This window comes from Physcomitrium patens, chromosome 26, assembly GCF_059467195.1.
Source record: "Physcomitrium patens ecotype Gransden chromosome 26, ASM5946719v1, whole genome shotgun sequence".
NCBI classification, from domain to species: domain Eukaryota; kingdom Viridiplantae; phylum Streptophyta; class Bryopsida; order Funariales; family Funariaceae; genus Physcomitrium; species Physcomitrium patens.
In genome coordinates this window covers 6,150,866-6,222,342 of record NC_143435.1, presented here as the reverse complement: position 1 = coordinate 6,222,342, position 71,477 = coordinate 6,150,866, and the positions used below count along the sequence as shown (strand labels likewise).

At 39.5% G+C, this 71,477-nt stretch overlaps 5 protein-coding genes across 9 annotated transcripts; 2 read left to right on the top strand and 3 right to left on the bottom strand.

Annotated features, from left to right (window-relative positions):
• Nucleotides 1–24,774: 24,774 nt before the first annotated feature.
• Nucleotides 24,775–25,942, bottom strand: LOC141044994 (uncharacterized). Its single transcript, XM_073531682.2, has 2 exons — nucleotides 25,802–25,942; nucleotides 24,775–25,534 (listed from the first exon to the last, which is right to left on the bottom strand). Exons 1-2 carry the CDS (start codon nucleotides 25,905–25,907, stop codon nucleotides 25,245–25,247), a joined length of 396 nt encoding a protein of 131 aa, XP_073387783.1. The 5' UTR covers nucleotides 25,908–25,942; the 3' UTR covers nucleotides 24,775–25,244.
• Nucleotides 24,775–39,452, bottom strand: LOC112278008 (nuclear pore complex protein NUP96). Of its 2 annotated transcripts, none has more exons than XM_024510962.3 (25): nucleotides 39,314–39,452; nucleotides 38,573–38,628; nucleotides 37,498–37,746; nucleotides 36,508–36,864; nucleotides 36,064–36,312; nucleotides 35,091–35,833; nucleotides 34,461–34,551; nucleotides 34,023–34,089; nucleotides 33,634–33,772; nucleotides 33,320–33,439; nucleotides 32,802–32,982; nucleotides 32,546–32,608; nucleotides 32,220–32,393; nucleotides 31,915–32,093; nucleotides 31,345–31,747; nucleotides 30,882–31,133; nucleotides 30,275–30,590; nucleotides 29,585–29,957; nucleotides 28,728–29,349; nucleotides 28,042–28,544; nucleotides 27,715–27,828; nucleotides 27,286–27,409; nucleotides 26,902–27,050; nucleotides 26,694–26,791; nucleotides 24,775–26,495 (listed from the first exon to the last, which is right to left on the bottom strand). In XM_024510962.3, the coding sequence occupies exons 2-25, from the start codon at nucleotides 38,589–38,591 to the stop codon at nucleotides 26,294–26,296; spliced, it is 5,787 nt and encodes a 1,928-aa protein (XP_024366730.1). In that variant the 5' UTR covers nucleotides 38,592–38,628; nucleotides 39,314–39,452; the 3' UTR covers nucleotides 24,775–26,293. The 2 variants fall into 2 exon arrangements, with proteins under 2 accessions (XP_024366730.1, XP_024366732.1); XM_024510964.3 differs by lacking the exon at nucleotides 39,314–39,452 and adding an exon at nucleotides 39,025–39,119.
• Nucleotides 39,453–45,292: 5,840 nt separating this feature from the next.
• On the top strand, nucleotides 45,293–58,940 carry LOC112277903 (nuclear pore complex protein NUP96). 2 transcript variants are annotated; one of them, XM_090248104.1, is made up of 25 exons: nucleotides 45,293–45,431; nucleotides 46,117–46,172; nucleotides 46,999–47,247; nucleotides 47,881–48,237; nucleotides 48,433–48,681; nucleotides 48,912–49,654; nucleotides 50,194–50,284; nucleotides 50,656–50,722; nucleotides 50,973–51,111; nucleotides 51,306–51,425; nucleotides 51,763–51,943; nucleotides 52,137–52,199; nucleotides 52,352–52,525; nucleotides 52,652–52,830; nucleotides 52,998–53,400; nucleotides 53,612–53,863; nucleotides 54,155–54,470; nucleotides 54,788–55,160; nucleotides 55,396–56,017; nucleotides 56,201–56,703; nucleotides 56,917–57,030; nucleotides 57,336–57,459; nucleotides 57,695–57,843; nucleotides 57,954–58,051; nucleotides 58,250–58,940. In XM_090248104.1, exons 2-25 carry the CDS (start codon nucleotides 46,154–46,156, stop codon nucleotides 58,449–58,451), a joined length of 5,787 nt encoding a protein of 1,928 aa, XP_090104230.1. In that variant the 5' UTR covers nucleotides 45,293–45,431; nucleotides 46,117–46,153; the 3' UTR covers nucleotides 58,452–58,940. The 2 variants fall into 2 exon arrangements, with proteins under 2 accessions (XP_090104230.1, XP_090104231.1); XM_090248105.1 differs by lacking the exon at nucleotides 45,293–45,431 and adding an exon at nucleotides 45,607–45,720.
• Nucleotides 58,803–59,970, top strand: LOC141044973 (uncharacterized). Its single transcript, XM_073531542.2, has 2 exons — nucleotides 58,803–58,943; nucleotides 59,211–59,970. Exons 1-2 carry the CDS (start codon nucleotides 58,838–58,840, stop codon nucleotides 59,498–59,500), a joined length of 396 nt encoding a protein of 131 aa, XP_073387643.1. The 5' UTR covers nucleotides 58,803–58,837; the 3' UTR covers nucleotides 59,501–59,970.
• Nucleotides 59,971–65,084: 5,114 nt separating this feature from the next.
• LOC112277653 (uncharacterized) lies at nucleotides 65,085–67,084 on the bottom strand. Of its 3 annotated transcripts, none has more exons than XM_024510219.3 (5): nucleotides 66,959–67,084; nucleotides 66,479–66,627; nucleotides 66,019–66,128; nucleotides 65,667–65,809; nucleotides 65,085–65,556 (listed from the first exon to the last, which is right to left on the bottom strand). In XM_024510219.3, exons 2-5 carry the CDS (start codon nucleotides 66,615–66,617, stop codon nucleotides 65,514–65,516), a joined length of 435 nt encoding a protein of 144 aa, XP_024365987.1. In that variant the 5' UTR covers nucleotides 66,618–66,627; nucleotides 66,959–67,084; the 3' UTR covers nucleotides 65,085–65,513. The 3 variants fall into 3 exon arrangements, with proteins under 3 accessions (XP_024365987.1, XP_024365988.1, XP_024365986.1); XM_024510220.3 differs by having other exon boundaries at nucleotides 66,479–66,660; nucleotides 67,045–67,084; XM_024510218.3 differs by having other exon boundaries at nucleotides 67,045–67,084.
• Between the last annotated feature and the right edge of the window lie 4,393 nt (nucleotides 67,085–71,477).

Below are 71,477 nucleotides of genomic sequence, written 5' to 3'. Positions count from 1 at the left end.
GAATCCTCGAAACTTTGATCTCGTACCATCAAATTTCTCGGGTAAGGTAATTCTTGGTTCTCTAGTGCTTACAGGGTGTTGTACAATTAGAGAAGGAACGTGATTTGTTGTAGATGTTGAAGCAGCTCCGATCATCTCTATATCCCCACTTTCTGCTATTCTTGTTCTTTCCTGTGTTGGTGAATTGAGTTAATGCATCGCAAGCATTAACTCCCTCATTTGCTCTTGCATTTGTGCCATTGCACTCTTCATTTCAACAAGCTCTGCCATAATGACACTAAGAAGAAAAATTTGTTTGATACTGCTCAAGACAAAAGAAAAGAAAGACTTGATAACAAAGAAGATACTAAGAACAATATCAGTTTAGAAGTGGGTAATCCGCAAACTTCTAATACGCTTATGCCTTGTCAAGAGAAAGAGGTAATCCACTCTTACTCAAGAAAAACAAAGCTCTGATATTGTAAGTACACTCTTGTCAATCTGTCAAGGACAAGAACTCGATGAAAAAATAATTCAGATAAGTAAGCCTTCACTCAAAGAAAAGTAACAAAATATGAATAATAAGTATGTATATTGAAAAGAAAACCTAGAATGGCTATTGCCAAAAGACAAGAAAACTAGAGACCCTTGAAACTAGACTAGAAGCAAGAAAGGAGTTGACAAGAGTGAAGAAGCCTTCACTCTTGTCTCTATATATACTATCTAACTAGGGGCTACGTGGCGACGTTCTATAGGACCTTCAATATGTGTTGACTTTGTAGGACACATGCCTTGACTTACAAGGCAAGTTTTTCTACGTGTGGGCCACATAGTTAGCTTGATCTTCAAGTTAACAACATGTGTGGCACATGGCCAACTTGTTGACCACGTTTCTAATCCAAAAAGTCAATTAAAGACACCTATGAAATCAAAGCAACGTCTAAGAAGTTTCTAGGAAGCTTCTATATTAAATATTATAGAATTAACTTACTTTTATCTACTTTTACTTACTTCTACCTATTTCTATATGTAATTATTAGCTTACATGATTATGGCCGTGACAATATGTGTTAACTTTGCTAGCCACATGTCTTAACTTACAAGGCAAGTCATCTATATATGTGCCACATAGTGAGCTTATTTTACAAGCTATTATACGGAGTTAACTTATTCCACAAGCTACCAATATGTGTTTAATTTGTTGGCTAAGTTTCTAAGCTACAAACTCATCTAAAGTCAAAATCGTGTCTATGAAGCTTTTAAGAAGCTTTTCTGGAAGTCTGTATGAAATTAATCTATATTTACCTACTTCTAACTAATCATATAAGTAACTATTGGAATAAATGTATATGTCAGTGATACATTTTGCCAATGGCCCCCAAGAAATTAAATCCAAATATAACTTTGAAGTAGTTGATGTTTTACAAAATATCATTTTTTTTTTTACTATGTCCATGTATTGATCTTCACTTGAGTCATGCCAAGCTATACTTTGTACAAACTTCCCATACCACTTCTCATTCATGGTGGATAATAGCTAGCAATAGTAATTCCTTAATCCTATACTATTGGCTCACTCATTGTCCTTTATATCAATCTATGCTTCTATCTTTGATGTAGCAAAGAACTGTATATGGGATGCATAAGGACAAGGTGCCAATTTCAAGTGAAGATAATATAAAAGATAGATGGAAAAAATAAGAAGATAAAGATGTGAGGGGGTATAAGTGCAAGATGGTAAAATAAGCGGATTTTGAGATGGCAGAGTAATTATGTGAGGTGTTTGTATAAGGAACAACATTGATGTAAAGATTTTTGAATGTCATCATATTAACTATTATTTTTATTGTCAACAAAATAAGTTGCATGGTAATTTTTTTATATTTAAATAATAAGGTGGTGATATAAGGAACTACAATTTCAAAAGAATATATTGGATTCAACTTGGAATTGTGATTATGTAATGATTGTAAATTTTCATTATTCTTAAGGATTGAATTAGCATCTTTGAAAGGAATAGCTTGCAAATACATATGGATTGAACTTGCAAGTTTGTATAGATAAAATTAATTCATATTTTGAATAGTGGTGTGTGGATTGGTTATTCTAATTGATCAATAAAATAATATTATTAAGCAGATTAATCTATATTCTATATGATTCATACTAACATACATCAAATTTGGTATTGCAAATTTTTGGAACTTGGGACACCAAACGATTATATTGCCTTTGTTGAATTTACAAGGTTTGTATTTCTTTTGATATATGGCTGATTTTTTATTTTATTTTTTTAAAACTATGCTTGATATTGAATATAACTTGATGGAATCATCTTTCAATTCTTTTGAAATCTTCTACTTGAATTACAAGCGCTTTAGTAAATAAGTCTTTTAAAGGTACAAGTTTATCAAATTTGGGCATAATATATTTTATAGAAAGTAAGAATTAAATGCCAAATACAAGTTTAAATAGTGAATGTTTCATTGCAATTTTATATGTAATACAATAGGTCCAAAAGGTGGCTAATAAATACTCATTCTAATCTATCTTTGTCTCATATATAAAATAATGTAATATATTAATAATGGTTTTGTTAGTAGATCCAACAAGACTATTATATTAGAGATAGTATGTTGTAGATGTATAATGCTTAATTATGAACATGTCTACAAATTATTCAATGTTCTCATTTACAAAATATGTGCCTTGGTCAAAAATTATTTCAATCACGAATCTAAACTAGGTAATAACATTTTTATAAGAAAACTTGGTTATAATCAAGGTAATATTGGTTTTTTATGCATGTACTTTGTACCATTTAGTGACATAATTTGTGGCTACAAGTATATATTTATTTTGCTATGACATAGTTAGTTTAATAGATCTATTGAAGTCCAATTTTAAATACATAAATGATACAAGTAGAAATATGGATTATAATAAAGCTCGTTCTATTTGTACAAATCCTAGTTTGGATATTTGACACAAATGGCATAAAAAAACATACTTGTGGACAAATTTATAAAAAGACAAGAAGTTTCTTAATGGTGGTATCAGTTGTCCAATGTCCTTTTATAAGATCATTATATGATTCTTGAATCAACTTATATTACTAGGTTATTGAAACATATAATTGGATAATACAATCTATTTTAAGTTTATATTATTTATTTTTGATGTATTTATATAATAATAATTTACATACAAAATTGAAATGATACAATCTATTAAGTGTAGGCAAGTTTTTTCCAATAATAAGATATTTGATAATATCATCTATCTAATTATTAGTGGATAATATTACATCCATATCAACATTGTATTGATATAGGTCAAGAAATAATTTATCAATATCCAAGTCTAATATATGGCTTAATATTCTTGAAAAATAATGTTCTATTTTTTAGAAGTGTGAAGAACTTTGTAGACATATTCCTTCAAAATTTGAATTTGCAACATTATCTATCTTGCTATTTGGCCAATAATCATAGATTTATTTATTAGATGAAGTAAGATGTGATGGTAAATGATAAATTAAAAACTATTCCCAAGAAAATAATCTATGTATTCTTTTAAGGCATAGACCATTATTAAAGGTTTATACTTTGTAGTCAAATAATTTTATTTTACTAAATTTAACCTTTAATTTGTATATGACATAGATTGATCTATTTTTTCATGTGATTTGCATAAGCATTACTCCAACAATAATATTAGAAGTTTTAATATATATACAAAAATAAAGTTATTAGTTGGATACCAACAATATTAGATGGTTTATATATGCATGTTTGATTTCCTTGAAAGCTTTAGCAATTTCCAAATTTCAATGAATCTTGTACTTATATTCAATTTTATTAAATTTTGATATAAGAGAGATTAAATGTACTATTTTTTTATAAAGATCCTATTAAATTGAATAATCTTAAGTAAATTTTTGTACTACTTTTTGATCATGAGGCTTAAATATATTCTAAATTTATTTGATTTTCTTTGAATTTGATAACTTGATCGAACATTAGATAATATATCCAAATATGGGCGAGAAAAAAAATAAAAACATGCATTTATTTGTATTGAGGCTTATGCCATATTTTTAATATGCATCACAAATTATTACAAATGTTATATGTGTTCTTTCTTAAATTTGTAGATAATTCCATCATCAAGGTATATTCTATTTTTTTCTTAAAATATGGCTTAAAAGTAAATTTATTCATATATTAAAATGTCATTGGTGCATTTTTTTTTGTACAAAATAATATTTATTTGAATTGAAATAGTTTATATTTTGTAGAAAAAATAGTTTTGTTTTTGTTATTTAGTACCATAGCCACTTACTAGTATTTAAAGAAGCAATTGATAAAGCTATATATCTTGTGGCCTACTATCTTATCAATGAATTCTTTCATATCTAAGAGAAGATAATGATATTTTTTTGTAGCAAAATTTAGATTGCAAAAATCTATTTTTTTTTGTAGAGCTTCTGATTTTAGAGATGATCACCATGATTGACAATCATAGAAAAAAATCTAGAGGAAAAATAAATTTGGCTTGTAGGAGTTTGTTTAAATCTTGTTTCATCATTGGCATGTAATTGAGGTTCATTTGATATTATCTTTGTTGAATTGGTGTGGCATTTGGATTAATATTAATTTAATGCTCTACTATCTTTATATATATTCATCTTAAATCCTTATGTGACCATGTAAATATGTCTTGCTATTCATGAAATAATATAATTATAATGGTTTTTATGTCATTGGATATAACAATATTTATCTTTTGAGTATTTAGATTTTAAGGATGTTTTAAGATTAACAAGATTAACAAGTTCTACTTTTTAGATTATGTGACTATTTTGTGATTATTTTTCCTTTCAATTTGGTATATGCTAGGTGTTCATTGATGGTGGGGTAGTTTTGGAACTCAACAATATATTTTATGAGAATATTTAATTATTTATTATTTTTTATAGCCACAAGGTATATTTTTGCTATAGAAAGTAAATAGGGCTCTAGTGAAAATATTAGCTTTTTTTTTTATTCGAGCTCAATTTAAAAGTCTAGTCATTACCCATGATTTATTAAGATATCAAGACTTTTTTTTAAAGTTATGCAGCTATCAACATAGATACATGTATGGATGTTGAGGGTGAATAGTAATTTTGTTGTTAAACTAGACATAAAACATGTTCATAGCTTGCAACTACATTCATCTCAAAATAACCAAGAAGTAATTTTAATTAGATATCTCAATTATTGAAAAGATAATTAGTACTCAAATCTCTTGGATTGTGATAATTATACATTGTAATATATCAAGGAACTTAATATGAGCATTATTTGTCATGTAGAGTATAAATAAAATTACTTTTGATTGAAAAAGTGTGAAGAACTTGCAAATATGATTTTTCATGATATTTACACCAGATCTTTTATTTAGAAGTACATTAATTAGTTAATATTTATCAATGCAAATTTTGATAATTATAGCATTAGAATCTATTGCTACAACATTTAAGTCTACAAAAACTTGTGATGTTAATTTGAAAAGTGTCTAGTGTTTCAAATATATCAATATCTTAAGATTCAATTTGAATAACTAAGTGAAAAAAAATTGTAACTGCAGTATTATTGGATATACCACCAATTACAGTTTCTTTGGTATTAAAATCAATTGATTTTGTGGCCTTATTTAAGCATAGCTCCTGTTGTATTTGTTTACAATTTTTTTTCAAGCAACTTCCAATGTTCTATAGTATATAAAGAAAGATGTTCTCATTTCATTTTTGTAGGTATTTTGAATTAGTAATGGTTAGCTTCTATCATTAATATTGATGATAAATATTATTCTTTGATATTTATAATATTTATTCTTCTTTGACATAAATTTTATTATTTTTAATACTTTATCCATTGTTGTCATACATAAGTATAGTCACTAATTTGGAGATTTCTTTCACATTCTAAATACAGGCTTGTCTATATTAATACATTACTCTGCCTTTGATTGCATTGTAGATAGAATATATTACATTCAATTTCTTTTTCGAATTCTATAGTCATTGTAGTTGGCTTTACTTGAATATCATTCAAACAATTGTTTGGATTTAAAGAATACTACCAATAGTTCTTGAAGTGTATCTTGTGGCAATGTTTTCATGCAATTGACATTCTACTTGAGTTCATTTGTTTAAATTCTTGTATAATGATAGGATGCATCAAATTTCTAGAAGGGCTTTAAACTTATCTTTTATATTTTTAAATTTCATATATATATATATATATATATATATCATGCCTTATCTGATACTAGGTAATAAGTCATATTTCAATGATGAAATTTGGATAGAATCAACAAACAAAGTACTCATTTTTTCCAAAAAAACCATAAATTGGTCTAAATAATCTTTCATTATCTTGTGATTGGCTTGCTTAATTTTTGATAATTGCAATAAAATATTTTCATTGATTTTCATATACCTATTTTTTTTATAAATCTTAGTTCATATTCTTCTCAAATGGCCTTGAGATGCTTACAAATAAATAATAAGAACCACTAAATACTTGCTTATAACATCATTTCAAATATTTATTTTAATATTTTTTAATGAGTGGACCTCATTAATCTTTGCTATAATTAAATATACTTTGTTATGTTTATTAGAATCACCTATGTAATTATAAAAAAGATATTTAAGATTGGATTGTCTTGAGTTGACTTCCATTATTGAAATTGAAATAGATGCTAAAGATTGATTTTTTCATAGGATTTGGTCATGACTATCTTTCATCTCTTTATTTGATTATTGTACTTGAGATGCTTAGAACTTAGGTCACAAATTCATGACTATTTGCACAAATTTTTTTTGTAATATTGTGACATTTCTTATAAAATAATTTTTATGCAATCTTCTATTGTCGGGATATATTATTATAAACAACTATGTAAGTCTCAAGCTCATTTGGACGTAGTAGTGATCTCTTTCAAATTTTGCTTATCAAACTCAAGTTGGCTAGAAAGAGATCTTCTTGTATCTCTTCCTACTCCAATTTTTTTACTCATTTTACTTGTGGATCTTATATTCATTCTTCATTGAATCTTCTCAAGATTTTGTCACAAAATATTTTTCAACATAGTTGTCAAATGTTATTTGGGCTTTTGAAATTATCAACAAATAAGAAAAGATCTTGTAAGATTAAATTCAACATACATAATAATCATAAAAAGAGCAAGGTCTAATTTATTACTCAATCAAAATCACACGGCCTTTGATTCAAAACTATCTAACTTGTGGTACTACTTCTCATAACTTTCTAAATATTATACTACTTTTCAACTCTCCTTAGTACTTTTTTTAATCTTCAAATACTTTTCTATCTTAATACGTCTTTTTAATTTCATATTATTTATCAAATATATATAAATATAAATATATATATATATATATATATATTCATTTTAATAATTATCTAAATAATATAGATAAATAGAAATAGATAAAAATAGATTTATTTGATAATATGTTATTGAAAAACTTTCTAAAAGCTTCATAAATAAGATGTCACCTTTATATATGTCTATAAGTGATTGATAGGTTGAATACTTGGCCAAAAAGTTAGCCACATATTGCATGTGTTAATAGCTTGTGGTATAAGTTAATCATGTAGCACATATATAGAAAACATGCCTTATAAGTTAAAACATATGTCTTGCAAATTGAATATGTAATAGAGGTCCTACAGAATGTTGCCACATAGCTCTTAGTTAGATAGTATATATATAAATAAGAATGAAGCCTTTTTTATTCTTATCAATTCTTTTTTTACTTCTAGTCTAGTTTTAAGAATCTCTAGATTATTAATCTTTGGCAATAGCCATTCTAATTTCTTCTTGAATATACATATTTTCTATTATTATTTAAACATCTCTCTTTGATACTCATTTTAATGATTTATATGTCTTCTTTGAGTTCTTATCCTTGATATATTGATAAGAGTACACTTATAATATCAAAGCTTTATCTTTTCTTCATTAAGAGTGGATTATTTTTTTTTCTTGATAAGACATAATTGTATTAGAAGTTGTATATTATCCACTTCTAAATTGATATTATTATTAATTTTTTTTTGTTTCTTAATCTTTTTTTCTATTTATTTTAAGATATATTAAATATATATATTTTTATTTTATAATCATGGCAAAGTTTATTGAAATGAAGAATGTAATAGCACAAATATAAGAACAATTTAAAGAATTAATGCTTGCTATGTATCAACTCAATTTACTATAATAAGAAGCAATAAGATTAGCAAGAGGTGAAGACATAGAAATGATTAGAATTGCTTCAATATTTACACCAAATCATGATATTCTTTCTATGATAGAATACCATTCAAGTACTAGAGAATCAAAAATTGCTTTGTCCAAGAAGCAAGAAGTTTGATGATATAAGATAAAGTTTCAAAGATTCATTAATCAAGTATAACTAGCAATTAAACTTCAATTCTAAAGTTATTAAATTCTAGGATTACAAGTCAAGTTTATTAGAATACTACTTTCAAATTTTGTATTAACATGGTATTCATCTTTTTTTGAATGATGTAATATAATATTAGATAATTTAAAGGCTTTCTTAACAAAATAACAACCTATGTATGGAAAAAATGATGCAATTTGTATTGCAACAAATAAGATAGATATTTTGCAATAAATCAATTGATTTGTAATGTTATATGCTTTAGAATTTTAACAACTTGTGATTGATATCAAGTAGAATAATATTGTGTTTATTAGCAAACTTCTTTATAGATTAAAATATGAGGATAAAAAATTGATATTCAATTTATTTGATTTTTAAACATTGAATCAAGAAATTTATTTTATTATAAACTATGAAAATTAATTTTTTGAATTTCAATCTAAGAGTTGTATACATAGGTCTCAATGTTATTATAATTTAATGGTAATATCAACTTCTTTTCAATACATACATTCAAAAGTAGAAGATATGCTAATTGATGTTGTCCAAATCAAATCTCTTATTGAACCGTAAAAGACCCATTGACATGAAGAAGGATTATATTTATATTATAGAAAATATAAGCACACTATTCAATATTATCTAAAGAAGCAATACAACCACAAAATGAAGAGTATGGTTGTTAAAAAAGATAATATGCCAAAAAAACAAATTTATTCAACTATATAGGGATTGTGTGATTGAAATCTTATATAACACTTGGTAAAGATCCTATTTTGTCTTCAAAATCCTCACCTTATTTTTTAATAGATTTTAGTTTAGGACCTAAACAACACAAAGCTTCTATCTTTCTAGATTCATGAGCTTTAGCTTATTTTTTAAATGCAGAGTTTGATAAAAAGATATAGCATATTTTTTGTGAAGAAAATTAAATTTGTTCATATAAAAGTCATAGATGGTCATCCATTGTTGTCTAGAGATGTTATTCATATAATTTTTTCTATAGAAGTAGCAACTAATGATCATATTAGCTTTGTAATATTTAATATTATTAGATCTTTCATTAATCTAGTAATTTTAAGTTTATTATGGCTAAAAAAATATAACCTTCAAATAGATTGAATTTCTTGTAGTCTTTATTTTTTTGAGAATATAACTAAGAGTAATATGAATTAAATAAAAATTCATAAGTATAAATCAAACAAATCCATATTTGTAGATATAAGGTTTTTTTTTGCATATTGCAAAAAATGAATTGTCTTGTGTTATTTATGCCACTTGTTTCTAATGGTAAAAAGTCTTCAAGTGGCATTTTAAGCTAATATCAAGATTTTCAAGATGATTTTAAGAAGGATGTGGATAGTCTTTTAAAACATCATCCCTATGTTTGCTCAGTTAACCTTCAAGAAGGAGCTCAACTATCATTTAAACCAATCTATATTTTATCAAAAAATAAATTAAAATATTTCAAAAAATATATTAAAGAGAATTTGGCTAAGAATTTCATATACCATTGTAAATCTTCAACAAGAGCTTCAATCTTATTTGTGAAGAAAAAAATAGATAATTACAAATATATATTGATTATTAAAGACTCAACAAGATCACTACAAAAAATATATACCCTCTATCTTTGGTATTTGAATTTTTTGATTAATTAAATCAAGCTAAGATCTATATAAAAATAGATCTATAAAGAGAATACAATCTGGTATACATCACAAAAGTAGATGAATGAAAGATTATATTTTGACTTAGGTATGGATATTTTGAATATAATATCTTACCTTTTGGATTTATAAATCTACCAATAGCTTTTCAACATGTAATGAATGATGTCTTTTGAATTTTTTTGAATAACTTCAATGTTCGTTATTTAGATAATATCTTAATCTACTCTAAGAACATAGAAGAATATAAACTTTATATTTGTCATATGTTTTGAAAACTAAGAGATGCAAGATTCTATACCAACATAGAAAAGTATATATTTTATACTACTTAAGTCAATTTTTTAAGATACATCATTTTAAATGATAGATTCATGATGGAACTTAAAAAAATTTAAACCATTAGAAATTGGAAGATTTCAAAAATAATAAAAAATATCCAATGTTTCTTAAAATTTATCAATTACTATTGAATCTTCATCAAGAACTTTTATCAAGTTGCAATTGTGCTTATAATTGACTTGTAAAGAATAACTTTAGAAGAATCAAAAAATGAAAATAATATTTGAAGCTTTAAAGCCATCATTTGTTTTTGCACCAATCTTATATTTTATCAGCTTTTCTAAGCCATTCTTTATAAAAAAAAATTGCATCAAACTTTGATTTGGATGCCATATTATTAAAATTGAAAATAAATAATAAACTTCATCTTATAGTTTTTTATTCAAGAAAACTTTTACCAATCAAGATCAATTACAAGATTTATAACAAAAAACTTGTAGTAATTGTGGATTTGTTTTAAGAATAGCACTATTATCTAAAAGATGCTTCTAATCCAGTTTCTATATATATAAATCATAAGAATCTTAAGTATTTCATATTAGCATGTGTTTTGATTTGTAACTAAGCCCATTAGAGCATGTTTTTGTTAAGATTTGAATTCAAGATTACTTATTATCCAAGAAAATAATAAGATATATTATTTGCTCTTTCTGAACAAATTTATCTTGTACCAAAAAAAAAATGCTACTTTTGATAAACAATAGTCAATTTTCTTGAAGCTAAATTTTTTTATCTTTGAGCAATGAAATCAATATTAACTATTGATTCAATTTTTTTTAAGTAAGTTTAGTTGAATATGTCCTTTGATCTTTTTATTTATGATATTAAAAAAAATTCTTCAAAATATCATGATACTTCCAGATTTTAATTCAAGTAAAATTTCTTTTATTTTGGTGGTTGCTTATATATTCTAAAAAGTAAAGCACAATTACATATTCTTCAAGCTTGTCATGGCTTTTTAGAAATTAGATATTTTAGATACAATAGGACTTTGTAGCTAATATTTGAAGATATTTAGTAGCTTCAAATATGGAAGGCAATTAAAATAATTGTATAATCATGTGACATTTGTTTATAATTAAACATTCTTTGTTATTGATCTTATAGATTTTTTCAATCACTACCTATTCTAGAATAACTATGGTCATTTGTTTCTATGGATTTTATCATGGATCTTCTAATGTCAAGTTCTTGTGACTCTATATTAATAATAATAGATCATTTCACTAAAATGGTACAACTTATACTATTTACAAAATCTATCATAATTGAAGAAATAACTAAATGTTTTTTTGACAATATCTATTGCTATTATGGATTCTCCAAAAATAATATATTAAATGAGATTTAATTTTTATTAAGATTTTTAAAAACTCTTTTCAAGATCCTAAAGCTAAACATAAAATTATTTTGAGCTTTTCATCCTCAAATTGATGAATAAACAAAGTGTGCAAGTCAAGTTTTGGAGCAATATTTGAGATATACTATTATCTATCAACAATATAATTGGATAATTCTTTCACCATTGAAAAAATTTTCTTATAATAATATAGTATATTTTTTTATATAATAAACATATTTTTTATTAATTATGGTTATCATCTACAACTTGATGCTTTTGTCTTTTCAAAAGTTGATAATCTTGTGACAAAAGATTTAGATAATCATTTATTTGAGCTACATACAAAAATGAATGCATAATTTAAAAAAAATCAAGAATAATAAAAGACCAATACAAATGCCTATTGCTTAAAGCAACCTCAATTCTATGTTGGTGACAAGATAAGATTACTTTGTTGTAATATCAAGACTATTCATCTTTATGACAAATGGATTATTGTAGACTTAAACTATTTCACATATGTGAAAAAATCAATCCAATTTCTTATTAATTACATCCACCAAAATGTATTTTACATATCTCTTTTTCAGCCATATAAGATAATAAATATCTTAAAAGAAAAAAATACCACAACCTCCTATAAAAATGAATAATAATTAAGAATTTGAGATGAAAGAAGTCTTAGACTTCAAAGCAATACTAACTTATTTTAGAATATCTTGTTCATTGGCATCAATGTGATACTAATAAATACATATAGGAACTATCAAAGATTCTTGTAAATGCAATAGAAAAGGTCAAAGCTTTTTATCAATGTTGGCATGGTAAAAAGTAGAATAATATATAAAAATAAAATAAAATATTATAAAAATTTGATTTATAATAAATAAATATATAAGATAAAGAATAAAATAAATTAAATTTAAAAATATATATATATATATATATATATATATATATATATATTGATAGATTATTTCCAAAGATAAGTCAAGATAGGTTGGTATGGACTTGAGCTCGAATGGTAGATGGTCTTAGGGACATAGTTCTTAGAACCTTCTAGAGACAAGTTTTTAGAACCTTCTAGAAGCAAGTCTTTGGAACCTTCTAGAAGCTTCCTAGTTGATGGAAGTTGCTTGAGAAGCTTCATAAATAAGAGTATATATTGGAATCGAGGCTGAAGAGTTCCTCAATCTCGACAACACATCTCTTGGAGCTTTAGCTAACCTCTTTGGTGTTGTTCTTGTATTCATCTGATTAATCTAGTTCTTGCCAGTTCTTCTTGAACTTCTTGTTATATCTCGAGCCTGTATTTCTATGTCCATGATAATTTGTCGAGACTCCACTCACCTCAAATATTAGAGCTAGTTTCTTCCTCGTTAGAGTGTGGATTACCCCTCTGCTTGGAGGTGTACTAGCATTTTAGAGGTTGCCGATTACCCTCCTCTAAACTGATACTTCTTTTGTTACAATATTGGAGTCTTATTCTTCTTGGAGAGAGTGGATTATTTTTTTTCTTGAAGCTCTTAAGGCGTTTTAGAGGTTGCGGAGTACCCTCCTCTAAAACAATATTGTCTTCTTATAGAGTCATTTCTGTCCTTCTCTTAAAATGGCTGGAGGCCAAGACATTAGTATGACGAAAAGTTTGGAGTCCAAGTTGGATGCTATCATGAATGCCCTCACTACGTTATCGCAAAGAACTGGAGAGATTGAAAGAGTCGTGGCAAGGCTTCATAATGATGGAGCATCAGGGATGGCACAATCTAGGTTACACCAGCCTCAAACTTCTGCACTTGGAGAAGCAATTTTACCTCAAGTTCGACAAGCACCGCTGGTTCTACAATATAAGGAGCCCCGAGTTAGCCTTCCAGACAAGTTTGATGGTACGCGTTCCAAGTTTTGAGGGTTTGTCAACCAAATCAGGTTGATAATAGTTTTACAGCCCGAACGCTATCCAACGGAGGAGTCATGTGTTGGGCTTGTTGGAACCTTACTTACAAGGCAAGCTCTATCATGGTTTGCTCCTTTGTTTGAGAAATGATCGTCCATATTAAACAGCTTTGAAACCTTTTTGGAGGCGTTTGCAGAAGCATTTGGTGAACACGATAAGGTTCGATGGGCTACAACAAAGATCTGATCACTATGACAAGGGATGCGCTCTACATCAGTCTATGCATCGAATTTTAGGTAATTAACATGCAACATCAATTGGGATGAAGAAGCGTTGAGGAGTCAATTCTATTGGGGTTTAAGAGATGATGAGAAGGATTTGCTGTTAACTCTTCCTGATCTGCAAACGCTTAATGAAGCTATTAGTCAAGTTGTGAAGTGCGATAATTGCCTATTCCAACATCACCAAGATCAACATTCAAGACAACATACGGATTGCCATGCCCCAACTATGTCGACAAGCAGCGTGAATTCACATTCAGAAGTAGAAGACATGCAAATTGATGTGGTACGTGTCAAATCCCTTACTCTAGAAAAAAAAAAGTGGCGTACGGAGGAAGGTCTATGCTTGTATTGCGATGAAGAAGGCCACAAAGTTGGAAACTGCCCTAAGAAGCAAAATCGACGCATTGTCAGGACCAGGGGCATATTTATTTAGGAAAATGAGGATGCCCAGCCACAATAGGAACCATGCGGTTGGACAGTGAAATATCGCAACAACAATCAGGTTCCTTTTTTCCGCTCAACCTGCCCTTTGCTTTACAATCCCTTTGCTTATTGGCCCTCAGAAACTGAAAACCTTAGCATTATTAGATTCAGGAGCATCTGCTTGTTTTTTAGATGAAGAATTTGCGAAGCGTCATAAGATCCCTTTAGTATAAAAATCCAAACCTGTTTACATTGAGGTCATAGATGGACGACCTTTACTGTCTAGTAGTGTCACCCATGAATCAGAACCTATAGAAGTGACGTTTAAGGGCCATAGTAGTCATATTATTTTCAATATTATTAGAACTCCATCAAATCTTGTTATTCTTGGTCTTTCTTGGTTAAAAAAGCATAACCCATCCATAGATTGGAAGTTGCGAAAGATAACCTTTCCCACAAAACTACCCAAGAGCAAGCCTAATAGAAAACCCCGAATATAGAAATCCTTATTCATTGGAGCAAGAGCGTTTATAAGATCGTCCAAAGAAGGCACACCGTTTGTCATTTATGCAGCTCCAACTACCAAGGAGAAGATCTCGATAGCAAGTATACTTGAGCAATATAAGGATTTTAAAGACGTATTTCAAAAGAAGAATGCCGACATGCTATCGAAACACCAACCATATGATTGCGCCATAGACTTGCAGGAAGGAGCACAACTGCCTTTTGGCCCAATCTACAATCTATCGTAGATAGAGTTGGCAGAGTTGCGGAAGTACATCGACGAGAATCTAGCCAAGAACTTCATTCGTCATTCAAAATCGTCAACTGGAGCACCCATCTTATTTGTGAAGAAGAAAGATTGCTCATTGCGGATGTGCGTAGACTATCGAGGCCTCAACAAGGTAACAAAGAAGAATCGTTACCCATTACCCTTGATTTTTAGTCTCTTAGAACAACTTGGACGTGCAAGGATCTTTATAAAAATTGATCTGAGGGGAGCTTACAACCTCGTACGATTCAAGGAAGGAGATGAGTGGAAGATAGTGTTCCGTACAAGGTATGGCCATTTTGAGTATAATGTCATGCCTTTTGGTCTTACCAATACTCCAGCGGTCTTCCAACATATGATGAATGACATTTTTCGGGAGCACCTTGATGATTTTATTGTCATCTACTTAAATGATATTTTGATATTCTCTATAAACGAGGAAGAGCATGAAAAGCACATTCGTTTGGTCTTGGAGAAACTACGCGAGGAGGGACTATATGTCAAGTTGGAGAAGTATTTATTTCACCAAATGGAGATGGAGTTTTTGGATTTTATTTCGACTATGGAAGGCTTGAAGATAGACCCCAAGAAGGTGGAAGCAATCGTGTCCTGGGAGGTTCCAAAGACAGTTAGAGACATACAATGCTTTCTTGGTTTTGCTAACTTCTATCGGATCTTCATCAAGAATTACTCTCAAGTTGCTACTCCTCTCACTCGGTTGACATGCAAGGATAAGCTGGAATGGAGACCTCTAGCAGAGAAGGCGTTTCAAGACCTGAAGACGGTATTTACTACAGCTCCAATTTTGGTACATCCAGACTTTACAAAGGCCTTTTATTTAAAAACTCATGCTTCGGATTTTGCTTTGGGAGTTGTACTTTCACAAATGGGAGAAGACAAGAAGCTCCATTTGGTAGCATTCTATTCTCGAAAGTTCTCTACTGTTGAAATCAATTATGAGATCTACGATAAGGAAGTTCTTGCTATAATGGATTCTTTCCAAGAATGGCGTCACTTTCTTGAAGGAGCTGCACACCCACTGATCGTATAGACGGATCACAAGAATTTAGAGTATTTCATGTCGGCTCGAGTTCTAAATCGACGTCAAGCTCGATGGAATATGTCACTATCTGGGTTTGATTTTGTTATCACTTATCGACCTGGAAAGCAGCAAAGACTATCCGATGCCTTATTGAGGAGATCGTATCTTGTACCAAAGGCTGAAGAAGTAGTGTTTGATCAACAATGTATGACATTATTGAAGCCAGAGCAATTTCGACTTTACACTACTATTGTGCCAATTGATGCAAACTTCCTGAACCAGGTACGTGCTATGACCATTGAAGATTCAATAGCCATTGATATCAAGGAACATGCCAATGACGACAAGTTCAAGGTGCATGGAGATCTTTTATACTTTGAGGAGTGGTTGGATATTCCAAAAGGACTAGCACGACTCCGAGTTCTTCAATCTTGCTATGATTTTCCAACTGCAGGACATTTTGGATTCAACAAGACCTTGGAGCTTATTTCTCGAGATTTTTAGTGGTCCCAAATGTGGAAGGATGTGAAAGATTTTGTCCTCTCCTGTGACATCTGTTCAAGATCCAAGAATCCTCTACATCGCCCTTATGGACTTCTACAGCCATTGTCGATTCCACTTCGACCATGGTCTTCAGTTTCCATGGACTTCATCACGGACCTGCCATCATCGAAGTCATTTGACAGCATCTTTGTTGTAGTAGATCGACTTACAAAGATGGCACACTTTGTCCCTTGCAAGAAGACATCGTCCAATGAAGTTACAGCAAGGCTCTTTCTCGATAATGTGTATCGATATCATAGACTACCAGATGATATCTTATCAGATCGAGGAACCCAGTTCGTGTCAAAGTTTTGGAGATCTCTCTTTGGGATACTGAAGGTGGATATCAAGCTTTCTTCAACTTTTCATCCTCAAACTGACGGACAAATGGAACGGGTGAACTAAGTCTTGGAACAATACTTACGATGGAGCATCAACTATCAGCAAGACGATTGGATCGCATATCTGCTGCTAGTTGAGTTTACATATAACAACACCCTACATGTGTCGACTTAATACACACCATTCTTTTTCAACTATAAGTATCATCCGAAGCTTGATTTATTGAGTCCGTCAATAAATAACAATCCAGCAGCTGAAGGTTTTGTGAAGCAACTATTAGAGCTTCAAACTACGTTGAAGCTTCAATTACAATCCGCTCAAGAATCCTACAAGGCATCTGCAGATAGATTTCGAAATCAAGCACCTATTTTCAAAATTGGAGATAAAGCATGGCTTCTTCGACGGAATATCAAGACCAAGCGACCATGTGATAAATTAGACTATCAAAGATTGAGACCATTTATCATCCAGAAGCAAATCAATCCAGTGGCGTACCGTCTGGAATTACCGGCTTCTATGAAGGTACATCCAATCTTTCATGTTTCTTTGTTGGAGCCTTATCGAGAGTCGTCTTTTTCTGGAAGAGTGCAATGTCCGCTACCTAGTATTGAGATCGAGAACTATGATAAATACAAGGTCGAAAAGGTGTTGGATTCACAACGAAGGTGGAGCAAGTTGGAGTATCTTGTTCATTGGCGCAGCTACGATATTAATGAACAAACGTAGGAGCCAGCTAAAAATCTTGCCAATGCGCCACAAAAGATAATGGAGTTTCATCAACAACATCCTCATAAACCTAAGCTAGTTCGACGATAACTTCCTTCAGAAGCTTCTTCACCGAAGAATATAAGAAAGGGAGAGAGCACCACCAAAATTCGTAGTTGATGTAGTTATTTTCTCCAGGATAAAGTAGAATTTTTTCAGTAGCCATAGTTTGGTCTTCTGATATGGATAGTTAAGAGATTGATACTATGTCAGTCAGATTATCTCAACCGACTAGCTCACAAGGGCAACCCCGAGATGAAAAACCGCCTACACCATGACGACGACGGTGGATACCAAGTAACCGATCACTGGTGATTGTATTTGAGATCGAGCTTGCTTACGATGGTCAGCCATAAGGCGTGTTTGCAGAACAATTTCACAATGAAGATACGGAAGTTCATGCTTGGTCAGAAGTTGAAGGCGTGGGCCACTATCGTTGGCTTCAAGGGTCGATGAACTACTTACCTCGTGAACAACAGTTGGAGTTCATAGCAGACGTTATGCGACAAATCTTCATTTTCTTGCGTTGGTACTGATTAACAACAACATTGCTTCTGAGAGACCTCGAAGCTAAAGGAGGGGGTGATGTTAGGGACATAGTTCTTAGAACCTTCTAGAGATAAGTTTCTAGAACCTTCTAAAAGCAAGTCTCTAGAACCTTCTAGAAGCAAGTCTCTAGAACTTTCTAGAAACAAGTTTCTAGAACCTTCTAGAAGCTTCTTAGTTGATGGAAGTTACTTGAGAAGCTTCCTAGTTGGTAGAAGTTACTTGAGAAGCTTCCTAAATAGGAGTATATATTGAAATCGGGGCTGAAGAGTTCTTCAGTCTCAACAATACATCTCTTGGAGCTCTAGCTCACCTCTCTAGTGTTGTTCTTGTATTCATCTGATTAATCTAGTTCTTGCCATTTCTTCTTGAACTTCTTGTTAGATCTCGAGCTTGTATTTCTATGTCTGTGATAGATAGAATGGTATGGTACTAAAGTAAAGAAATATGGACTAAGATAGAGTGACATAGACTTGTGTTGACCTTTAGACCCCTTGTTCTTTCTTCTTTCCTTCAGCACTCTCTCCTTAGATATAGCAAGCTATTTTCTTGGGATTTTTTTGAAGATTTTATTACTGATATTAAGCTATATTAATTAATTTAGTATGCTCATTATAAACATATATATATATATATATATATATATATATATATATATATATTCAAGTTGTTCCACTCTTGTCTTGCAAATGTGCCAAAAGTGGAGCCGCATGCAAATTCTCTAACAGAAATTACGTGGCTTGTAATAGGCATGGGTATCACATCATCTTGGCCGAGGGAAGGAAAAACTAAATTCAAACAAACGGAATTTACCGCAGTCGGTTTTCATAGATCCGAGAATTGGAGTTTTCAGAGTCTCAATTATCTGCGTGTGCTACGAATGATGTAGCCGCTGGAAATATATATCTGGTCTTTTATTCTGTTAGTTGTGTGTTATGACGAGTAAATCAAGTACTGAGAGCTCCAATACCCCAGTGATAAACTGTGTGCAACAACAGAAATATTCTTCAGTCTGGCCTGATGGGAGTTACGTTGATAGATTTGTGCGTATTTCAATTGTGGCATTTTGTATACCGTGCTTTCCCCACTAATAGAGGAACTGAAACACATGGGAGTATCAGAGATTTACCAGCATGCTGGTTGCTTCGTTATCTACTCTGAGCCAGCAAGTATCCGAACATTTTTCTATAAGACATATTGAAGGATACTATTAACTTGTAATGTATTTCGTCTTCGACAAGCTGTAGCATGAGAGGAATGTGGGGATTGACTGTGCTTCTCTAGCTTCAAGTTTATAAGAGATTATCAATAAGACTTCACGATGTTGTACATGTTCCTGACTAGCTATTTCGCAAGTTTCAATTTTAACAAAGAAAGTTAATTGATGATCAAAAGCACCGATATTATGGATTCACTTGACTCACTGGAAGGAGTTTTCAGATTCAAGATTGATTGATATGATCAAAATATTCTTTTACAGAAAATTTAAAATATGTATGTATTATAATAACGTTTTTATGCAACATTAGTAGTTTCTTTTTCATTATATTGTGCCACATAAAATATCAAAGTGGGAACTAAAGACGTTATTTAGAAATTTTAAGAAAATTGGAGCATCAAACTTAAATAAGTCCAACATGTTGGTTATTCAAAAAAAATAACTTTAGAGAGTTGAACCCCAATTTATAAAAGAACAATCTTCATGATATTTACTGCACAACATTATACAATGGAATTGATTAAAAACAAAAAAAAAAAAAAAAAAAAAAAAAAAAAAAAAAAAGTAGAAAGAGACTAGTAAAATTCAAGGCCACAGAAACGTGCATTACATAGAAAATGGACATACATTATAATGATTGGTTGGTACATAAACCAAAAAAGTATGCTTATCAAAAAACATTTTTATTTTGGTTAAGAATAATTCTAGGTATGTAAAAAAAATCAATTATTTGTAAGAGTGCATAAAAGTAATCTCATTGCAATTTGTTGTTTTTATATTGAATAATGCAAGTATTTAGTAGAGAAAAAGTATAGAATAATGTACAAGTATTCCATAGGGTCACATGTACTCTTTAAAAAGACCAAGTTGTTATCACTATATACTATAACAAATTTGTCACTTCTTTGATAAAAAAAATTGGATAGAATCTATGATACCATATTTGACAAGCCAATCATGATTTTTTATTTTTGAATATTTAATAGACACTCACATACACACCTAATAGTTAGTATTTGGCTAAGTGATAATAGCTACCACAATGTCTAAGTGCTTCTACTTTTAATTTTGTGTTTGCTCCTAACATCTAACAACTTCATTCCATAATTTATTTTAAAATTGGATTTCGGTCACCATATGTTAACACTCTTATACAATCTATTTAAGTGTGCCTAAGGAAAATCTAACATTAGTTCCCTTTCAAACTCAAGAATCTAAGAAAAAATTTAGTAGTGATTCAAATAACATATTCCATGTGGCACTTGCCAAAAGATCCATGGTGCATGTGTATGTAGAATTGAGAAGTAGGGCATTTGTAAATAATAATAAATCCTTTGAGAGATAAAAATAGCTCGCATACATGTACATTCATTAATTTTATCAATGTCAACTACAAAATCCTAACAACAAACTATAAAAATTTTAAAGAAGATTTTTCTTCAAGACTCAAGATATATTACAACTTAACCTATTAAACACTATGTTTGGTTATTTGTACTTAATGAACTTTAACATTAAAATGATCATTTATATTTTTTTACATAAATTTATATACAATTCTATAACAATTATGAATTAAAACATACTATTAATAAGTTAAACATATGTCTTTGATCAAAAATAGTTTCTTTTTATTTAATTTTTTTTATCACTTGAACTTTTTTAAAAATAAACACTTAAGATATATTAAAATGTCATCAACTAATGAATTTGTCTTAATTAACATATAATAATTCAATTGAATTCTTAATACAAGTATTCTATATAGGTGCACATTTATAAATTGGAGAACTATACTTGCTTATATACATTTAAGACTTATTGGACTATAATGGTTATAAAAAACCTTTGAAATAATAAATATGTATGAGTATAAGTGCAAAAAATTTATTAAAATTGCCTAATATTTAAAATTAAAATATAAAAATTCATTGTTTAAAAAAATACCTATGTATTAATATTTATAAATTCAAAATACTTTTCATTATGCAAAATTTTAGTGAAACCTAAAATACATTAATAAGATGTTTTCATAAAAAGAAAAAGTAGGACATCAAAGTTGAAGAAATTTGACATACATATTATTTCAAACCTTAATTTGGAGGGTTGAATATAAACATGCACAAGAATCATGATAGTGATACTATCTATATAAAATAATATAAAGGACTTATAAATAAAAATTAAAATTAAAATAAAAATAAAAAAAACTAAACAAAAACAAATCAAGTTTGTAGAATCAACACCCAAAGATATTTGCATCAAACACAAAATGCAAATAAACTATAATGATATTTAGATACATTAATTAATTCAGTATGCTCATTATAAACATATATATATATATATATATATATATATATATATATTCTGGTCAATTATAAGTTTTAATATACAAAAAAATGAATAATTTGTGAAAGTACATAATAGTAACCTTATTATATTTTACAGTTTCTACATTGAATAATATAAGTGCTTAGTAGAGAAGCTTAACATAACTATACTAAGAGTAGATAAAAATTGCTTAAAGTTTCTGGTTTCTATATTTAGATGAAAGAAACCAAAAAAAAGTAAATAAAAAATTAACTAAATAGTACTATCTAAATTTTTTTTTTTTTTTTTTCAAAGCCACACACAAAGATTTTTTACAATTTAGTATTCATAAACATCCAAATATTGTGCATTAAGGTATAAATCCTAAATACATATATATCATTTCTTCTATATAATTATATGTACTCAATTTATTTATAATATTATATATATATATATATATATATAACAAAAATATTTATTATTTTAAATAAAATTCCAAGGTACCTTAATGTAAATGTAATCTACCATATCAACTATCTATTATTAGCTATTTAAACTCTTCATTTCTTTAGCAATAAAATATATGTTATATAAAATAAGACCATCATAAAATCCATTTTTTTAATAGACAAGAATGTGATTATTACTATATTTGTAAAAAATAACCATATTTTGTATTGATGCCTTATATCTATACAAATCCTACTAGATATGTTCTAATTTTATAATAAGTGTAAAAATATACTTGCCACAATCAACTATAATTCAATAATAGTTAGTTTTTATTTCTTTAGTTTATTCAAAAATATAAATTGGTCTAAAATACTATTTAAAAACTTATAAAAAAATTAATAATAGATATTTGTAATCTTCAATAAAATCTATTATTTTTAATTACATACCAAAAATTACTAAAATATTAAGTACCTTTAAGATATATAAAATGATATAAAATGCAATGATGACTACAAATATTTAGACAAAAAATGATCAAATCACATAACAAGTTATTTAGATTATTCATACATTGACTAGTTATTTTCCATGGTTTGAATATATAGAATTGGAATAGATTAGAAATTTACATATAAAGAATACATACAATCATTAGAACAAATATACAATATAAGTAGTTCATCTCAAAATTAAAACTAAGTTGATTTTAAAATACACATAAGAACTTAATTTTACTAGAAAATACATACGTTTTACGGCATAGTGATGTCTAAGTTAGATCTAAATAAAATCTTAAAATATTATACTACTAATCCTAGAATCCTTGCTTAATTAGCTCTAGATTAGACTTAAATCAATCCATTGGCACATTATTACTCCACCCATATTAAAGAGGGAAGGAAAAGAGAAGAAATAAATGAAGATGAACAAATAGAATAGCTCTTGAACTTAAGGCAATGTTGAAATAGGTTGGAACATCTTATACATTGGCTTTGATATGATATTAATGAATACACATGCAAGCCATCTACAATCTTATAAATGCAACAAAAAATGATGATGCTTAACATTGATGATATCCATCAAAATTAAAATTAAGAGACAAAAACTTCTTTTTTATAAAACAAAGCAAGTTCAATAAAAGTTGCATTCTATCTTCTATACTTCTTTCTAGTTTCTTTGTATTTGTAGGATTAAGTACATAAAGAAACAACAACCAATAGATTCAACTAAAAAACTATTATTTCTTGAATTATTTGACAAGCCATTAAGATTGTCACATCCTTTATGACAACATAGCATAGATGAAAACACTTAAGAATCACATGTTTTTTCTTGAATAGATGGCAAGATACAGGTTTTGTATTACTACCTTGCAAAATACTCTCAATTTTTAGTGATGCCATTGGAGGTAAAAATCACTCTTAATAAAGTTTCAAATGTTGCTTTGAATAATATCATGAAGGCATCAACAATTTGCCACATCTTAGACTTCCTAAACATGTGATCATTGTTCTTTAAAAAAACTCGTCCTTAGAATAGGAGGGAGGAAAAGAAAAGAGATAATATCACAAATATATCAATACTACTGAATATGAGATGAATAGGCTAAAAATAATTAGAAGTAAACAAATTTGATAATATCTTATAAAGCACCTTTTAGAAAGCTTTATAAACACAAATTTGACTTTTCAAGTGTTTATAAGTGATTGATCAGTTAAAAACTAGGTCAATAAGTTGGCCATATGACACACATGTTGACCACTTGTGGTTCAAGTTAACCATATAGTGCACATGTTGGAAACTTGCCTTGCAAGTTAGATGCATGTTCCACAAGATGGACATGTATTGGATGACTTATAGAATGCTACCACATAACTCATTAGTCAAATAATATATATAAAAGTAAAAATGAGGCCTTCTTCACTCTTATCAATGCCTTTCTTGTATTCTTGTCTTAGTTCAAGAATCTCTAGTCTCTTTGTATTTGGCAATAATCATTCTAGTTTCTATCTTACATCTATCTTTCATTTCCCTCTCCCCTTTCTCTTCCCTTTCTTTGAGTGTTACAAAAATACATTGTTTTCATAGAATTTTTTTATGATCCATGTCTTTAACAATAAGTTTCTTTTTGTAATAGTAGCATATTTAAATATGAAAATCAAACTTCCACATATATCAACAAAATTAATGTTTTTTAACATAATAAATTTATAAAAACAAAAACAAAATAAAATAATAAAATAAACTCACTCCATCAACATCCATTACACACACTTACCATCCACACTACACACTCTCCTTCAACCATGTCGCTTCCAGCACCAAATCACCTTCATCCATTCACAATTAAGTGCTTCAACCAAATTATTACGTTCAATGTTATTATTATTGTTCTTATCATCAAATTTTCTTCTAGAATAACTATGTTCTTAAAAAGGGTATCTACTCATGTAGACCGTAGCTGGCAATGGTAGAACAATTACACTCAGACGAGTGAGAGACCCACTATGATGTGAGAGCATAGCATCCAGGGCAATATTCTGCATTGTGATGACAAACGCAAGCACAAAGACGGCGGTTGACGAAGGCTACTACGACAACGAACGTGGCGGATGCAACAGCACGAAAAACTGGATCTGCGACACTAACTTCTAGAGCCTGCATCATCTAGAGCTCTTCGGGAGTCGCTGCAAGTGCCGGTCGTTTCCATGCAGCACAACGGCTGGAGCGGATCCATTTGCTCCAACCAGCTCCTTCTTCCCCTTCCTACCGAGTCTTCACCGACGAAATCCAACCGCCCAGGGGTCGACGACGGCACCGCTCACTTCAACCGCTGACCACCCGCTACTGATACTTGCCTTGCTGTAATCAGGTGATTTCTCAACAACCAAATCTCACAAATGTCCGCACGTTCGCTGGTTCGCAAGCGCACCTGCCAGACACAACGCATCGTCTGCCGACGGTGCGGGGGGTCCGACATCTCCGTGCAACACAAAAACCGACTGCTCCCCTCAACGCTCGACGCCGTGACCGACTTCCGTTTCACAGAGAGCACTGTACCGGTGCTGCGTGCACATCTACCGATTCCATGCACCTCCCACATCATGTGCCCTGCTCCACAGTCAATCTTGGTGAGTCCAATCTGACAACTCCACATTACGTAATCCTCGCACCTCCCATTGATGCCCACTTGCCCACCACTTCCGAAACAAGCTTGGGATTTCAAAACATCACGCATACTATGCAGCAGCACGTACCCACACATTACACCACACCATATATACCCGGTTGCGCACACCCAGGGGACTGGAACTCATGCACGTATAGACAAAACGCAAGCTGTGCACAATATCATCGACAGGCGCCAGGAGACATCACCAGTGGTTTCAAGGCTGCCCTCTGAGTAGGCTTTTGGAATTAATCTACCTCCACAGAGCCGGTGGTTCCCCCACGCACCTCTCAAACCAACTAAAAAACACTCCATTCAACACCTCCCCTTCTGTTCCCCTCTCTCCATAACTCCATATTAGAGGACACCTGCCTCACCCAACATACTCGCTGTGAAAGCTCTCGAAAACTTTCTACTACATCACCGCTACCTGCAAACCTTCCTGCTACAATATTCCTACAACTACATTCTCACATTTCCCTCCAGCTAACCTCTCAGCTCACCGTGCTGGTACTCAAAAATCCTCCATACCATGCACGATTCACCGATGCGCACTCCTTGCATCTCCTACCGCGCCACGCACTCAAGGGTAACTCAACTAATTGATGTACACCGTGCCGAGATGCGATGCCCTCGTTGCACAGGGCCCTCACAACTCCCCTACCCGAACAGCGACACGCACTCATCCACATCGTGGGGCCTCACACCAGAATTTCCTCGGAAACCAATTTCGCGAACGCTGCCACAGCTCCTTGCAGACGACACATGCGCACGTCCTCGGGCATGGGAGCATCCAGAACAATGTCAAACATCTTCATCTCCGCGCTCACGTCCAACGCCTGTGCTTTTGTTTCCTCCAACAACAACAACGAAATCTCGTCCGCCATCTTTGAATAAGCCGCCCTGCGTTCAAACACCCTCACTCTTGTTACCACACCCCCTACCCCACAATCCACATCCCGCCCCCTCTCTACACGCCTCCCAGTTCTGCGGTATCCACACAACCTAACGCACTACAACATGTCGTATCAAACCACCCACGACTCGCAAATGAAGCGCCACCCATGTCGCCACTACAGTCGTATGCAGTGCAGCTCTTACCTGGCCTCGATCGAACTCTTCGACTTCCACATTGCTTGCGACTCCTTCAGCCGCTCGAAGAACGCCCCACAAGCTGAGCTCCTCTCTTCCAAACTCTCCTGCATTACACCCCACCCGAACGCCCCGGTTAGGCAACCCCCGCGTGTTCCACTCTGCACTCGAACGGCAAAATCAACTCCCTTCGCGCGACTTGACCGACATCACATACCAGCCCCTCCACTACATTCGACGTGTCTTTGAAGCTGGATTTCAGCGTCAAGAACTCGATGTATATGCCTGCTCCTAGATCCCAGTCCTCCACCTCCGTCAGATGCCCTTCCAACTGGCTCGCAAACTGCCATATCTCAGCATACTCCGCTGCGACATCCATCAACCCACGCTCTTGTCAGATTACATTCAACCTCAAACACGTTCCCACCACAAGTCGCAAATCACTGACCAGGACTCGCACAGCACCCTGACACACGGCAGGTTCCTCTCCTTATTCCGCATTGATGTAACATCACTCACAATCCGTGCCCTCCTGCAAAAATAACTCCGCACACAGGATAAAAAGATCCAATCACGGTCAAGCTTTGGCACGACTACATACAATTCAGAAGTAGCGACGCCGCGACGGTTGCCACGAATAGCGAGTGCGCGTTCCGCCACTGGCAGCTCTTGATCAGATGCTCCAGTTCCTTCCTGTCGTTGCGACAATAACGCCAGTACAATGCCTGCCAAAACGCGGTGCAACCGTGACACCGTCAATCGCTTCCCAAGCCCCACTGAACCACGCACCGTACGACTACCATCACACCAAACACCACAACGACCATCCAACTTCATCCTCAACCTGTGTGTCGCATGACAAGTGAGCCTGTGGTTGCCTACGCTACCCTCGAATGCCCCTCAAACCGAACAACAGTTCTTGAGATAATCGGCACAAACAAAAACATAAAACCACCAGGGGATGCACACGCCCGTACACTGCGAGATGCCCTCATCAGATGCATCACCATCACCAGGTCAGCAAACCTACCAAGGCCTCATGTAGCCACTCCGTAGGAACCCCCAGGTCCTCTTCCAGAAACTGCTGTTGTGTCTCTGAAGAGCTCCACGTTTCACAGTACTGATTCAAAATCTCTTTCACAACCTTCACACACACACACCGATTGCATTCCTCTCAGTGCCACCCATAAAAAGGTCCGTCAGCCACCTACGTCAACATTCACCATCCCCTGTACACGCAAACCTGCATTCCCTTTGCCAGCATCAAATCTGTTGTCGCTCTTGCTCCATTAAACCTCCAGCACGCCTAAACGTTCAAAACACTACTAGACCTCGCCCACCCCATTCCGTGCCGTACCTTCTCGTGCAATCCTGGGTGTTGTTCAGATTTCGGCATATGAAGAACGACGTACACAGCCCAGTGGCACAGACCCACCGACAGCAGCTGACTCGCGAAGTTCATGTGCACGTCGTGTAGCTGCTCGCCTTCCAACATGCGGATGGCATGAAGAATCCCTTGTTGATGCCATGCCAGCCTATGGTCCAGTCTGTCAAAGGTCGATGCAGACGCAGACAACATTTTCCTCATACCGACCTCTCCTTTCGCCTTCTTTGCATGCAAAAGCATCAAATAGTACGCCGTGTCGTAACCACGGGCCTCCAGTTGGGTGTCGTACACCGACACTCTTTCCTCCACGTACTTTGGCTCTGGGTTTGGGGCGTGATGCTTCTCCAGCAGTTCCTCGAACGTCTCAATCACGCACGGCAGATCTGTGTCGGGGCTCAATTGATACCACATCACGAGACCCATAAACCGCTTCCAATCCACGTTGGCCCCGCCAAGAGCCCCCTTCAAGTCACCTGCAAACCACACAACAGCGTCAGAGTCTTCCAACATCCATACTGCTACGTAACTCAATGCACGAAGGCGTACGCGTCCTCAATTCTGAAAACCTCAGCTTCGCACGCGATTTCGCGGCAAACCCATCCCCGACGCCGTCTCGCTACCATGGGACCCGCTTTCATCCATCACGTACAACTCACCTGCAAGGAGTTGAAAGATCGACATTCGATCCGTCTCGATGAGCGACTCGTCCAGACCCTCTGCACCCCAAACCTCCAGTTGCGCTGCAACATCACCTCGCATCCCAACTGGACCACCAGCCTGGCATAGCAGCGTGGACAGCCGAACGTCACCATGTTCTAGAGCCCTCTCAACAGCATCCTCCAATTGTCGCCCTGTCAGGAGGATGAATATCTCCTTCAAATACTTATTTCCTTCCAGATGCTCCAAGTCTCGTTGCACCAGGTGACCTACGCTCTCCTGCAGCCAGCAGCTGAACCCAGCCCGGCGCATTAGCACTTCAGCAGACACATCTGCCGCCTGCATTGAACTCTTTTCAACATCTGCATCCTCCCCATTCTCGTCCACATCCTCTGCTTCCGCCGGACTTGCCGTCTCCGAGAAAAGAACGTTGATCAACTGCCACACCATCCGCTGATGTCTCAGAACAACCAGGTCTGCCTCTCCAACTCCCACCACCTCGTGCTGTTTCTGCACCAGGTCTTCGTACTCACCGCATACACCGGGCAAATCAGTCCTGCTGCACACTAAGGTTCGCAGCCGGAGACACCTCGCGGCGGAATCTGAGGCATTGTCCACCACCTGAACCCACACAGTTCACAACTCCCGTCACCCGACGGCACACAGCAAAAACCCCACAATGCCCATTCCTTAGGACGATGAACCCTGGATCTAAAAGCTGGGCGTCCGATGCGTACACACAAATAACACCGTTTCAGGATATATCACATTGTGCCCGACACCAACGCAACATTTCCAGACCCTGCCTTCGTGCGACCCTCCGACCAATTTGGATACACACGATGCACAACATTACCCGGCTCATGGACATGTGAAGCGACAACGGTGACACGAACTGCATTTCCACCAGCTCGTCTTTCACAACTCCTCCGTCATCCCGCACTGTCCGATCCAGCGCCACTCTTTCCACCTGAATGCATGAAGACAACCCATTCTTCGTTCCCCCTGGCCCAACCGGCGTCGAACTGTGATAGAACACTCCATTCGGACCCCATCCTACACGGAACGAGCAACCCAAGAACAGCGCAGCGTCTGCAATGTGGTCCGACCTCCCGAAAGCCATTGCACCGGACTTCTCCGTCGGATCCAGCAAAAAGCCGCTGCCACGTGATCTTTTCATGCCTGACCGCTCGCGTTCTCCACTCATTGTCAACGCCAACAGTGGGGACCTGTGCCAGTAAGGACGTCAACAGTCAGGCCGACGACTACAGCACTTCCTCGCCATACAGGCACATGGTCCACAACACCCTTTCACCTCACTGTAATCAACCGCTGATGCAGTGATTGCCCCCCACGCAGTGACGCACTTCAATACTCAACAACGGATCCGAACTAGTCGACAAACCCAACTGACTAACGAATGCAACCAGCCCCCTACTTCCCTCCCTACTCCTATCCCCAAGCCGCTGTGCTCAAAAGGCCAGCATATCAACCCCCCTGCCGTCGACCCGCCTACACTAACCCCAAACACGTCAGAAATGCTAACCTGGAAGGAGATTCATCCATGATCGCCGTCTGACGGCCCGACATCCCCTCCTCCAGAGCAGAATAAGCAGGTGATCGTTTCCAAGACGTAAGAGGAGAAACTCGCATCTGCTTCGCAGGGGTTCCCTTCCAAGGAGATGACCGTTGCGGCCAAGCTGGACGCCCGTCCACATCTTCACCAACGCCAACTTTCTGAGGTGTTTTGAACGACTGACTACCATGCACGCCCGAGCTCATACCGGCGGGAGATGGCGCTGGAGGACGTGACTGCCAGCGCCCGTAAGCCCCGGGTGGTGCGATATCTTCCGCCTCCTCACCTGACATTCCAAAAACTATACACTTCACTACCAAAGCGGACAACCAAAACCATTCACCCCCGCCACAACTCCCCAGCAAACTCGTTCAAAGGGCTCAGACCCGCAACCGCTAGCGAAACATAACATAAACAAACAAATAAATAAATAAAACCTCCAGGCATTACACCCCACGCACACACAAGCCTGACAGAGAACCCAACTCAACATGTCACCATCACAAACCGAACAACAAAACACAGCGCCATCCCTGAAACTTCTACACAAATCTCCAATCCATAAACTGGAAACCACCTTCGGCAAAGAAAAGGGCTCGCATTTGTTGCATTTTCACGGGATCAAGGTGAAGGTGTGCGGGCAGGGAGTGCGGAAGTGCTGCCTGTGGAGCCGTGAAATAGGACGCATCAATCAGGTCGTCCCCGACCTCATCCTCCATGCCCACTCCAGGTTCCGGAATCGCATCAAAATTCTTCATAGGAGATTCAAACATGGAATCATCCGCATCGTGCATCACACCTTGCTCAACACCCTCCATGTCGTACGTTCCTGACCCACCACCGCCCAACATGCCTCACACACGTCAGCTACACCAGTATCTCAACACCCCAACCAAACCAACCATTTCCCGCATCCACGCTAAATCCCAACACCCTGCATCCAACCCCGTCCACGACTCTTGGCTCCACGCTGCGAGTACCAAGCCAAGACCTCGCTTTCACAAAACAACCGAAAAGAGAAAATGCCGCCCTGCCCCTACCTGCAACCACAATGGCGCCCTCTCCTGGCCCTTCGGCCCCATCCTCCTCGTCCGACTCAAAGTCCAGTCCATATCGACTGAAATGCTTCACTCGAAACCTCCACTCTCCCTTCGCCCCATCGTACCCTAAGAACTCTGCCCCCTGCTCCTCTGTCTTCTTCCTCAACCGCTTCTGAAACTTCTCCACCTCCACTCCCTCGACGTAATGCTGCCCCGTCTTCTTGTCTATGCATTTCACGTTCAGCAACGTCACCTCCGCTGCCTTGTTCAAGCCTTGCCCTACCGGCGGCTTCTTCGTCTCGTCCATGTACACCAGCACCTCGCACTTGTTGAACTGCACTATGTTCTCCAGATCCAGGCGTCGCACATCCGTCTCGCCCAAAAACTTTATCTCCCCGTAACCCTGCATGCCAGATCACGTCAAACCGCATCTTCCACTTGCTCCAGCCCAACCCCTCACTCCACACCAACTCGCCTCCTCACACGCACCCCTCACCCACCTTCACCCAGGCATAACATCTCACGCATACTTCACACTCTCTCCACCAACTCAACGCATGCTGTCTTTACCTTACGCCCAACAACGAAGTCCTTCACTCTGCGACAATACCCAATATCCGCACGCTCCAGCGCCGCCAGCTCCTGCACCTTTGGATCCGTGAAATAGTCCGAGTGCCGTAACTTCGGCATCAAAGCTTCTATGTCCGCACCGTGCTCGTACGCGATTGCAGCTTCACCGGCACGATGACCTGCACCAATGTATCACCATCCACTCATCACCCAAACTTCCACTCCTCCCACTCCACGAATCCACACCAACATACACCGATCACCTTCACAATCCATTCCAACTCCAGACGCCACCATCCGCTTACCAGTGATCGAAATGTAGCCATTTCCTCTGTGACTGTGCTCCTCCCGCAACCCGTTGCTTTTCGACACCTGTTTCGAGGCCCCTCTCTCACTGGCCTTCGCCTGAGATGCTGCTGGAGTTCCCACGAATCCATTCCCATTCACGCCGTCTGGGCTTCTCCAGTTATTGTGTGGACCTGGAAACGGTAGATTCAGTACGCCACACAGTGCATCTACCACCTCAGCAAATAACAAACCCGGGAAAAACGTGCTCGCCCCTTCTAACCGGACCCGCAACACGGCATTGCACTACAGGAAAGCCCCACAAAAACACGCCACTGCGGCTTACTTTCAGGAAACGAAAACGGAACAGGATCGCCACCCACTTCGTTCCTCATTTCATCCTGGGAGCCTGCCAACCCGACAACAAAACGGCCTCCATAAGTGACTCACTTTCCACTCTCCTTTACCACACCTAAGCTTATGCCTATGCCTCTGCCTGTGCCTATGCAAATTCCAAACATCACCCGAAGCACTGTCGAGTTCCCAACCAGCCAAAGCCTCCCCGCGGTTCACTGCAGAATCCACTATGGTCAGAGCCGTACCATCCTTCTGCACGGGTGTGGCTATCTCTCCAACATCCACTGCGTCCTTCGCCGCAGATGGAATCGCAGGAGACGATTCCGGCTGTCGAATGAACAGAGAACGCGGATTCTCTCGAGGAACAAACATCACATCTGCTTTCGGGGTTGAGGGGGCTTCGTCACCATCACTGAAGAACGACACCTGCAAATGCCATACGACCACCACCTCGCCCCAACATCAGAGACCCGACTTCGCACGCAACAAACCTCCCATTTCACTTGCAAACGGAGAATCAAACGACGTCGTACGTAACACATAAGTGACCAACTTGTCGACACATGGGAGTCACCTTTCGCAATCACCTACACACCGTGTATCATCTTACATCCAAACCTTGCTAGGGTCCCATCTACATACCACCTAAAACGACTCACGCACTCTGCCTCATCACTCCACACTTGCATCCCACATCCATGACAAACCTTTCAATACCCACGCAAGCTCCTCGTTCATGGTAATCAACTCCGCATCGTCTTACCTTTGGGCTATCCTTCTTAGGATGGTAGCGTCGTGCGTGCATGCGCACCTTTGACCGCTGCGTGATATGCCGGGGAGTCAACAATGTGTTCACACGCACTTGAGTCGGTTTCTCGGCTACCTGCGCGCACACAATACCCTCCGTCTCACCAAAACCTCCCACCGCGCAATACTCACCACAGCACTGCACACTCACTCATTCCAATTCTTCCCCCCAAAACATGATTCAAAAGCCTCTTTTCCTCCCCCCATCGTTCTCTTTTCCAATCACAAAAACCACTGCTTGTGCACCAAAATCTGAAAGTCCCAACGTACCGGCATACTCGATATCCCATACTGGACAGACGGACCAGAACCGGCGCTTCGGCCGATTGTTATCTGGGGCATGGCAGGTAGTGTCCCAAAGGGATTGGTTACCGGGCTAGCTGTGGCCGAGATAACGTTTTGAGTAGCTCTGCAACACACGGCGTCTAAAAACGTCAGCCTCCCAACCACCAAAAAAACAAAGCCCATTCCCGTGCCTGCTCCGGAATCCAACATTCGTTTCTACACCTCCGCAGCTGGGTGCGGGCGTCACACGAACCAGGCACCAAGACAGGACTTCCACACACTTTGAATCGCGACCACAACATCAGCTGCAATTGAACCCTTCGACCAACTCAACCAAGCATCAAACCAACCAAACAAACATATATATCACGTACTGCTGTTGCCCGAATGTATTCTGCTGACCAAATGCGGGCGGGGTACCGCCAAAGGTGTTGGTCGCCCCTGCACCCAAACAGGCATCACACACCACAGATCATCGTGTGAACCATCTTGAACCAACTCATGCAGAAAAGTGCCCCCTGCCCACAACAACAGTAACTGCCCCCTGCCCGAAACTCAAACACGTAAACACATCGCAAAACGAGTAGACATCAGCACGCTCGCCCGACGTCGCTGCGCCAAAGTCCCAAGGTACGGTTCAACCAAACCACGCCGCAAAGAACTGAACATTCAACAGTTTGCTGACTCTGCTTGGCAGTTTATTAAGTGGCCCTGGGAGTTGCAGAACAAAAACCGCTCCAAGATTGTACGCAAACCTTCATGGCATCCCAAACATGCTCCATGCACAAGTCCTGAACTTATGCGACTCTTACCTTGCTGCGGGGTTTGCAAGCTTGGGAAGCTAAATGTACTAGGAGTTTGTCCGGTAGAAGCTGCACCAAACCCACTGAACAAAGACGATGACTGCAATCCAACCAAGCCACAAATGCCTTAGACGACACCATCATCACTGTGTTTGCAAAATTCATGTGCGAAATAGAATGGAGCCCACACCTCCACGGCATAGGTGACTCCAGCTATGAAAAAACACGACGATGACCACTCCACCGCATACTCGCACAGCCAAGCAACCGCTAGCACGATAGGACGTACTCACAACACACAATCAACTACTCATGGCTTCAATCAAGAGTGCCCCATCACAACACTAAGCTCTGCACAAACTCCCAACACACTCCCAACAACCGGCTGCTGCTCAATACGGTACCGAGACCAAATTAACGGCAGCACCAGCTTAGGGCATCCCGCATTCCCACGCCAACACCACCAAAAACCACACACACACACACAAATATCCATACCCACCAAACATGCCAAACACCAACACTGCACTGCCCACTTCCGTACCCACCCTCCATAACCTAAACGTGTAACATGACAAACCTCGCCACCGTGATAACAAACTCACAACTTTCACCAAACGAGGCATCACGAAAACACACCGAGGACTGTGTCAACCCCGCCGCCTTTGTTTGACCAAACAAGGAACCTGGGCTGCTTGTGTTGTTGCCAAACAAGTTGGACCCGAATGCTGCCTGACTTTGCCCAAACGCCGGAGCAGAACTTGCCCCAAACGGCTGAGCCGCAGGAGTGGATGCTCCAAACAACCCTCCGCTGCTCGCTGGCTGACTGCTCCCAAACAACCCGCCCCCTCCGAATGCGGACGATGTCTGCGCACCGAACGCCGGGCTGGACGCCGCTCCAAATGCAGGTGAAGATGCCCCAAATGCGGGACTGCTCTGCCCGAACAATGAAGATGATGATGATGCTCCGAAGGTTGTGCTCCCGAACGCAGGTGCCGATGTCTGCCCAAACGGAGATGGCGACGACCCAAATGCTGGGGTCGAGCTCGCCTGCCCGAATGCTGGCGTCGACGCCGCTCCAAAAGCAGGCGTGCTCGAACCGAACGTGCTTGTGCCGAATGCTGGCGCTGAAGTCTGCCCAAATGCAGGCGTTGAAGCTTGCCCAAACGCAGGAGTGGGGGTGCTGGGACTTCCAAACGCCGGTTTCGCGCCAAACGGATTCGCCGTGGAAGTTGATGCGAACGGATTAGGGGTGGCGGCAGCCCCGAAGGTCGTCGGCGTCGCCGCAGCCCCAAACGGGCTAGATGCCGCTGGAGTCTGCAGTGCTGGTTGACCAAAGATGCCTCCAGCAGCAGGCTGGGGGCTAGCTGGGTTCGGCCCGCCTATCAAACCAACACAACAACGCCCACCCATCAATCCCGGGGCCACCCCGCCACACCAACCAACAAATCAACAAACCAGTACACATACAGATCGTCTGCCTACAACCGTACCCGACTCCCCCACCTCAAACGCGTTCAGAAGACACCCACATCCCTCACCTTCGTTACGGTTCTCAATACGCCTCCACAACAAAGACAAGGCCCAAACTCAAACACGATCCACCACTCACCTTTATCGCCTGCTTGATAATCCTCCCACCTCAATTCCTCTAGCTGCTTCTCTTTGTAAGCCGGCATAGCAGATATACACAAAAACTTCCCGGCATTCGCCCCAACCCCGGAGTCCGCATCAGGGGTCACAGCGTACGCTGCCACTCTGCTTCCCACACGCTGCTGTTGCTGCTGCTGCTGCTGCTGCTGCCCACCTCCAAAACTCGATGCCCCGAAGCTGCTTCCAAATGCACTCCCAGAGGAAGCCCCTGCTCTTCACCAAAAACAACGTCATCTTATTGCTCCAACTCCACAACCAGACACTGTCGTCACCTTCCCTCATATACAACTACCTCAAAAAAAACCTATTCCAGTCCACGTCACATCCGCTCACAACGACTCACACACGCCCACTGCAACTGCACTCATCACTGCATTCCCCACAACACCACTTCATTGCGCACCGAATGGTGATGCCGTCGCTGTGCTCCCGAAGGCAGGCGTCGTGCTCGCCCCAAACGCAGGCGCACTCTGCCCGAACACCGAACTGCTTCCGAAAGCAGGAGTCGATGCCGCACCAAAAGCTGGAGTTGTCGTCGCCGCCCCAAATGCTGGACTCGACGCCCCGAACAGTGGGGTGGTCGTGCTTCCAAACGCAGGGGCCGACTGCGCACCGAAAGCTGGCGCTGTGGATCCAAACGGTTGGCTCCCGAACGCTGCCTGCGACTGTCCAAAAGACGGGGACCCGAACGGATTCTGCTGAGGTTGAGTGGAACCGAATCCGCCAAACGGTGAGGCAGGCTTTTGTTGACCAAACGCCCCTGCACACCCAAACCAGACGTTACTCACGCCTCAGCAGGACGACACTCCTATTCCTAGCACCCCGGCCCATGACATACAAGCCACCACCCTGTCAACCTGTTCATGCCATGTTAATGCCATGGAATACCACAATCCTCGTGTCAAGATCACAAATGCGCCCTTCTCAAACGCACACCAAGCAGTCATCCGAAACCCAACGTCTCACAATTCCAATATGCGCGCCGATAACAACTGCAGTAGTAGAAAGCACCCGAACAGAATATTACACTCCCCTACACAAAACTCTTCCGGCTCCTGAGCCCGTCTACATCGCCATCGATCAATCACGGCCCTCACCACCCCCAACTGATGTTGTGAGCTGGTCGAGCTACTGAATCACAAACCCCTCGTCGGTGTGCGTGTCCTGGGTTCTAAAGGCAAATGTTGGAAACTCATTCATACTCGCAAAAGCACCCCACCTCCTCACACGCGCCCAAGTCAACTTCGTCGTGCCACACCCACCCTGAGGGCTGGCAGCACGGCTGCCCCAACGCCCCTCACCACTCAGGATCGTCAATATCATCCACCACGCCAACGTCTCCTCAACACGCAAAGGCAAATACAACAGCCTCACGATGCCACCAACTACTCACCGAATGCAGGAGTTGTTGACGCAGCCCCAAACGCCGGTGTCGCAGTCGCTCCAAAAACGCCCGTCGACGTGCCGCTCCCGAACAGAGAGCTCCCTGTCTGCGCTCCGAAACCCGGGCTCGTGCTGCCGAATGGCTTGGCACCGAACGGATTGCTTGCTTGGGCAGTGCTTCCAAATGGGTTCGGAGTCGCACCGAACGGGTTGGAAGCGGCCGGTGCACCAAAAGGACTCGGACTTGATGCCCCGAAGGCTGAGCACACACCAGTGATTCAAACCAACTGTCAGATCCAACCTTTCTCAATACCGAACCGAAACTCCTCCACATACACCACTCCACGTTCACATCGATCACTACGGACACTCTGCAATTACGACCACCAAGCGCAAACCATGGCTAGGCTTCAAAAATGCCTACACCGCCGCTCAAGTCTACAACGTGACGCTGCTTTTGGAAAATTCGACCCCACCCTTTTCGTACAACAATAAACATCCATGGTCACAAACAACTAGACAACCAACTGCGTCGTAAACACCAGATATCGCCTTCTCCTCCACATCGGGCAACCGGCTTCCGTCACCGGATCCTCATCTCTACAATGCAACAGTCCTCATCTCTCTCAAGGGCAAGATGCTTATAACGGAGAACCGTTCCACCTAAGCCCTCTCGCATACAATGCCGACCTCACTCCCATGCGCCCACATTCTGCAAGATACGACTCTCTCTCTCGATTTCTCGCAGCCACCTCGTGAGGTGATCAGAAAATCCAAAAAACGTAACAATTGCGAACTTGTGACAACGGCACTCGACCACTAGAACTCTCTCCTATGAATTCACACCGGCCTTCTCAGCCGTTCGATGCCTGTGCCCTAGAAGACGCCCACGGCGCTACTCCAATAGCAACTACCAAGACCATATTGCATGCCATCGTTTCGATATAGGAAGTGCTCAATTCCAGCCACGCGACTGCTCCCGACGGCTCCGTATCCGTCACCCTCACCATCGCTCGCAGCTGCATTACACGACTGTTACCCCACTGCGGGACCAACTCTACCATTGACACGTTCAGAGAACTTACGGCTGCTGGATCCGAACATCGCAGATCCCCAATTACCCCGCTTTATTCAAAAAATCCTGTCGTCACAAAACAAGCAACCCGTGCATTAGCCCGGACCCTCCAAGAGCTTGCGCGCATGAGATTCTGGCACCCCTAGATTCAAATTCAAAAACCGCGAATGAAGGAAGCGGCGAAACCCGATCCATCCCCGCTTTCCAAGACCACGGGCGCCTCTCACATTGAAGCATCGCCCACATCGCAAGAGCACACAATGGAACCGCCGCATTACCAGGACTTCAATCCACCAACGAAACAAAAACCTACAGCCCAATCCTGAAATTTAGAAACGCCCCCCTACGACCGGGACACGCCGAAAACAAACTAACAGCGCCCATCGTCTACCACAGCGCTGCCAATTTTGGCCTCTTCCACACCTCCCCAATCCTGAAACACCATATTTAGGGTTTGCGCACCGATTCTCGCCTCCTGATGCGCCCCAAGCACCCCACTGATCATCTCGGCGCTTCGCAAACCACACCGCAACGCAACGCAAACTCTCCGTGCAATCGCTCACTCACTATCGAAACTACCATCCGACCTACTCTCAGCTCATGAACTCCAACCACAGCCCCTGCAAAAGTCGCAGCCTCTTCTCCCAGACGCGAACGTGATCCACAATGCTACTTCGTACTCCCCTCCCACACTCACCACGCACGCAGAAAACACACACCCCTCCCCTCGCTCACACAGCAGGCATCTCACCTGATCGCCTGAGGGGAAAGAAGCAGCTTCACAGAGGCCGACAGCCACGCATTGCAGCACGGGATAGGTCAGAAAGGTGAAGATGGCGGAATCACAACGAAACAGAGGACGCAGTCCACCAGCATTGGCATCCATGAATCAGGAAAGCGAGAGGAGCAACATGATGGACCAGCTTCAAGTGCGTGGACACCATTTAGGGTTGAGACTGTCCCGGGAGAGAGAGGAGAAGAAGAGAGGGCATGCTGGCATGTGTGAGAGAGATACAGTGCATTGCTTGGCATTCAAAGGTGGCGGAGCTCCTCCTCCACCTTCTCCTCTTCCTCTCCTTCGCCTTCGTCATCCTCGTCCCCGTTCCGAGCTCTGAATTGTCGTTGCTGTTTGGTGTCGCCAAACCCATTGTAACTTTGCCGTTTGTCTCTTTCCCGTGGCCGCTCCTTTAACTCCTACCACAGCATGCATCGGTTGAAGCAGCTACAAACAGAGTTTCCAGCTCCACCTGTTCCTCTGGCCAATTCAACACCTACAAACAAAACATGGTGTAAGCAGAGCTTCTAATTGTTTAGTACCATTCTATTTTTAAAAAAAATCTATTATTAAAGTAGGTATTTCAAATTACTTATATGTTATTCTTACTATATTTTTATGCCCCAAATACTAGTTTTATGTAAGCCTCATTGTTCAATTCAATTTGATGCATCCGTGGTTTCAAATTTTTAATAACACAATTTTTATAACATTTGTCAAATGTGCAATATTTTTCTTGGATTCAATGTAACAAATTAATTTAATTATTTTTTTATGGGAACTTATGGCAAAATTTTATTTGGTTTTTTAGAACTTTTATTTTAATTCATTTTGGAGTCACCAACAAAATTTGTTTAAAATTATATACCATAACAAATATGGTCCATCCAAATGGGCATCACAATTGGTTAGATCACATAGTGTTTTCTCCACTGATTTTTTAGCAAATTTCCTAATTGTGAAATCTCTATCTTCCATGAGTAGCCTTGTGAATTTGATTGAAACAATCAAATTAGTCATTTTGTTTTAGATGCAACATGCAAAAGTAGAATCAAGCTCCAGTAGAATTGTAAAGTGCAAATGTGAGGTGTTTCCTTTTCTTGAAGAATAGTGGTACAATATCAATACTTGCAACAACATACTTTGTACAACCACAATATGCATTTGTGAGCATTAATTATTGGCACGAAAGACAATCAAGGAGTTCAAGACTTGTGCATGGAGCACCAAATTACGAATCTTTTGAAATTACACTACCACTTTGCATCCACCATAGTTATCTTAAACAACTTGCAGACTTGAACATTATGCCTAGGAATCTAAATTTCACTATTTCTTCCATTGCTTGGACTATCATATGATCTTTAACTTAGGCAATCATTAAGAAATTAATTACATGTTTTATACCTTTAATGCCACAGATTTGTATAGGGAATATTATAGACTTGACTAGACCATATACATACATCTCTATATCTTTGCTTTTCGCTGCACGTTGTACTGCTATGTGTATAATATGATACTAATCATGTTGATACCTTCTCTTCTTCAACTATGAAGTTGTATCACTTGTTAAACTCATCTTTTATATCATTGTAGACACTAAGTAAGAATAGGATCTGGTTTATAATGTCATCTATATGTCCCTCGTTCTTAATATTTGATATTGTGATAGTCTTGCTTTCTCCCCTTTTGAATGTTATTATTCCAAGTCTAGCGTACAAAGAGTACTTGACTTTCATGGATATTGGAAGAGTTTTTTCTCTTAATGAAAAGATCTCGCATAGTCTAGGCTCGTTCATTACAACATCACATAGTAGCTCCAGATCTCGCTTCTCTTCTGTTATGTCAACAGATAACTCTATGTTTGTGACTTCAATACCTTGTTGTATATCAATACAGATTGTAGTACTAATCATGCTAACAAGTTCAGCAACAGATACAGCATATGATGATACATGTCTTATCTTCATTACACCTGAGCTAAAGTCAAAGTGTGCTTTTATAGGCGTCTTGTTATTGTCGTCTTTATGGGCTGGAATCATGAACGTAATAAGAAGTGTATCATTACCTTTTAATGTGTTGTCGACTTCCATTGCAGGATAGAAGTGCTTATACCATTGATAGTCACCAACATGTCTTTCGACAAGAGGCACATCTTCAGACACACATATAGTATCAAAAAGTGTATTTCCATCTGTATCGCTAATGCGCCAGACTAAGGTTACCTCTTTTATCATATAAGAATCCATGTCTCTTGATAAGCGTAAGAAAATAACACCAGCGTAAAAAGTACCTTTCTACATCAATATTTTTTACTTTTTTATATTACTATTCTATAGTAAACTTCATTGTAGTAATCTCTTTCTATTCTTATTATATCACCTCTTTTAAATCCGTACCACTAAACATTCAAACATTGTAGTCATACCTTCATCAGCTGATCTCTTCTGAACATCAATGGACATTGTTTTCTTACTTTTACATTCAGGACATTGCTCTGCACCTTCTTCCACGATGGCAGCTGTCTCTTTCGAATCTGTATCGAAGAAGATGGTGTTATTGATATCCTCATAATAGTTGATGCTTGGTACTTTAATGTCTCTTTTGATCATACATTCAACATTAAATTCGTACCATTTGATCATGTCTTTGTCACTACCTTTTGGATGGGAAGTAGCATGTATGATACTAATCATGTTGTTCCTTCTTCTAGTGAATTCATTCGAAGATACCACTAAAGGAAGTATTGTTGAACGTTCATAACATCTCTTTAACTTATTGTATGTCTCTCGAGTAACCCTGAGAACACCACCACTAAACAACAAAGGATACCTAGATGAGTAATACTCCACAAACTTAGTGGCTGTAGAAAACGTCTCTCTCATTATCTTGGGAACAAAGAAGACATCATCTCTAACAATTCTAATGTTAACTATGTTCCACCGCTTACACATAAGATATAAGTCATGTACAAAGTATGCTCTAAGTCTTTGAGCATGTACTAGAGTAGATTGTGATACCTCATCTGCTTCTACTTTCTCTACACTCAATGGTCTCCAAAGACATCGAGTCCACCCGCTCTTAGTTAATACAGATATACATTTTCTATCTTTGTTTATTTTTTGTTTTATGAACCGTTTGGACTTTAGTGCATCCTTACAAATAGTTATTTGCATTTTGAATTGCTTCAACGTATCATTCCAATGACATGTTACTAGTTCGCATTGAGGGTATGGAGAAACGTTTCTATAGCACAAAACAATAATAGATTGATCATACTCATGTTCCCAAATATATGGTCCTTTGGTATGTGGTATAGACATCGTTACGCTTGTATCATCAAAGACATCAAGAACATATATATTTGTTGAAAAGATATACTCTAATGCTCTACAATAGAGTGTTGGATCAAGAAATATATCTCTATTTCTAGCATTGAGAAGTATTTCTTCTTCTGTTAAGTACCACAGCTCCTGAAGACATATATGGGAGGAAAGCTTAGACTCTCTCTTAGAATATAGTAGGGCATACAATACAGTATAGAAGACTTATCTTTCCTAACACCTACTCTTCTTAAATCTGTTGAACACATCATCTCCTGAAGCTCCTTTGGAGCCTTACCAACTATGTCATTCTCTAAAGGATACAGTGGCTTAAATCGCATTATCTTCTTATGACTTCTCTTTTCATCAAATACATCATGGACGTATTTGTAATAGTTAGATTGTGATCTCTTAAGATGGTCTGTTGCGTAACAGCAAGGAAGATACTCGAACATATCTTTATTAGGTAATCTATTTCTTCTAAGTCCCGGAAATAGTCCTATTTCACAAGCATATATTCTTGAGTACAGACCATCCTTGGGATACCTCATAGTTGGTCTTCCTTCAGACTTATACTTCTCCTCTTCTAGTTCTGTAATTATTATTAGTTTAATAGAGCACTCTCTTGCATATCCAAATACAAACAACTCTGGAACTTCTTCTTTTCAAGCAAATGTTCGTGTACGATGTTTAGATACCTTCTCTTCTTCAACTATGCAGTTGTATAACTTGTTAAACTCATCTTTTATATCATTGTAGACACTAAGTAAGAATAGGATCTGGTTTATAATGTCATCTATATGTTCCTCGTTCTTAATATTTGATATTGTGATAGTCTTGCTTTCTCCCCTTCTGAATGTTATTATTCCAAGTCTAGCGTACAAAGAATACTTGACTTTCATGGATATCAGAAGAGTTTTATCTCTTAATGAAAAGATCTCGCATAGTCTACGCTCGTTCATTACAACATCACATAGTAGCTCTAGATCTGGCTTCTCTTCTATTACGTTAGTAGATAACTCTATGTTTGTGACTTCAACACCTTGTTGTATATCAATACAGATTGTAGTACTAATCATGCTAACAAGCTCAGCAACAGATACAACATATGATGATACATGTCTTATCTTCATTACACCTGAGCTAAAGTCAAAGTGTGCTTTTATAGGTGTCCTCTTATTGTCATCTTTAAAAGCTAGAATCATGAACGTAATAAGAGGTGTATCATTACTTTTTAATGTGTTGTCGACTTCCATTGCAGGATAGAAGTGCTTGTACCATTGATAGTCACCAACATGTCTTTCGACAAGAGGCACATCTTCAGACACACATATAGTATCAAAAAGTGATTAATGATTTCTTAATGATTGCCTAAGTTAAAGATCATATGATAGTCCAAGCAATGGAAGAAATAGTGAAATTTAGATTCCTAGGCATAATGTTCAAGTCTGCAAGTTGTTTAAGATAACTATGGTGGATGCAAAGTGGTAGTGTAATTTCAAAAGATTCGTAATTTGGTGCTCCATGCACAAGTCTTGAACTCCTTGATTGTCTTTCGTGCCAATAATTAATGCTCACAAATGCATATTGTGGTTGTACAAAGTATGTTGTTGCAAGTATTGATATTGTACCACTATTCTTCAAGAAAAGGAAACACCTCACATTTGCACTTTACAATTCTACTGGAGCTTGATTCTACTTTTGCATGTTGCATCTAAAACAAAATGACTAATTTGATTGTTTCAATCAAATTCACAAGGCTACTCATGGAAGATAGAGATTTCACAATTAGGAAATTTGCTAAAAAATCAGTGGAGAAAACACTATGTGATCTAACCAATTGTGATGCCCATTTGGATGGACCATATTTGTTATGGTATATAATTTTAAACAAATTTTGTTGGTGACTCCAAAATGAATTAAAATAAAAGTTCTAAAAAACCAAATAAAATTTTGCCATAAGTTCCCATAAAAAAATAATTAAATTAATTTGTTACATTGAATCCAAGAAAAATATTGCACATTTGACAAATGTTATAAAAATTGTGTTATTAAAAATTTGAAACCACGGATGCATCAAATTGAATTGAACAATGAGGCTTACATAAAACTAGTATTTGGGGCATAAAAATATAGTAAGAATAACATATAAGTAATTTGAAATACCTACTTTAATAATAGATTTTTTTTAAAAATAGAATGGTACTAAACAATTAGAAGCTCTGCTTACACCATGTTTTGTTTGTAGGTGTTGAATTGGCCAGAGGAACAGGTGGAGCTGGAAACTCTGTTTGTAGCTGCTTCAACCGATGCATGCTGTGGTAGGAGTTAAAGGAGCGGCCACGGGAAAGAGACAAACGGCAAAGTTACAATGGGTTTGGCGACACCAAACAGCAACGACAATTCAGAGCTCGGAACGGGGACGAGGATGACGAAGGCGAAGGAGAGGAAGAGGAGAAGGTGGAGGAGGAGCTCCGCCACCTTTGAATGCCAAGCAATGCACTGTATCTCTCTCACACATGCCAGCATGCCCTCTCTTCTTCTCCTCTCTCTCCCGGGACAGTCTCAACCCTAAATGGTGTCCACGCACTTGAAGCTGGTCCATCATGTTGCTCCTCTCGCTTTCCTGATTCATGGATGCCAATGCTGGTGGACTGCGTCCTCTGTTTCGTTGTGATTCCGCCATCTTCACCTTTCTGACCTATCCCGTGCTGCAATGCGTGGCTGTCGGCCTCTGTGAAGCTGCTTCTTTCCCCTCAGGCGATCAGGTGAGATGCCTGCTGTGTGAGCGAGGGGAGGGGTGTGTGTTTTCTGCGTGCGTGGTGAGTGTGGGAGGGGAGTACGAAGTAGCATTGTGGATCACGTTCGCGTCTGGGAGAAGAGGCTGCGACTTTTGCAGGGGCTGTGGTTGGAGTTCATGAGCTGAGAGTAGGTCGGATGGTAGTTTCGATAGTGAGTGAGCGATTGCACGGAGAGTTTGCGTTGCGTTGCGGTGTGGTTTGCGAAGCGCCGAGATGATCAGTGGGGTGCTTGGGGCGCATCAGGAGGCGAGAATCGGTGCGCAAACCCTAAATATGGTGTTTCAGGATTGGGGAGGTGTGGAAGAGGCCAAAATTGGCAGCGCTGTGGTAGACGATGGGCGCTGTTAGTTTGTTTTCGGCGTGTCCCGGTCGTAGGGGGGCGTTTCTAAATTTCAGGATTGGGCTGTAGGTTTTTGTTTCGTTGGTGGATTGAAGTCCTGGTAATGCGGCGGTTCCATTGTGTGCTCTTGCGATGTGGGCGATGCTTCAATGTGAGAGGCGCCCGTGGTCTTGGAAAGCGGGGATGGATCGGGTTTCGCCGCTTCCTTCATTCGCGGTTTTTGAATTTGAATCTAGGGGTGCCAGAATCTCATGCGCGCAAGCTCTTGGAGGGTCCGGGCTAATGCACGGGTTGCTTGTTTTGTGACGACAGGATTTTTTGAATAAAGCGGGGTAATTGGGGATCTGCGATGTTCGGATCCAGCAGCCGTAAGTTCTCTGAACGTGTCAATGGTAGAGTTGGTCCCGCAGTGGGGTAACAGTCGTGTAATGCAGCTGCGAGCGATGGTGAGGGTGACGGATACGGAGCCGTCGGGAGCAGTCGCGTGGCTGGAATTGAGCACTTCCTATATCGAAACGATGGCATGCAATATGGTCTTGGTAGTTGCTATTGGAGTAGCGCCGTGGGCGTCTTCTAGGGCACAGGCATCGAACGGCTGAGAAGGCCGGTGTGAATTCATAGGAGAGAGTTCTAGTGGTCGAGTGCCGTTGTCACAAGTTCGCAATTGTTACGTTTTTTGGATTTTCTGATCACCTCACGAGGTGGCTGCGAGAAATCGAGAGAGAGAGTCGTATCTTGCAGAATGTGGGCGCATGGGAGTGAGGTCGGCATTGTATGCGAGAGGGCTTAGGTGGAACGGTTCTCCGTTATAAGCATCTTGCCCTTGAGAGAGATGAGGACTGTTGCATTGTAGAGATGAGGATCCGGTGACGGAAGCCGGTTGCCCGATGTGGAGGAGAAGGCGATATCTGGTGTTTACGACGCAGTTGGTTGTCTAGTTGTTTGTGACCATGGATGTTTATTGTTGTACGAAAAGGGTGGGGTCGAATTTTCCAAAAGCAGCGTCACGTTGTAGACTTGAGCGGCGGTGTAGGCATTTTTGAAGCCTAGCCATGGTTTGCGCTTGGTGGTCGTAATTGCAGAGTGTCCGTAGTGATCGATGTGAACGTGGAGTGGTGTATGTGGAGGAGTTTCGGTTCGGTATTGAGAAAGGTTGGATCTGACAGTTGGTTTGAATCACTGGTGTGTGCTCAGCCTTCGGGGCATCAAGTCCGAGTCCTTTTGGTGCACCGGCCGCTTCCAACCCGTTCGGTGCGACTCCGAACCCATTTGGAAGCACTGCCCAAGCAAGCAATCCGTTCGGTGCCAAGCCATTCGGCAGCACGAGCCCGGGTTTCGGAGCGCAGACAGGGAGCTCTCTGTTCGGGAGCGGCACGTCGACGGGCGTTTTTGGAGCGACTGCGACACCGGCGTTTGGGGCTGCGTCAACAACTCCTGCATTCGGTGAGTAGTTGGTGGCATCGTGAGGCTGTTGTATTTGCCTTTGCGTGTTGAGGAGACGTTGGCGTGGTGGATGATATTGACGATCCTGAGTGGTGAGGGGCGTTGGGGCAGCCGTGCTGCCAGCCCTCAGGGTGGGTGTGGCACGACGAAGTTGACTTGGGCGCGTGTGAGGAGGTGGGGTGCTTTTGCGAGTATGAATGAGTTTCCAACATTTGCCTTTAGAACCCAGGACACGCACACCGACGAGGGGTTTGTGATTCAGTAGCTCGACCAGCTCACAACATCAGTTGGGGGTGGTGAGGGCCGTGATTGATCGATGGCGATGTAGACGGGCTCAGGAGCCGGAAGAGTTTTGTGTAGGGGAGTGTAATATTCTGTTCGGGTGCTTTCTACTACTGCAGTTGTTATCGGCGCGCATATTGGAATTGTGAGACGTTGGGTTTCGGATGACTGCTTGGTGTGCGTTTGAGAAGGGCGCATTTGTGATCTTGACACGAGGATTGTGGTATTCCATGGCATTAACATGGCATGAACAGGTTGACAGGGTGGTGGCTTGTATGTCATGGGCCGGGGTGCTAGGAATAGGAGTGTCGTCCTGCTGAGGCGTGAGTAACGTCTGGTTTGGGTGTGCAGGGGCGTTTGGTCAACAAAAGCCTGCCTCACCGTTTGGCGGATTCGGTTCCACTCAACCTCAGCAGAATCCGTTCGGGTCCCCGTCTTTTGGACAGTCGCAGGCAGCGTTCGGGAGCCAACCGTTTGGATCCACAGCGCCAGCTTTCGGTGCGCAGTCGGCCCCTGCGTTTGGAAGCACGACCACCCCACTGTTCGGGGCGTCGAGTCCAGCATTTGGGGCGGCGACGACAACTCCAGCTTTTGGTGCGGCATCGACTCCTGCTTTCGGAAGCAGTTCGGTGTTCGGGCAGAGTGCGCCTGCGTTTGGGGCGAGCACGACGCCTGCCTTCGGGAGCACAGCGACGGCATCACCATTCGGTGCGCAATGAAGTGGTGTTGTGGGGAATGCAGTGATGAGTGCAGTTGCAGTGGGCGTGTGTGAGTCGTTGTGAGCGGATGTGACGTGGACTGGAATAGGTTTTTTTTGAGGTAGTTGTATATGAGGGAAGGTGACGACAGTGTCTGGTTGTGGAGTTGGAGCAATAAGATGACGTTGTTTTTGGTGAAGAGCAGGGGCTTCCTCTGGGAGTGCATTTGGAAGCAGCTTCGGGGCATCGAGTTTTGGAGGTGGGCAGCAGCAGCAGCAGCAGCAGCAACAGCAGCGTGTGGGAAGCAGAGTGGCAGCGTACGCTGTGACCCCTGATGCGGACTCCGGGGTTGGGGCGAATGCCGGGAAGTTTTTGTGTATATCTGCTATGCCGGCTTACAAAGAGAAGCAGCTAGAGGAATTGAGGTGGGAGGATTATCAAGCAGGCGATAAAGGTGAGTGGTGGATCGTGTTTGAGTTTGGGCCTTGTCTTTGTTGTGGAGGCGTATTGAGAACCGTAACGAAGGTGAGGGATGTGGGTGTCTTCTGAACGCGTTTGAGGTGGGGGAGTCGGGTACGGTTGTAGGCAGACGATCTGTATGTGTACTGGTTTGTTGATTTGTTGGTTGGTGTGGCGGGGTGGCCCCGGGATTGATGGGTGGGCGTTGTTGTGTTGGTTTGATAGGCGGGCCGAACCCAGCTAGCCCCCAGCCTGCTGCTGGAGGCATCTTTGGTCAACCAGCACTGCAGACTCCAGCGGCATCTAGCCCGTTTGGGGCTGCGGCGACGCCGACGACCTTCGGGGCTGCCGCCACCCCTAATCCGTTCGCATCAACTTCCACGGCGAATCCGTTTGGCGCGAAACCGGCGTTTGGAAGTCCCAGCACCCCCACTCCTGCGTTTGGGCAAGCTTCAACGCCTGCATTTGGGCAGACTTCAGCGCCAGCATTCGGCACAAGCACGTTCGGTTCGAGCACGCCTGCTTTTGGAGCGGCGTCGACGCCAGCATTCGGGCAGGCGAGCTCGACCCCAGCATTTGGGTCGTCGCCATCTCCGTTTGGGCAGACATCGGCACCTGCGTTCGGGAGCACAACCTTCGGAGCATCATCATCATCTTCATTGTTCGGGCAGAGCAGTCCCGCATTTGGGGCATCTTCACCTGCATTTGGAGCGGCGTCCAGCCCGGCGTTCGGTGCGCAGACATCGTCCGCATTCGGAGGGGGCGGGTTGTTTGGGAGCAGTCAGCCAGCGAGCAGCGGAGGGTTGTTTGGAGCATCCACTCCTGCGGCTCAGCCGTTTGGGGCAAGTTCTGCTCCGGCGTTTGGGCAAAGTCAGGCAGCATTCGGGTCCAACTTGTTTGGCAACAACACAAGCAGCCCAGGTTCCTTGTTTGGTCAAACAAAGGCGGCGGGGTTGACACAGTCCTCGGTGTGTTTTCGTGATGCCTCGTTTGGTGAAAGTTGTGAGTTTGTTATCACGGTGGCGAGGTTTGTCATGTTACACGTTTAGGTTATGGAGGGTGGGTACGGAAGTGGGCAGTGCAGTGTTGGTGTTTGGCATGTTTGGTGGGTATGGATATTTGTGTGTGTGTGTGTGGTTTTTGGTGGTGTTGGCGTGGGAATGCGGGATGCCCTAAGCTGGTGCTGCCGTTAATTTGGTCTCGGTACCGTATTGAGCAGCAGCCGGTTGTTGGGAGTGTGTTGGGAGTTTGTGCAGAGCTTAGTGTTGTGATGGGGCACTCTTGATTGAAGCCATGAGTAGTTGATTGTGTGTTGTGAGTACGTCCTATCGTGCTAGCGGTTGCTTGGCTGTGCGAGTATGCGGTGGAGTGGTCATCGTCGTGTTTTTTCATAGCTGGAGTCACCTATGCCGTGGAGGTGTGGGCTCCATTCTATTTCGCACATGAATTTTGCAAACACAGTGATGATGGTGTCGTCTAAGGCATTTGTGGCTTGGTTGGATTGCAGTCATCGTCTTTGTTCAGTGGGTTTGGTGCAGCTTCTACCGGACAAACTCCTAGTACATTTAGCTTCCCAAGCTTGCAAACCCCGCAGCAAGGTAAGAGTCGCATAAGTTCAGGACTTGTGCATGGAGCATGTTTGGGATGCCATGAAGGTTTGCGTACAATCTTGGAGCGGTTTTTGTTCTGCAACTCCCAGGGCCACTTAATAAACTGCCAAGCAGAGTCAGCAAACTGTTGAATGTTCAGTTCTTTGCGGCGTGGTTTGGTTGAACCGTACCTTGGGACTTTGGCGCAGCGACGTCGGGCGAGCGTGCTGATGTCTACTCGTTTTGCGATGTGTTTACGTGTTTGAGTTTCGGGCAGGGGGCAGTTACTGTTGTTGTGGGCAGGGGGCACTTTTCTGCATGAGTTGGTTCAAGATGGTTCACACGATGATCTGTGGTGTGTGATGCCTGTTTGGGTGCAGGGGCGACCAACACCTTTGGCGGTACCCCGCCCGCATTTGGTCAGCAGAATACATTCGGGCAACAGCAGTACGTGATATATATGTTTGTTTGGTTGGTTTGATGCTTGGTTGAGTTGGTCGAAGGGTTCAATTGCAGCTGATGTTGTGGTCGCGATTCAAAGTGTGTGGAAGTCCTGTCTTGGTGCCTGGTTCGTGTGACGCCCGCACCCAGCTGCGGAGGTGTAGAAACGAATGTTGGATTCCGGAGCAGGCACGGGAATGGGCTTTGTTTTTTTGGTGGTTGGGAGGCTGACGTTTTTAGACGCCGTGTGTTGCAGAGCTACTCAAAACGTTATCTCGGCCACAGCTAGCCCGGTAACCAATCCCTTTGGGACACTACCTGCCATGCCCCAGATAACAATCGGCCGAAGCGCCGGTTCTGGTCCGTCTGTCCAGTATGGGATATCGAGTATGCCGGTACGTTGGGACTTTCAGATTTTGGTGCACAAGCAGTGGTTTTTGTGATTGGAAAAGAGAACGATGGGGGGAGGAAAAGAGGCTTTTGAATCATGTTTTGGGGGGAAGAATTGGAATGAGTGAGTGTGCAGTGCTGTGGTGAGTATTGCGCGGTGGGAGGTTTTGGTGAGACGGAGGGTATTGTGTGCGCGCAGGTAGCCGAGAAACCGACTCAAGTGCGTGTGAACACATTGTTGACTCCCCGGCATATCACGCAGCGGTCAAAGGTGCGCATGCACGCACGACGCTACCATCCTAAGAAGGATAGCCCAAAGGTAAGACGATGCGGAGTTGATTACCATGAACGAGGAGCTTGCGTGGGTATTGAAAGGTTTGTCATGGATGTGGGATGCAAGTGTGGAGTGATGAGGCAGAGTGCGTGAGTCGTTTTAGGTGGTATGTAGATGGGACCCTAGCAAGGTTTGGATGTAAGATGATACACGGTGTGTAGGTGATTGCGAAAGGTGACTCCCATGTGTCGACAAGTTGGTCACTTATGTGTTACGTACGACGTCGTTTGATTCTCCGTTTGCAAGTGAAATGGGAGGTTTGTTGCGTGCGAAGTCGGGTCTCTGATGTTGGGGCGAGGTGGTGGTCGTATGGCATTTGCAGGTGTCGTTCTTCAGTGATGGTGACGAAGCCCCCTCAACCCCGAAAGCAGATGTGATGTTTGTTCCTCGAGAGAATCCGCGTTCTCTGTTCATTCGACAGCCGGAATCGTCTCCTGCGATTCCATCTGCGGCGAAGGACGCAGTGGATGTTGGAGAGATAGCCACACCCGTGCAGAAGGATGGTACGGCTCTGACCATAGTGGATTCTGCAGTGAACCGCGGGGAGGCTTTGGCTGGTTGGGAACTCGACAGTGCTTCGGGTGATGTTTGGAATTTGCATAGGCACAGGCAGAGGCATAGGCATAAGCTTAGGTGTGGTAAAGGAGAGTGGAAAGTGAGTCACTTATGGAGGCCGTTTTGTTGTCGGGTTGGCAGGCTCCCAGGATGAAATGAGGAACGAAGTGGGTGGCGATCCTGTTCCGTTTTCGTTTCCTGAAAGTAAGCCGCAGTGGCGTGTTTTTGTGGGGCTTTCCTGTAGTGCAATGCCGTGTTGCGGGTCCGGTTAGAAGGGGCGAGCACGTTTTTCCCGGGTTTGTTATTTGCTGAGGTGGTAGATGCACTGTGTGGCGTACTGAATCTACCGTTTCCAGGTCCACACAATAACTGGAGAAGCCCAGACGGCGTGAATGGGAATGGATTCGTGGGAACTCCAGCAGCATCTCAGGCGAAGGCCAGTGAGAGAGGGGCCTCGAAACAGGTGTCGAAAAGCAACGGGTTGCGGGAGGAGCACAGTCACAGAGGAAATGGCTACATTTCGATCACTGGTAAGCGGATGGTGGCGTCTGGAGTTGGAATGGATTGTGAAGGTGATCGGTGTATGTTGGTGTGGATTCGTGGAGTGGGAGGAGTGGAAGTTTGGGTGATGAGTGGATGGTGATACATTGGTGCAGGTCATCGTGCCGGTGAAGCTGCAATCGCGTACGAGCACGGTGCGGACATAGAAGCTTTGATGCCGAAGTTACGGCACTCGGACTATTTCACGGATCCAAAGGTGCAGGAGCTGGCGGCGCTGGAGCGTGCGGATATTGGGTATTGTCGCAGAGTGAAGGACTTCGTTGTTGGGCGTAAGGTAAAGACAGCATGCGTTGAGTTGGTGGAGAGAGTGTGAAGTATGCGTGAGATGTTATGCCTGGGTGAAGGTGGGTGAGGGGTGCGTGTGAGGAGGCGAGTTGGTGTGGAGTGAGGGGTTGGGCTGGAGCAAGTGGAAGATGCGGTTTGACGTGATCTGGCATGCAGGGTTACGGGGAGATAAAGTTTTTGGGCGAGACGGATGTGCGACGCCTGGATCTGGAGAACATAGTGCAGTTCAACAAGTGCGAGGTGCTGGTGTACATGGACGAGACGAAGAAGCCGCCGGTAGGGCAAGGCTTGAACAAGGCAGCGGAGGTGACGTTGCTGAACGTGAAATGCATAGACAAGAAGACGGGGCAGCATTACGTCGAGGGAGTGGAGGTGGAGAAGTTTCAGAAGCGGTTGAGGAAGAAGACAGAGGAGCAGGGGGCAGAGTTCTTAGGGTACGATGGGGCGAAGGGAGAGTGGAGGTTTCGAGTGAAGCATTTCAGTCGATATGGACTGGACTTTGAGTCGGACGAGGAGGATGGGGCCGAAGGGCCAGGAGAGGGCGCCATTGTGGTTGCAGGTAGGGGCAGGGCGGCATTTTCTCTTTTCGGTTGTTTTGTGAAAGCGAGGTCTTGGCTTGGTACTCGCAGCGTGGAGCCAAGAGTCGTGGACGGGGTTGGATGCAGGGTGTTGGGATTTAGCGTGGATGCGGGAAATGGTTGGTTTGGTTGGGGTGTTGAGATACTGGTGTAGCTGACGTGTGTGAGGCATGTTGGGCGGTGGTGGGTCAGGAACGTACGACATGGAGGGTGTTGAGCAAGGTGTGATGCACGATGCGGATGATTCCATGTTTGAATCTCCTATGAAGAATTTTGATGCGATTCCGGAACCTGGAGTGGGCATGGAGGATGAGGTCGGGGACGACCTGATTGATGCGTCCTATTTCACGGCTCCACAGGCAGCACTTCCGCACTCCCTGCCCGCACACCTTCACCTTGATCCCGTGAAAATGCAACAAATGCGAGCCCTTTTCTTTGCCGAAGGTGGTTTCCAGTTTATGGATTGGAGATTTGTGTAGAAGTTTCAGGGATGGCGCTGTGTTTTGTTGTTCGGTTTGTGATGGTGACATGTTGAGTTGGGTTCTCTGTCAGGCTTGTGTGTGCGTGGGGTGTAATGCCTGGAGGTTTTATTTATTTATTTGTTTGTTTATGTTATGTTTCGCTAGCGGTTGCGGGTCTGAGCCCTTTGAACGAGTTTGCTGGGGAGTTGTGGCGGGGGTGAATGGTTTTGGTTGTCCGCTTTGGTAGTGAAGTGTATAGTTTTTGGAATGTCAGGTGAGGAGGCGGAAGATATCGCACCACCCGGGGCTTACGGGCGCTGGCAGTCACGTCCTCCAGCGCCATCTCCCGCCGGTATGAGCTCGGGCGTGCATGGTAGTCAGTCGTTCAAAACACCTCAGAAAGTTGGCGTTGGTGAAGATGTGGACGGGCGTCCAGCTTGGCCGCAACGGTCATCTCCTTGGAAGGGAACCCCTGCGAAGCAGATGCGAGTTTCTCCTCTTACGTCTTGGAAACGATCACCTGCTTATTCTGCTCTGGAGGAGGGGATGTCGGGCCGTCAGACGGCGATCATGGATGAATCTCCTTCCAGGTTAGCATTTCTGACGTGTTTGGGGTTAGTGTAGGCGGGTCGACGGCAGGGGGGTTGATATGCTGGCCTTTTGAGCACAGCGGCTTGGGGATAGGAGTAGGGAGGGAAGTAGGGGGCTGGTTGCATTCGTTAGTCAGTTGGGTTTGTCGACTAGTTCGGATCCGTTGTTGAGTATTGAAGTGCGTCACTGCGTGGGGGGCAATCACTGCATCAGCGGTTGATTACAGTGAGGTGAAAGGGTGTTGTGGACCATGTGCCTGTATGGCGAGGAAGTGCTGTAGTCGTCGGCCTGACTGTTGACGTCCTTACTGGCACAGGTCCCCACTGTTGGCGTTGACAATGAGTGGAGAACGCGAGCGGTCAGGCATGAAAAGATCACGTGGCAGCGGCTTTTTGCTGGATCCGACGGAGAAGTCCGGTGCAATGGCTTTCGGGAGGTCGGACCACATTGCAGACGCTGCGCTGTTCTTGGGTTGCTCGTTCCGTGTAGGATGGGGTCCGAATGGAGTGTTCTATCACAGTTCGACGCCGGTTGGGCCAGGGGGAACGAAGAATGGGTTGTCTTCATGCATTCAGGTGGAAAGAGTGGCGCTGGATCGGACAGTGCGGGATGACGGAGGAGTTGTGAAAGACGAGCTGGTGGAAATGCAGTTCGTGTCACCGTTGTCGCTTCACATGTCCATGAGCCGGGTAATGTTGTGCATCGTGTGTATCCAAATTGGTCGGAGGGTCGCACGAAGGCAGGGTCTGGAAATGTTGCGTTGGTGTCGGGCACAATGTGATATATCCTGAAACGGTGTTATTTGTGTGTACGCATCGGACGCCCAGCTTTTAGATCCAGGGTTCATCGTCCTAAGGAATGGGCATTGTGGGGTTTTTGCTGTGTGCCGTCGGGTGACGGGAGTTGTGAACTGTGTGGGTTCAGGTGGTGGACAATGCCTCAGATTCCGCCGCGAGGTGTCTCCGGCTGCGAACCTTAGTGTGCAGCAGGACTGATTTGCCCGGTGTATGCGGTGAGTACGAAGACCTGGTGCAGAAACAGCACGAGGTGGTGGGAGTTGGAGAGGCAGACCTGGTTGTTCTGAGACATCAGCGGATGGTGTGGCAGTTGATCAACGTTCTTTTCTCGGAGACGGCAAGTCCGGCGGAAGCAGAGGATGTGGACGAGAATGGGGAGGATGCAGATGTTGAAAAGAGTTCAATGCAGGCGGCAGATGTGTCTGCTGAAGTGCTAATGCGCCGGGCTGGGTTCAGCTGCTGGCTGCAGGAGAGCGTAGGTCACCTGGTGCAACGAGACTTGGAGCATCTGGAAGGAAATAAGTATTTGAAGGAGATATTCATCCTCCTGACAGGGCGACAATTGGAGGATGCTGTTGAGAGGGCTCTAGAACATGGTGACGTTCGGCTGTCCACGCTGCTATGCCAGGCTGGTGGTCCAGTTGGGATGCGAGGTGATGTTGCAGCGCAACTGGAGGTTTGGGGTGCAGAGGGTCTGGACGAGTCGCTCATCGAGACGGATCGAATGTCGATCTTTCAACTCCTTGCAGGTGAGTTGTACGTGATGGATGAAAGCGGGTCCCATGGTAGCGAGACGGCGTCGGGGATGGGTTTGCCGCGAAATCGCGTGCGAAGCTGAGGTTTTCAGAATTGAGGACGCGTACGCCTTCGTGCATTGAGTTACGTAGCAGTATGGATGTTGGAAGACTCTGACGCTGTTGTGTGGTTTGCAGGTGACTTGAAGGGGGCTCTTGGCGGGGCCAACGTGGATTGGAAGCGGTTTATGGGTCTCGTGATGTGGTATCAATTGAGCCCCGACACAGATCTGCCGTGCGTGATTGAGACGTTCGAGGAACTGCTGGAGAAGCATCACGCCCCAAACCCAGAGCCAAAGTACGTGGAGGAAAGAGTGTCGGTGTACGACACCCAACTGGAGGCCCGTGGTTACGACACGGCGTACTATTTGATGCTTTTGCATGCAAAGAAGGCGAAAGGAGAGGTCGGTATGAGGAAAATGTTGTCTGCGTCTGCATCGACCTTTGACAGACTGGACCATAGGCTGGCATGGCATCAACAAGGGATTCTTCATGCCATCCGCATGTTGGAAGGCGAGCAGCTACACGACGTGCACATGAACTTCGCGAGTCAGCTGCTGTCGGTGGGTCTGTGCCACTGGGCTGTGTACGTCGTTCTTCATATGCCGAAATCTGAACAACACCCAGGATTGCACGAGAAGGTACGGCACGGAATGGGGTGGGCGAGGTCTAGTAGTGTTTTGAACGTTTAGGCGTGCTGGAGGTTTAATGGAGCAAGAGCGACAACAGATTTGATGCTGGCAAAGGGAATGCAGGTTTGCGTGTACAGGGGATGGTGAATGTTGACGTAGGTGGCTGACGGACCTTTTTATGGGTGGCACTGAGAGGAATGCAATCGGTGTGTGTGTGTGAAGGTTGTGAAAGAGATTTTGAATCAGTACTGTGAAACGTGGAGCTCTTCAGAGACACAACAGCAGTTTCTGGAAGAGGACCTGGGGGTTCCTACGGAGTGGCTACATGAGGCCTTGGTAGGTTTGCTGACCTGGTGATGGTGATGCATCTGATGAGGGCATCTCGCAGTGTACGGGCGTGTGCATCCCCTGGTGGTTTTATGTTTTTGTTTGTGCCGATTATCTCAAGAACTGTTGTTCGGTTTGAGGGGCATTCGAGGGTAGCGTAGGCAACCACAGGCTCACTTGTCATGCGACACACAGGTTGAGGATGAAGTTGGATGGTCGTTGTGGTGTTTGGTGTGATGGTAGTCGTACGGTGCGTGGTTCAGTGGGGCTTGGGAAGCGATTGACGGTGTCACGGTTGCACCGCGTTTTGGCAGGCATTGTACTGGCGTTATTGTCGCAACGACAGGAAGGAACTGGAGCATCTGATCAAGAGCTGCCAGTGGCGGAACGCGCACTCGCTATTCGTGGCAACCGTCGCGGCGTCGCTACTTCTGAATTGTATGTAGTCGTGCCAAAGCTTGACCGTGATTGGATCTTTTTATCCTGTGTGCGGAGTTATTTTTGCAGGAGGGCACGGATTGTGAGTGATGTTACATCAATGCGGAATAAGGAGAGGAACCTGCCGTGTGTCAGGGTGCTGTGCGAGTCCTGGTCAGTGATTTGCGACTTGTGGTGGGAACGTGTTTGAGGTTGAATGTAATCTGACAAGAGCGTGGGTTGATGGATGTCGCAGCGGAGTATGCTGAGATATGGCAGTTTGCGAGCCAGTTGGAAGGGCATCTGACGGAGGTGGAGGACTGGGATCTAGGAGCAGGCATATACATCGAGTTCTTGACGCTGAAATCCAGCTTCAAAGACACGTCGAATGTAGTGGAGGGGCTGGTATGTGATGTCGGTCAAGTCGCGCGAAGGGAGTTGATTTTGCCGTTCGAGTGCAGAGTGGAACACGCGGGGGTTGCCTAACCGGGGCGTTCGGGTGGGGTGTAATGCAGGAGAGTTTGGAAGAGAGGAGCTCAGCTTGTGGGGCGTTCTTCGAGCGGCTGAAGGAGTCGCAAGCAATGTGGAAGTCGAAGAGTTCGATCGAGGCCAGGTAAGAGCTGCACTGCATACGACTGTAGTGGCGACATGGGTGGCGCTTCATTTGCGAGTCGTGGGTGGTTTGATACGACATGTTGTAGTGCGTTAGGTTGTGTGGATACCGCAGAACTGGGAGGCGTGTAGAGAGGGGGCGGGATGTGGATTGTGGGGTAGGGGGTGTGGTAACAAGAGTGAGGGTGTTTGAACGCAGGGCGGCTTATTCAAAGATGGCGGACGAGATTTCGTTGTTGTTGTTGGAGGAAACAAAAGCACAGGCGTTGGACGTGAGCGCGGAGATGAAGATGTTTGACATTGTTCTGGATGCTCCCATGCCCGAGGACGTGCGCATGTGTCGTCTGCAAGGAGCTGTGGCAGCGTTCGCGAAATTGGTTTCCGAGGAAATTCTGGTGTGAGGCCCCACGATGTGGATGAGTGCGTGTCGCTGTTCGGGTAGGGGAGTTGTGAGGGCCCTGTGCAACGAGGGCATCGCATCTCGGCACGGTGTACATCAATTAGTTGAGTTACCCTTGAGTGCGTGGCGCGGTAGGAGATGCAAGGAGTGCGCATCGGTGAATCGTGCATGGTATGGAGGATTTTTGAGTACCAGCACGGTGAGCTGAGAGGTTAGCTGGAGGGAAATGTGAGAATGTAGTTGTAGGAATATTGTAGCAGGAAGGTTTGCAGGTAGCGGTGATGTAGTAGAAAGTTTTCGAGAGCTTTCACAGCGAGTATGTTGGGTGAGGCAGGTGTCCTCTAATATGGAGTTATGGAGAGAGGGGAACAGAAGGGGAGGTGTTGAATGGAGTGTTTTTTAGTTGGTTTGAGAGGTGCGTGGGGGAACCACCGGCTCTGTGGAGGTAGATTAATTCCAAAAGCCTACTCAGAGGGCAGCCTTGAAACCACTGGTGATGTCTCCTGGCGCCTGTCGATGATATTGTGCACAGCTTGCGTTTTGTCTATACGTGCATGAGTTCCAGTCCCCTGGGTGTGCGCAACCGGGTATATATGGTGTGGTGTAATGTGTGGGTACGTGCTGCTGCATAGTATGCGTGATGTTTTGAAATCCCAAGCTTGTTTCGGAAGTGGTGGGCAAGTGGGCATCAATGGGAGGTGCGAGGATTACGTAATGTGGAGTTGTCAGATTGGACTCACCAAGATTGACTGTGGAGCAGGGCACATGATGTGGGAGGTGCATGGAATCGGTAGATGTGCACGCAGCACCGGTACAGTGCTCTCTGTGAAACGGAAGTCGGTCACGGCGTCGAGCGTTGAGGGGAGCAGTCGGTTTTTGTGTTGCACGGAGATGTCGGACCCCCCGCACCGTCGGCAGACGATGCGTTGTGTCTGGCAGGTGCGCTTGCGAACCAGCGAACGTGCGGACATTTGTGAGATTTGGTTGTTGAGAAATCACCTGATTACAGCAAGGCAAGTATCAGTAGCGGGTGGTCAGCGGTTGAAGTGAGCGGTGCCGTCGTCGACCCCTGGGCGGTTGGATTTCGTCGGTGAAGACTCGGTAGGAAGGGGAAGAAGGAGCTGGTTGGAGCAAATGGATCCGCTCCAGCCGTTGTGCTGCATGGAAACGACCGGCACTTGCAGCGACTCCCGAAGAGCTCTAGATGATGCAGGCTCTAGAAGTTAGTGTCGCAGATCCAGTTTTTCGTGCTGTTGCATCCGCCACGTTCGTTGTCGTAGTAGCCTTCGTCAACCGCCGTCTTTGTGCTTGCGTTTGTCATCACAATGCAGAATATTGCCCTGGATGCTATGCTCTCACATCATAGTGGGTCTCTCACTCGTCTGAGTGTAATTGTTCTACCATTGCCAGCTACGGTCTACATGAGTAGATACCCTTTTTAAGAACATAGTTATTCTAGAAGAAAATTTGATGATAAGAACAATAATAATAACATTGAACGTAATAATTTGGTTGAAGCACTTAATTGTGAATGGATGAAGGTGATTTGGTGCTGGAAGCGACATGGTTGAAGGAGAGTGTGTAGTGTGGATGGTAAGTGTGTGTAATGGATGTTGATGGAGTGAGTTTATTTTATTATTTTATTTTGTTTTTGTTTTTATAAATTTATTATGTTAAAAAACATTAATTTTGTTGATATATGTGGAAGTTTGATTTTCATATTTAAATATGCTACTATTACAAAAAGAAACTTATTGTTAAAGACATGGATCATAAAAAAATTCTATGAAAACAATGTATTTTTGTAACACTCAAAGAAAGGGAAGAGAAAGGGGAGAGGGAAATGAAAGATAGATGTAAGATAGAAACTAGAATGATTATTGCCAAATACAAAGAGACTAGAGATTCTTGAACTAAGACAAGAATACAAGAAAGGCATTGATAAGAGTGAAGAAGGCCTCATTTTTACTTTTATATATATTATTTGACTAATGAGTTATGTGGTAGCATTCTATAAGTCATCCAATACATGTCCATCTTGTGGAACATGCATCTAACTTGCAAGGCAAGTTTCCAACATGTGCACTATATGGTTAACTTGAACCACAAGTGGTCAACATGTGTGTCATATGGCCAACTTATTGACCTAGTTTTTAACTGATCAATCACTTATAAACACTTGAAAAGTCAAATTTGTGTTTATAAAGCTTTCTAAAAGGTGCTTTATAAGATATTATCAAATTTGTTTACTTCTAATTATTTTTAGCCTATTCATCTCATATTCAGTAGTATTGATATATTTGTGATATTATCTCTTTTCTTTTCCTCCCTCCTATTCTAAGGACGAGTTTTTTTAAAGAACAATGATCACATGTTTAGGAAGTCTAAGATGTGGCAAATTGTTGATGCCTTCATGATATTATTCAAAGCAACATTTGAAACTTTATTAAGAGTGATTTTTACCTCCAATGGCATCACTAAAAATTGAGAGTATTTTGCAAGGTAGTAATACAAAACCTGTATCTTGCCATCTATTCAAGAAAAAACATGTGATTCTTAAGTGTTTTCATCTATGCTATGTTGTCATAAAGGATGTGACAATCTTAATGGCTTGTCAAATAATTCAAGAAATAATAGTTTTTTAGTTGAATCTATTGGTTGTTGTTTCTTTATGTACTTAATCCTACAAATACAAAGAAACTAGAAAGAAGTATAGAAGATAGAATGCAACTTTTATTGAACTTGCTTTGTTTTATAAAAAAGAAGTTTTTGTCTCTTAATTTTAATTTTGATGGATATCATCAATGTTAAGCATCATCATTTTTTGTTGCATTTATAAGATTGTAGATGGCTTGCATGTGTATTCATTAATATCATATCAAAGCCAATGTATAAGATGTTCCAACCTATTTCAACATTGCCTTAAGTTCAAGAGCTATTCTATTTGTTCATCTTCATTTATTTCTTCTCTTTTCCTTCCCTCTTTAATATGGGTGGAGTAATAATGTGCCAATGGATTGATTTAAGTCTAATCTAGAGCTAATTAAGCAAGGATTCTAGGATTAGTAGTATAATATTTTAAGATTTTATTTAGATCTAACTTAGACATCACTATGCCGTAAAACGTATGTATTTTCTAGTAAAATTAAGTTCTTATGTGTATTTTAAAATCAACTTAGTTTTAATTTTGAGATGAACTACTTATATTGTATATTTGTTCTAATGATTGTATGTATTCTTTATATGTAAATTTCTAATCTATTCCAATTCTATATATTCAAACCATGGAAAATAACTAGTCAATGTATGAATAATCTAAATAACTTGTTATGTGATTTGATCATTTTTTGTCTAAATATTTGTAGTCATCATTGCATTTTATATCATTTTATATATCTTAAAGGTACTTAATATTTTAGTAATTTTTGGTATGTAATTAAAAATAATAGATTTTATTGAAGATTACAAATATCTATTATTAATTTTTTTATAAGTTTTTAAATAGTATTTTAGACCAATTTATATTTTTGAATAAACTAAAGAAATAAAAACTAACTATTATTGAATTATAGTTGATTGTGGCAAGTATATTTTTACACTTATTATAAAATTAGAACATATCTAGTAGGATTTGTATAGATATAAGGCATCAATACAAAATATGGTTATTTTTTACAAATATAGTAATAATCACATTCTTGTCTATTAAAAAAATGGATTTTATGATGGTCTTATTTTATATAACATATATTTTATTGCTAAAGAAATGAAGAGTTTAAATAGCTAATAATAGATAGTTGATATGGTAGATTACATTTACATTAAGGTACCTTGGAATTTTATTTAAAATAATAAATATTTTTGTTATATATATATATATATATATATAATATTATAAATAAATTGAGTACATATAATTATATAGAAGAAATGATATATATGTATTTAGGATTTATACCTTAATGCACAATATTTGGATGTTTATGAATACTAAATTGTAAAAAATCTTTGTGTGTGGCTTTGAAAAAAAAAAAAAAAAAATTTAGATAGTACTATTTAGTTAATTTTTTATTTACTTTTTTTTGGTTTCTTTCATCTAAATATAGAAACCAGAAACTTTAAGCAATTTTTATCTACTCTTAGTATAGTTATGTTAAGCTTCTCTACTAAGCACTTATATTATTCAATGTAGAAACTGTAAAATATAATAAGGTTACTATTATGTACTTTCACAAATTATTCATTTTTTTGTATATTAAAACTTATAATTGACCAGAATATATATATATATATATATATATATATATATATATGTTTATAATGAGCATACTGAATTAATTAATGTATCTAAATATCATTATAGTTTATTTGCATTTTGTGTTTGATGCAAATATCTTTGGGTGTTGATTCTACAAACTTGATTTGTTTTTGTTTAGTTTTTTTTATTTTTATTTTAATTTTAATTTTTATTTATAAGTCCTTTATATTATTTTATATAGATAGTATCACTATCATGATTCTTGTGCATGTTTATATTCAACCCTCCAAATTAAGGTTTGAAATAATATGTATGTCAAATTTCTTCAACTTTGATGTCCTACTTTTTCTTTTTATGAAAACATCTTATTAATGTATTTTAGGTTTCACTAAAATTTTGCATAATGAAAAGTATTTTGAATTTATAAATATTAATACATAGGTATTTTTTTAAACAATGAATTTTTATATTTTAATTTTAAATATTAGGCAATTTTAATAAATTTTTTGCACTTATACTCATACATATTTATTATTTCAAAGGTTTTTTATAACCATTATAGTCCAATAAGTCTTAAATGTATATAAGCAAGTATAGTTCTCCAATTTATAAATGTGCACCTATATAGAATACTTGTATTAAGAATTCAATTGAATTATTATATGTTAATTAAGACAAATTCATTAGTTGATGACATTTTAATATATCTTAAGTGTTTATTTTTAAAAAAGTTCAAGTGATAAAAAAAATTAAATAAAAAGAAACTATTTTTGATCAAAGACATATGTTTAACTTATTAATAGTATGTTTTAATTCATAATTGTTATAGAATTGTATATAAATTTATGTAAAAAAATGTAAATGATCATTTTAATGTTAAAGTTCATTAAGTACAAATAACCAAACATAGTGTTTAATAGGTTAAGTTGTAATATATCTTGAGTCTTGAAGAAAAATCTTCTTTAAAATTTTTATAGTTTGTTGTTAGGATTTTGTAGTTGACATTGATAAAATTAATGAATGTACATGTATGCGAGCTATTTTTATCTCTCAAAGGATTTATTATTATTTACAAATGCCCTACTTCTCAATTCTACATACACATGCACCATGGATCTTTTGGCAAGTGCCACATGGAATATGTTATTTGAATCACTACTAAATTTTTTCTTAGATTCTTGAGTTTGAAAGGGAACTAATGTTAGATTTTCCTTAGGCACACTTAAATAGATTGTATAAGAGTGTTAACATATGGTGACCGAAATCCAATTTTAAAATAAATTATGGAATGAAGTTGTTAGATGTTAGGAGCAAACACAAAATTAAAAGTAGAAGCACTTAGACATTGTGGTAGCTATTATCACTTAGCCAAATACTAACTATTAGGTGTGTATGTGAGTGTCTATTAAATATTCAAAAATAAAAAATCATGATTGGCTTGTCAAATATGGTATCATAGATTCTATCCAATTTTTTTTATCAAAGAAGTGACAAATTTGTTATAGTATATAGTGATAACAACTTGGTCTTTTTAAAGAGTACATGTGACCCTATGGAATACTTGTACATTATTCTATACTTTTTCTCTACTAAATACTTGCATTATTCAATATAAAAACAACAAATTGCAATGAGATTACTTTTATGCACTCTTACAAATAATTGATTTTTTTTACATACCTAGAATTATTCTTAACCAAAATAAAAATGTTTTTTGATAAGCATACTTTTTTGGTTTATGTACCAACCAATCATTATAATGTATGTCCATTTTCTATGTAATGCACGTTTCTGTGGCCTTGAATTTTACTAGTCTCTTTCTACTCTTTTTTTTTTTTTTTTTTTTTTTTGTTTTTAATCAATTCCATTGTATAATGTTGTGCAGTAAATATCATGAAGATTGTTCTTTTATAAATTGGGGTTCAACTCTCTAAAGTTATTTTTTTTGAATAACCAGCATGTTGGACTTATTTAAGTTTGATGCTCCAATTTTCTTAAAATTTCTAAATAACGTCTTTAGTTCCCACTTTGATATTTTATGTGGCACAATATAATGAAAAAGAAACTACTAATGTTGCATAAAAACGTTATTATAATACATACATATTTTAAATTTTCTGTAAAAGAATATTTTGATCATATCAATCAATCTTGAATCTGAAAACTCCTTCCAGTGAGCCAAGTGAATCCATAATATCGGTGCTTTTGATCATCAATTAACTTTCTTTGTTAAAATTGAAACTTGCGAAATAGCTAGTCAGGAACATGTACAACATCGTGAAGTCTTATTGATAATCTCTTATAAACTTGAAGCCAGAGAAGCACAGTCAATCCCCACATTCCTCTCATGCTACAGCTTGTCGAAGACGAAATACATTACAAGTTAATAGTATCCTTCAATATGTCTTATAGAAAAATGTTCGGGTACTTGCTGGCTCAGAGTAGATAACGAAGCAACCAGCATGCTGGTAAATCTCTGATACTCCCATGTGTTTCAGTTCCTCTATTAGTGGGGAAAGCACGGTATACAAAATGCCACGATTGAAATACGCACAAATCTATCAACGTAACTCCCATCAGGCCAGACTGAAGAATATTTCTGTTGTTGCACACAGTTTATCACTGGGGTATTGGAGCTCTCAGTACTTGATTTACTCGTCATAACACACAACTAACAGAATAAAAGACCAGACATATATTTCCAGCGGCTACATCATTCGTAGCACACGCAGATAATTGAGACTCTGAAAACTCCAATTCTCGGATCTATGAAAACCGACTGCGGTAAATTCCGTTTGTTTGAATTTAGTTTTTCCTTCCCTCGGCCAAGATGATGTGATACCCGTGCCTATTACAAGCCACGTAATTTCTGTTAGAGAATTTGCATGCGGCTCCACTTTTGGCACGTTTGCAAGACAAGAGTGGAACAACTTGAATGGAGAGGACAGGTGAACTCACGTAGACTTAAAAGGGGCACTTAATACACCAGGAGGGGTATTGAAGGCCACCTCCTGGAAAGGTCCAGCCATCTTGCCACGAGGAAACCACCCGAGGTCTCCTCCTTTCTTGCCTGATGGACATTCTGAGTATTCTGCCGCTAGCTGCATGAGTACAAAACCAAACTACAAATTATGAAATGCTCCACTGAAAACGCCATTCGATGCAGAAATTTATGCAACGCTCGTGGCAATATTTTATGGTTGAGTCGACACGATTCTCAAGGAACAAGACAAGGTTCTCAAACGCATGATTAGAGAAGGTAATAATGAAGTTATTAATGTCTGAATGCAGAGAGCTAAGTAGCATTAACCTTCGCGAACTCAGCTGGTGGAACTTTATCTCCACTATCGAGCCATCCCTCCTTGAGCTTCTTGTACGCTTCATTAATCTTGCCCTGCTTTTCACATAAAATGTGTCTAGCTGCATCATCTCACACCATTTTCTTGGTCACTCACTTGAAATAAGGTGAGAACATTCAAAAACATGTACCAGATGCTTGTAAGTATGAACTTATTTTCTTAAATGTGCTCGACACTACGTTCGTGGACTGAACCCTAAACCCTGCCCTACCTGTCTGAAAATTAAGGAAGAATCCATTACTCAGACAAGAAATTCACTAGAGAAAGATGCTGAGGCTATGAAGAATTCACGTACTGGGTAATCATGTACGACCATATATATGAAAGGCAAGTCACAAACATCGCAATCCGATTAAGTTTAAATATGGCAGAATAGGTCAGAAATCCCAGACAGACACCCTACCCCAATACCTTTCACGTAGGTGCAAGTCCCAAGCTCATCTTTGCCGGCCTTCCCCTTCCCCTTGCCTCCCTTCTCTTCACTCGCTGCAGCCTTACCCTTGCCGGCGTCCTTGGTCTTCCCCTTGTTAGCCGTCGAATCTTTCCCCATTTTCCTGCACCTTTACTCACATTGCCACAAGGCATCACATCACCTAAACCAATCGTTGGACAAAAAAGTCAATAACAAAACCCATCCATTGCCGAAACCCTCAAAAATCCACCGATGATCACCAAAAATTAAAAACTAAAAAGAAAATTTTAAAAAAAAAGAAAAAAAAGAAAGAAGTCCAGACATCCCCTAAAAATCTAATCAAATCACACAAGCTCCTGAATATCACAACATCTCCACGAACTTCAAACTGCAAAGACACAGCTACAATCCTTCGATAACGGACACGATTTCAGAAACGCAAAATCACTCAGTTCGACGACCCGCAGATGATTGGGTACCAGGAAACAATTTGCAAAAATGACGACAAACCCAACTTCCAATGCTAACTTATCAGCACGTAGAAGAATTAGCAGGTGATGAATACCAGATATCGATGTCAATGGACGCGTGCGTTAAAAATTGGCGACAACGAATTCGGCGATGGCGCTCGCACTGAACGGCATTGAGTGGGGTGCAGAGAGGACGATGGCCGAGCCTGCAGGTCTGGTTCTAGGTTCGGTGATATTTTCTTCATCCAAAAGAATCTCGGAAGTTGTCATCCGATCATTCATCCTCCGCTCTTCATCCGTAGACGTCGATGTGTGACGATGAGAAGCAATGGAGTTTAGGGTTTATTCATTAACATTCAATTTTTTAAGCACCCAAGTACTTGCCTTGTGTTTTCTCATTTTTATATGAGTCTAATATAAAATTTAAGATTATTACGATTATCATTAAATTAGCAAATTTTAATTAACTTTTAACTGTAAAATCTTTTCTAGAAATTTAATTTTGAAAAATAGTAGACATTGAATATACACTACGGCAGACTGAATTTGTTGGAATCGGTAGAAAAGTATACGTTGCACATCATTTTGTTATTAAAATCTACCATGAAGGTGTAACAAGAATAAAAAACTGCACAATCACAGTTTGTATGCATACCACTTTAATATAGAATGTAATATTGATATCCTAAATATAGATATTTAACTTAAAGTCAAATACAAAATTTATACAACACAACATTAGTAATATTACTTCATTACTATTGTTACAATTGTTAATATTTTGATATTGATTCATTTTTTATCAAAAATTATTTTAAGACTTTAATTGAAATGAAAGTTTGAAACATAATAAAAATCAATTATTTTTTTCTTTTATATAGATTAAATTTAAACAGTAATGACGTATATTATTTTTTGAAAATTGAATTCTGCAAAATAACTTTTCCAATTATTTATAGTATTTTTTCTCCTTTTTCTCCTTTCTTTTCTTTTTCTTGTCTAAGTTTTAAGGTTGAAAATAAATACAATACAATATAGTGCTAAATTGAAATTTTAACTTGAATCAAAAACATAATTAATTTGATCCAAGATGAATTGAAATGAAATACTTCTAAACATCCATTATAAAACACAATGCACATTACATTTATCATTTATAAATTCATTTCATTATTAAAAGTGTATCTTCATTGATTAATATTACTTCAGTACTAATTCATAAACAATTTTATTTAATTTATTTAACAAATTTATGCTATTTATCATCTATCTATATATTTATTTATTATATATTTGATTTAGCACATTTATTTACTAAATATAAAAAGTTTATCTTTTAAACTAACGAACATTTTTTGTAGCCCTATAATAATGATATTTTATCTATATTTGTTGCAAAATACAAATATACTATTATTTATATCGTTTTTATTTGTAAATAAACTCTAAATGTAAACAGTGAAAATTTTATTTTGAATTATTATAGGTTTCCTTCAACATAATATAATGTAATCTTTTAAATTTTTGATTAATATACAATAATGTATAAAATCTTATTACAATATATATATATATAATTAAAAAAATTAAAGAAAAAATTATGAAAATCAAAAAATTAATCAAATTAATAAATAATAATTTTTATTATAATTTTATTCTTATAATTGATAAGAAAACATATGAAATATTTTTTTTGAAGTGAATATTTTAAAATTTTAAGTTATTTATATAATTTTTAATGTTTATGTTGCACTTAACATATGATATTTTTTTTCATTCTCAATTCATATCAAATTATATTATCTTGCTTTGACATATGCCTTAGTTTTATGCTAATAAGTACTATCATATATTATTAAGGATTTTTTAAAAAGTTTTTGGAATAGTTTCTTGATTAAAAGATAAATAAATGAGTAAATATAATAAAATAAATTATTGACCAAGTTATTACAACCAAATTTTTATACTCAATTCTTCTAAAATAATTATTCTGATTTTTTGTCTATAAAGACATTTACAAATGATATCATCAACATATTCTAATATTATTCTAATTAAAAGATGTTATTTATTATATTTTCTTTTAAGAATTAACTTACTTAGAATATTTTGTGAATAATATTTTTAATAAAAGTACTGAGAATTATATATATATATATATATATATGCACTTTAGTCTTATAGAGCCACATCAATGAAGTTTTTCAAAGGAGAAAAAAGTGATATATTTAGCCTTCTTTTAGCAAGAGGAGTATGAGTAATATCTTTACAATACATTTTATATCATATTTTGTGAGCATTTATAATAATATATAAGAAGCTTTAAAATAATTAGTGGTTATAATATATCATTAAAGAGAATTGAAATTATTAGTATAGTTGATTGGATTTTAGTAAAGACAACCTTATCAAATATATATTATTTTATATCTAATGGCTTCTTAATATACTATAATAAAAAAATCTTAAATTATAAAAATTATTTTTAATAATATTTTTTTTAAAAATATATCTATATATATATATATATATAGATATAGATATATTGTAAAAAAATAAAAAAGAAAAAAAATAAAATGCCAAGGACATAAACCTCAAAGAACTAAAAGATCAATACATTCTTGTGTCAGTCAAAAAAGACTAGAAAATCACTCATAGATGATATAATATTAAACTAGAATGGCTATTGCTAAAGACAAGAAGACTAAAAAGTCTTGAAATAAGACTTAGAATTAAAAAGGTGTTGACAAAAGTGAAGAAGGCTTTAGTCTTGCCTACATATATATTCTTTAGTTAAGAGTTATGTGGCAAAATTCTAAAGGACCTCTAACATGTGTTGACTTTGTTAGAAACATGTCTTAACTTACAATGCAACTTATCTATATGTATGCCACATAGTTAGCTTGTTCTACAAGCTACCAATACATATAATATGTGGTTAACTTGTTGACTAAGTTTCTAAACTATCAATCAATTATAAACACGTGTAAAGTCAAAACCATATCTATAAAGATTCTAAGAATCTTTAAAGAATATATTATGAAATTAATTTATATTTATCTACTTCTATTTAATTATATAAGTAACTATTAGAATAAATGTGTATGTCTTTGATATTATGCCTCTTTTTAGAAATGAGTTCCACAAAGAGCAATCATCATCTTTCATCGATCTTGCTATTCTTCATCTTAATTTTGATAGATGTCATCAATGAAAAGCCTCAACCCTCTTTGTTGCATTTGTGAGATTCTTTTGTTGGCTCTTATATGTATTTATTAATAACATATCCGTTGTCATATAGCATGATTTACTATCTGGGAATATATTGGATATCTAGTTATAGAGAGTTTAGCTTAAAAATTTATATATATCTTATCTTAGCTTCCAAAACTCCTTTATTTTGCACAAAATTCAAAATAAAGCAAAATCTCTTCAAAACATATTTTTCCCGCAAAGGATTTTCTCTTCTCAAACTTTAAAAATTCATAATTCTTGATCTAATTTTTTCGTTTGTTTCAAACTTGTAGAATAGATAGAATTTATCCTTAAGTTTTATCTCAAAAAAATCGAGCACAAAATCACTTTCGATCTTTTGGCATCTAAGAAATCCTAGTAGATGCTCTAAATCCTAATTTATATGCATCCAAATACTATTTTCTTAATATTTCAAGAATCCAATACTCAAATTCCATCAAATTTATGTATAAAGTTTATTAACATGAATTTACACATTCTCCGAAATTTTAAGCAAAAACCTTATCAAATTGCTCAAGATATAGCTCAAGACACAACTACTAGTAAATCAGGTTACTTACTAACTTTAGATTACATGTGCTAACTTCAAAATCCAATAACTCTTTTATTTCAACTTAGAATCTAACAAGTAGTATATAAAAAGTATAGCCGCAAAAGTGCTCTCTCCAATTACAGTTGCTAATCCTCAATTGCCCTCTGTACGCGTGTGTTATGTCAAAAATAGTGACAATAGCTCCCAAATCAACACCTTAACTTTGAGTGCCTATATCTCCTTCATATAAATTCTAAATCATATAAGATTTGTACCAAAATCATAGCCAAAATCCTAAATTTATTGATCCTAGCCTTTAAAGCTCAAATAGCCCCAAAAAACTAACCCTAATCTCTAATATGGCCACGGGCAGCCTCTTCAAAGCCTATTTGTCATGATTTTTGACCAATACGAATAGAGATTTTTATCATCCATCTCCATTCATCTATATGGATGTCCTAAACTCTCTTTGCTACTAAAACCCTTCTTCAATCTTTTTTCTTATAAGATTTATATAATTTATGTTCTAAACACCAAATAAGAGAACCAAAATAAGTTTTCACAGGTCACCAATGTCTAACAAAGGTGACTCTAAATATTTAGAAGTTACTATCAATCAAAACCAATCTTAAAAGCCACTATCAAAAGAAATTAAAGTTATACAAACTCTATAGTAATCTTTTTAAACAACCTCTTTTCAAGGTAATAATCAAATTATATTCTACAATCAACTAAAATCTA

Coding starts and splice junctions, on each gene's coding strand:
- LOC141044994 (XM_073531682.2), bottom strand. CDS start 25,907: ATGGAGTGTTTTTTAGTTGGTTTGAGAGGTGCGTGGGGGAACCACCGG. Junction 25,535..25,801: donor GGGCAGCCTTGAAACCACTG/GTGATGTCTCCT, acceptor ACTGTGGAGCAG/GGCACATGATGTGGGAGGTG.
- LOC112278008 (XM_024510962.3), bottom strand. Junction 32,609..32,801: donor CACACCCGTGCAGAAGGATG/GTACGGCTCTGA, acceptor TCGGGTTGGCAG/GCTCCCAGGATGAAATGAGG. Junction 27,051..27,285: donor GGCGTCGCTACTTCTGAATT/GTATGTAGTCGT, acceptor TGGATGTCGCAG/CGGAGTATGCTGAGATATGG.
- LOC112277903 (XM_090248104.1), top strand. Junction 50,723..50,972: donor AATACATTCGGGCAACAGCA/GTACGTGATATA, acceptor CGTGTGTTGCAG/AGCTACTCAAAACGTTATCT. Junction 56,018..56,200: donor GATCTTTCAACTCCTTGCAG/GTGAGTTGTACG, acceptor TGTGGTTTGCAG/GTGACTTGAAGGGGGCTCTT.
- LOC141044973 (XM_073531542.2), top strand. CDS start 58,838: ATGGAGTGTTTTTTAGTTGGTTTGAGAGGTGCGTGGGGGAACCACCGG. Junction 58,944..59,210: donor GGGCAGCCTTGAAACCACTG/GTGATGTCTCCT, acceptor ACTGTGGAGCAG/GGCACATGATGTGGGAGGTG.
- LOC112277653 (XM_024510219.3), bottom strand. CDS start 66,617: ATGGGGAAAGATTCGACGGCTAACAAGGGGAAGACCAAGGACGCCGGC. Junction 66,129..66,478: donor GACTTGCACCTACGTGAAAG/GTATTGGGGTAG, acceptor GAGATGATGCAG/CTAGACACATTTTATGTGAA. Junction 65,557..65,666: donor AGTGCCCCTTTTAAGTCTAC/GTGAGTTCACCT, acceptor GGCTTGTAATAG/GCACGGGTATCACATCATCT.